At 54.8% G+C, this 70,734-nt stretch overlaps 1 protein-coding gene across 1 annotated transcript; it reads left to right on the forward strand.

Annotated features, from left to right (window-relative positions):
• Window positions 1-29,189: 29,189 nt before the first annotated feature.
• LOC144253760 (putative RNA-binding protein 19) lies at window positions 29,190-58,179 on the forward strand. The gene is given in 17 exon segments (XM_077796458.1): window positions 29,190-29,312; window positions 33,326-33,505; window positions 34,591-34,917; window positions 35,936-35,999; window positions 37,556-37,635; window positions 38,935-39,013; window positions 40,755-40,826; window positions 41,593-41,796; window positions 42,331-42,479; window positions 43,068-43,186; window positions 43,504-43,580; window positions 43,583-43,599; window positions 44,539-44,649; window positions 45,221-45,421; window positions 47,328-47,448; window positions 48,767-48,949; window positions 58,082-58,179. Coding segments are annotated over 17 exon segments (2,205 nt in total).
• Window positions 58,180-70,734: the final 12,555 nt, after the last annotated feature.

The raw sequence follows: 70,734 nt of genomic DNA on the forward strand, positions 1-70,734 counted from the left end.
CTCACCCCAAGTACCTCGGGATGTCTTTAAAGAGGGGTCATCAGGGTGGGCCCTGACCCAGTAGGACTGGCTTCCTTGGAAGAAGAGGAGATGAGGACCCTCAGAGAAGGAGGCCATATCAACTTGATGACGGCCGTCCTTCAGCCAAGGAGAGGCCCTGCAGGGGATCGCATGTTCACTGGGAGGACAACCATAAACTCCCATCCACGAAATGAGGGTTCGATTCAGGGAGGCCCCGGAGAAGCAGTGGCATTGAGAAGGCCACAGAATGTTGACGGGAGAGTTGGGCGAGAGCCAGGGCTGCTTCCTGACTCCCACCGGCTTCCCCCAACCCCTGTAGTTGTGGGAAATTTTTAGCATCAAACTGGATGTTCAATCTCTCAACGCAAAGGGACAAAATTTCACTTAGACAAAAAAGATCCTTCTTAGTCTATCAGCCACTAACCCTTTAGTGTGAATTTAGGGACTGCGTTTCCTTAGTGGGATCCGATCTAGAATGATATGAATGCACTGGGGAATTCAAGGCTGCAAAGATGGCTGCCTGGGAAGGGGGAGATCTCCCTGCCCTGGTTGAAACCCTGCCCCCAGTGATGGCGTGAGGAGGGGGCCTGTGGAAGGTGATTGGTGAGGAAGTCCCTCCAGAGACATCCCTCCCTCACTCCCCCACATGGGGACAGAGCCAGAAGACACCATCTGTGAACCAGGAAGCAGCCCTCACCTGGCCCAGATCGACTGGTACCTTGGTCTTGGACTTTCAGCTCCAGAACCGTGAGCATTACAGGGTGCTTCACAAGCCACCCAGCTTGTGGCTTTCTACGGGAGCCCAAATGGACCATTTCAGTCTGCTTTTTATGGCTGTGACCAAAAGACCTGACTAGAACGACTCGGAGAAGGTTGGCTCCTGGTTTCCGAGGTCCAGTCCATAGTTGGCCAGCTCCACCGCTCTGGGCCAAGGTGAGGCAGGTCCTCATGGCGGACGGGCATGGAGGAGGAAGAGGCTCAGGACCTGGCAAACAGGACGCACTCACCACGGACAAACTCAAACCCCAAAGGCACTCCTCCAGTGACCCTCCTCCTCCAGTGACCCACCTCCTCCAGCCACCACCCAGTTAATCCATATCAGAGGATTAATCCACTGGGTAGGCTTCAGCTCTTAAAGTCCAATCATTTCACCTCTGAATGTTCTAGCAGAGTCTCACACGTGAGACCTCGGGGACACCTCATATCCAAACCATGACACCTCTCTTTAAAAAAAAAATCCTCGGGGGGATCCAACATGGCGGCCGGCGAGGAAGCAGCGATTCCAACGTCTCCACTTTAACGGGATAAGAAAGACCCATCTGAACAGCTGCAGCCTACCTACGGAGGAACTTCTAGCATAATTCCCTTAAGAGGAGAGCAGCCGTGAACTGGTAGGTTTATTGGAAGTGACAGTTTGTCCCAGAGAAGTGGATCTTGGACGGCCACGCGGGCACAGAGGTCTAGTCCCACAGCCATCAGCCTCTCCGGCAAGTGGCTCCCCCGGGAGGCCTAGCTCTTGCTCTGCGAGCAGCCACCTCACCTGCCCGGTTCCTAACCACGTGGCCACAGCTACCCGGCTCCACAGGTGGCCCCGCGGCGGGTGCAGAAGTCAAGTCCTGAGGAGGGAAGATGGCGGCGAAGGGAGTGCATCACCCCAGTGCGCCGCGTCACTGAGCGGGAGAAAGACGATGTAAATAGCCTGAAGGCTATCTTGTTGGGAATTTCCAGTGAAATAGAGTTGCTCCAGAATCTAGTGGACAGATTTCCATCGTGCGAAGTTCAACTTCGGGAGCTCCATTTCTCCGCACGGAGGGTTGCATAGACTGATAGGCAATCGCCCCGCAGCTGGAGTCTGTGGCGCGCGCTGGGGAGCGGCAAGGTGCTGGAGCGGGGGAGCAGCGATACGGATTCGGGGGGCTCCCGCCAGTGGTACATTGGCAGCGCTGACTGCTGAGTTCCGGCTTTGAGACAGAGGAGAGAAGCGGGCCAGATTGGTTCCAGACACCGGTCGGACCACAGAGGAGGACAGCAGCCGCCATCTCGGAGAGATGATGTAATCATCCCCATGTTCTACTGATCTCAGCTCATTCAGCTACGGAACAGGTGATTTCAGGCTGGTATTTGCCTGCGTCTAGCAGACAGATTTCTTGCTTAGGCTCGGGACTGGGGATCTTGTGCAGAATACTCCTAGAGGCTGGTGCCTGGCAAGGCGTGCGCCGGGCACTGAGCAGCTGGATTCTGGTTCCCGGGGCTAACCTGGCCCAGGTCTGAGGAAACTGCGGAGACTGCCGGTGGAGGCCAGCTCCAAGTGGAGCGTGCGCTGAGCTTGGGGCGACTGGGTTCTGACTCCCGGAACAGTTTTGGCCTGGGGCTGGGGAACCCGTGGAGGTCGCTCGCTGGAGCCAGCTCCCAGCGGAGAGTGTATCGGGATCCGAGAGGCAGGGTTCTGGCCACCGAAGCTGCTTCGGCCCAAGGCTAGGGAACTAGCGGTGACTGCTTCTCAGTCAGGCTCCTGCTGGGTATTGTGGGGCAGAGTGGAGCTTCCACCTGCGCCCAGAGCAGGCCAAGTGACCCGCCGGCGTGGTATCATGACACACCAAACGCAGCTGGGGCTGAAGAGAGTAGCCGCCCATGCCTAGAATAGGACCAGTGACCCCGCGTCGCGGTAGCCAAGTAACCTCATTTGGAGTAGGGGCTGTGCAGAGCTGACATCTGAGCAAGCAGGGCAGGCAGACCTGCGGCCCACTGGAAAGACAGGCCAGGTAGCTTGCCAGCATGGTGGACACGTAACATCGAGGCAGTCGCGTCACACTGGTTGGAGTGGGGGTGGAGCAGGGTCGCCGCCCGGGTCCGGAGGGGGCTCAGCAACCCGTTGGAGAGGTAGTCAGGTACCCCAATTGGGAGTGGGGGCTGTGCAGAACTGCGACCCACCGGCCTAGAGGCCTGCCAGCGTGGTAGTGTGACACGTCACACCAATTGGAGTGGGGACCCAGCAGAGCCGCCACCCACATCCAGATCAGGACCAATGACCCCAGGGCGTGGTAGTTACGTTACCACAATTGGAGTGGGGGCAGACCAGAGCCGCCACCTGTGCCCGCAGGGGGGGCAGACCTGCGACCGATCAGCGTGGTAGACAGATCACCCTAATTAGAGGAGGAGCACAGCCACTACCCGCCCTGCAAGGGAGACTTCCCAACTATACAAGAGCAATATAAATAAATAGGGGGTAAATTTCAAAAACACAACAGTTGCACCAAGCAGAAAGAAACGCGAGCAGTATGAAAAGACAAGGAAAGAAAGGACCACAAGCAATGCAGGTCAACTCAACTTTAGAAGAGGTAATAGCTGCAACAGATGGAATGTCAGATAAAGAGTTCAGGATATATATGCTTCAGATGATCTGGAGTCTCAAGGAAGACATGAGACAGCAAAATCAGACAATGAAAGATCACATTGACAAACAAATCCAGGAAGTAAAAGATCAATTTCACAGGGAGATAGAGGTAATAAAAAACAAACAAACAGAAATCCTAGAAATGCAGGAAACAATAAACCAACTTAAAAACTCAATTGAGAATACTACCAGCAGAGTAGATCACTTAGAAGAGAGAACATCAGACAATGAAGACAAAGTATTTCAACTGGAAAAGAACATAGACAGCTCAGCAAGTCTGCTAAGAAACCATGAGCAGAACATCCAAGAATTATGGGACAATATCAAAAGACCAAATTTAAGAGTCATTGGGATACAGGAAGGCACAGAGCTCCATACCAAAGGAATAAACAGTCTATTCAGTGAAATAATACAAGAAAACTTCCCAGACTTGAAGAATGAGACAGAATCCCAAATCCTAGAAGCCTACAGGACGCCAAATGTGCAAAATCATAAGAGATCCACACCTAGACACATTATAATGAAGATGTCCAACATACAGAACAAGGAGAGAATTTTAAAAGCTGCAAGAGAAAGAAAGCAGATTACATTTAGGGGTAAACCAATCAGGATAACAGCTGATCTCTCAACACAGACTCTGAAAGCTAGAAGATCCTGGAATAACATATTTCAAACACTGAAAGAAAATGGGTTCCAACCAAGAATCGTGTATCCGGCGAAATTAAGCTTCAGGATAGAAGATGAAATTAAAACCTTCCACGATAAACAAAAGTTAAAAGAATTTGCAGCTAGAAAACCATCTATTCAAAAAATCCTTGGCAAAACATTACAGGAAGAGGAAATGGAAAATAACATTGAAAACCAACAATGGGATGTTGGACAGTAAAGGGGGGAAAGTAGTCAAAGAGGATAACAAATCAGGTTTAGTAACATCAATAAACAAATATGGCTAGAAGAACAAACCATATCTCAATAATAACCCTAAATGTTAATGGCTTAAACTCACCAATCAAGAGACACAGGCTAGTAGAATGGATCACAAAACAAAACCCAACAATATGCTGCCTACAGGAGACGCATCTGATAGGAAAAGATATTCATAGACTGAATGTGAAAGGTTGGGAAAAATCATACCACTCATATGGACTGCCGAAACAAACAGGAGTGGCCATACTCATATCTAATAAAATAGATTTCAAGCCAAAGTTAATCAAAAGGGATAAAGAAGGACACTTCATACTGCTCAAGGGAACCATACACCAACAAGACATAACAATCATAAATATATATGCCCCAAATAATGGTGCAGCTGTGTTCATCAAGCAAACTCTTCTCAAGTTCAAGAGTCTAATAGACCACCATACAATAATCATGGGAGACTTCAACACACCTCTCTCACCACTGGACAGATCTTCCAAACAAAAGTTAAATAAGGAAACTATAGAACTCAATAACACAATTAATGCTGAGGGCCATTACCAAGTAGGTATGACACATCAAAATCTCCTTGCCAGCGTACCCCATGCTGCTTAGGACATTCGATGGGACATTGCATGTATGCTTTAGTAAGATGACCCTGCTCAAGGTGATCGAGGGTGGGTCCAGGTTTGAGGAAGTATCCTGCAGGTTTGAGGAAGTATCCCGGTCCTTGGGTTTAGGGTGTTCCCGGTTTAAGGCGTTTCCCGGTTTAAGTATATGGGTTTTAGGGAAGTTGAGGTTGAAGATTATGGCTGCTGGGATTAGGGTGTTCCTGCTGCTTGTTGCCATTGAGTTCTTGTGAGATTAAAATGGGATTTGGAAAAAGCCTCGTGGAGTAGGATTTGGGATCGGATATATTGAGACTGCCCCTGAACATGTGTGGAGGCTGGTGTGAGATCGGGTATAAAGAATGGCTGTTTGAATCTACAAAGCTGTGTGGTGGCTCGTGATTCTGTGCCAAGCCGAGACATTGGCACTTGGCATTCGGCAAATTAACAACCTAGACTTAATTGACATATATAGACTATACCACCCAACATCAAGTAGTTACACTTTTTTTCTCAGCAGCACATGGAACCTTCTCAAAAATAGACCATATATTATGTCACAGGGCAACTCTTAGACAATATAAAGGGGTAGAGATAATACCATGCATCTTATCTGATCACAATGGAATGAAACTGAAAATCAATGATAAAAGAAGGAAGGAAAAATCAAGCATCACTTGGAGAATGAACAATAGGTTGCTGAATGATCAATGGGTTTTAGAAGACATCAAAGAGGAAATTAAAAACTTCCTAGAGTTAAATGAAAACACAGACACAACATATCGGAATCTATGGGACACATTGAAAGCAGTTCTAAGAGGAAAATTCATTGCTTGGAGTTCATTCCTCAAAAAAAGAAAAAACCAACAAATAAATGATCGCATACTTCATCTCAAAATCCTAGAAAAAGAAGAGCAAAACAACAGCAAAAGAAGTAGAAGGCAAGAAATAATTAAAATCAGAGCTGAAATTAATGAAATTGAAACAAAAGAAACAATTGAAAAAATTGACAAAACTAAGAGTTGGTTCTTTGAAAAAATAAATAAAATTGACAGACCCTTAGCCATGCTAACGAAGAGAAGAAGAGAGAGAACCCAAATTACTAGCATACGGGATGAAAAAGGCAATATCACAACAGACACTTCAGAAATACAGAAGATAATCAGAAATTATTTTGAATCCTTATACTCCAATAAAATAGAAGATAGTGAAGGCATAGATAAATTCCTTAAGTCTTATGATCTGCCCAGATTGAGTCAGGAGGATATAGACAACCTAAACAGACCAATAACAATAGAGGAAATGGAAGAAACCATCAAAAGATTACCAACTAAGAAAAGCCCAGGACCGGATGGGTATACAGCAGAGTTTTACAAAACCTTTAAAGAGGAACTAACACCAATACTTTTCAAGCTATTTCAGGAAATAGAAAAAGAGGGAGAACTTCCAAATTCATTCTACGAGGCCAACATCACCCTGATTCCGAAACCAGACAAAGACACTTCAAAGAAAGAAAACTACAGACCAATATCTCTAATGAACCTTGATACAAAAATCCTCAATAAAATTCTGGCGAATCGGATTCAAATACATATCAAAAAAATTATACACCATGATCAAGTAGGATTCATCCCTGGGATGCAAGGCTGGTTCAAAATACGGAAATCAATAAATGTTATTCACCACATTAATAGACTTAAAAATAAGAACCATATGATCATCTCGATAGATGCAGAAAAAGCATTCGACAAAGTACAGCATCCCTTTATGTTCAAAACTCTAGAAAAATTAGGGATAACTGGATCATACCTCAACATTGTAAAAGCAATCTATGATAAGCCACAGGCCAGCATCATTCTGAATGGAGAAAAATTGAAGGCATTCCCTCTAAGATCGGGTACAAGACAGGGATGCCCTCTCTCACCACTTCTGTTCAACATAGTCCTCGAAACACTGACCAGAGCAATTAGACAGACGAAAGAAATTAAAGGCATAAAAATAGGAAAAGAAGAACTTAAATTATCACTATTTGCAGATGACATGATTCTATACCTAGCAGACCCAAAAGGGTCTACAAAGAAGCTATTAGAGCTAATAAATGAATTCAGCAAAGTGGCAGGATATAAGATCAACACGCATAAATCAAAGGCATTCCTGTATATCAGCGACAAATCCTCTGAAACGGAAATGAGGACAACTACTCCATTCACAATATCCCCCCAAAAAATAAAATACTTGGGAATCAACCTAACAAAAGAGGTGAAAGATTTATACAATGAAAATTACAGAGCCCTAAAGAGAGATATAGAAGAAGACCTTAGAAGATGGAAAAATATACCCTGCTCATGGATAGGCAGAACTAACATCATCAAAATGGCGATATTACCAAAAGTTCTCTCTAAGTTCAATGCAATGCCAATCAAAATCCCAGCAGCATATCTTGTAGAAATAGATAAAAGAATCATGAAATTCATATGGAATAATAAAAGACCCAGAATAGCAAAAACAATGCTAAGCAGGAAGTGTGAATCAGGCGGTATAGCGATACCAGACTTCAAACTATACTACAGAGCAATAGTAACAAAAACATCATGGTACTGGTACCAAAACAGGCGGGTGGACCAATGGTACAGAATAGAGGACACAGTAACCAAACCACAAAACTACAACTATCTTATATTTGATAAAGGGGCTAAAAGCATGCAATGGAGGAAGGATAGCATCTTCAACAAATGGTGCTGGGAAAACTGGAAATCCATTTGCATCAAAATGAATCTGAATCCCTATCTCTCGCCATGCACAAAAGTTAACTCAAAATGGATCAAGGAGCTTGATATTAAATCAGAGACACGGCATCTGATAGAAGAAAAAGTTGGTTATGATCTACATGTGGTGGGATCGGGCTCCAAATTCCTCAATAGGACACCCATAGCGCAAGAGTTAACAACTAGAATCAACAAATGGGACTTACTCAAACTAAAAAGTTTTTTCTCAGCAAAAGAAACAATAAGAGAGAAACAGGGAGCCTACATCCTGGGAACAAATCTTTATTCCACACACTTCAGGTAGAGCCCTAATAACCAGAATATACAAAGAACTCAAAAAATTAGACAATAAGATAACAAATAACCCAATCAATAAATGGGCCAAGGACCTGAACAGACACTTCTAAGAGGAGGACATACAATCAATCAATAAGTACATGAAAAAATGCTCACCATCGCTAGCAGTCAGAGAAATGCAAATCAAAACTACCCTAAGATACCATCTCACTCCAGTAAGATTGGCAGCCATTAGGAAGTCAAACAACAATAAGTGCTGGAGAGGATGCGGGGAAAAGGGCACTCTTGTTCATTGCTGGTGGGACTGCAAATTGGTGCAGCCAATTTGGAAAGCAGTATGGAGATTTCTTGGAAATCTGGGAATGGAACCACCATTTGACCCAGCTATTCCTCTTCTTGGTCTATTCCCTAAAGACCTAATAAGAGCATGCTACAGGGACACTGCTACATCGATATTCATAGCAGCTCAATTCACGATAGCAAGACTGTGGAATCAGCCTAGATGCCCTTCAATAGATGAATGGATAAAAAAATGTGGCATTTATACACTATGGAGTATTACTCTGCATTAAAAAATGACAAAATCATAGAATTTGGAGGGAAATGGATGGCATTAGAGCAGATTATGCTAAGTGAAGCTAGTCAATCTTTAAAAAACAAATACCAAATGACTCCCTTGATATAAGGGGAGTAAACAAGGACAGGGTAGGGACGAAGAGATTGAGAAGAAGATTTACATTAAACAGGGATGAGAGGTGGGAGGGAAAGGGAGTGAGAAGGGAAATCACATGGAAATGGAAGGCGATCCTCAGGGTTATACAAAATGACATATAAGAGGAAAGGAGGGGTAAGACAAGATAATACAAATGGAAGAAATGATTTACAGTAGAAGGGGTAGAGAGAGAAAAGGGGAGGGGAGGGGAGGGGAGGGGGGATAGTAGAGAATAGGACAGACAGCAGAATACATCAGACACTAGAAAGGCAATATGTCAATCAATGGAAGGGTAACTGATGTGATACAGCAATCTGTATACGGGGTAAAAGTGGGAGTTCATAACCCACTTGAATCAAACCATGTAATATGATGTATTAAGAACTATGTAATGTTTTGAACGACCAACAATAAAAAAAAAATCCTCCACATCACATGTGCAATGTGGCCCTGGGTTCCCTGACCCGGGCGGTGGGTTCTGGGGTGCCAGGAGGGGTGTCTAGCCCGTGCGCTCATTCACTCAGCCTCTGTTCTGTCTAGAGTCGGATGGCGCCCTGTTTCCCTCGGGCCCCGGTGGGCGAGCCTTCCCTGACGCACGCCCCACTGGAGAGTAGCAGGGGAGACTCTCTCCTTTATTTCTTTTTAATTGATCAGCCTCAAAATTCGCTGCACTCGGCTGGCTGCACCTTGACCTGGGTGGTGCTAATGGGAGTCACTGGGGGGTGTGCCACTGGGAGCCTTCAGGATCACAGCCCACGGTGCCACGTCACCCATGCACCAGTCACACCTGAACCTAAGGAGACCTAAAACGACTTCCTGCAGAGGACTGGGCCTCAGGAACTCGCCTTGTCCCTCCCCAGAGCTCCCTGGGCTCACCTCCCAAGCAAACACTTCCCCTCCTCCATCGTCTCCAGACCTGGTTCTGAGGAGCCCAGTCCAAGGGGCCTGCCACCTCTGCAGAGAGGGCTGGGGCTTTTTCCTGGGTGATGCTTGGCTGGGTTTGTCCTGGTCACACTGCTGATGCCCGGAGAGGGCAGTCCCCGCTGCTTCCTGAGCTATCCTGCACTTTGCAGCCTTCCTGTGAAGCTGAAGAAGCCCCCCTGCTCCTGTCCCTTCTCAAATAAGCAAAGAAAGAGCCAGTGGTTCTGCACATCCCAGGGCCTGGCTCAGAGCTGCTTGGGTCCGAGCCCTGTGCCAGCCTGGGCATGAGAGAGTGGATATGGCCAACTCCTCCTCCCCACATCCCACTGGAAAGGGAGTGGCCTTTACAGAATCTTATGGGGACAAGAGGAGGGGGCTAAATGGATATTCCCAGGATCCAGAGGTCACTGAGTGACACAGTGAAAAAATAATAATAATCTTCCCTAGAAGTTGGGAACAGAAAATCAAGTTGCCACGAGTCTCTACAAGCATCAGGGAGAGAGAGAGAGAGAGAGAGAGAGAGAGAGAGAGAGAGATCACTCCGTGTCAGCTTGCCCATACCTGGGCAGTCCCCCACCAATATGCATTTCCTCTGGCTCTAAGATTTGTTTTATGGGCTGTTTTTTTTGGGAAAGAAGTAGAATAAGGTTTTTGAAATATCATCACTGAATGCTTCCAAGAAGACGCGGAACCCTGAGCAGAGAGGGAGGTGGGGTTGCTTCCCTGGGAAGGAGCCACAGGGAGTCCAGGACAGTCTGGCCAGCTCTGGATGGGGCTGGCCAAGCCCAGGGCAGAGGAGGTCATCTTGCAGAGATGCCAGTGGACCACCCTGGGCAGGGCTGCTCCGCAGGGCTCACAAGTGGCTTCTTGTCTCCCAGACAGCTGGGCACCGGGCTCGGAGGAAAGGTTGGAGACAGCGTGTGTCTTGACAGAGCCAGAGGGTCCTGGAGATAGTCCGTTTATAAGAAGGGTGTTTGCATCTCCTGTGCTTATGCAGAAGAAAGCCAGTGTGGACTCCGAGAGGGCTGGAGCCTGGGGGGATTGGAAATGTGGAGAGAGAGATTATGGGGTAGGGAGATGGGAAAGTGGGAGGGCTGGGGCCAGGTTTCTGCACCTCTTGAGCCGTCAGACAGCAGAGGGAGGAGGGCAGCAGCTTCCGTGCTTGCCCCATGTGACCGAGGCACAGAAAGCCACCCCAGGCCTCCCCTTCTTCCAGGCTGAGCCTTAGGTCAACTGCCACCTACCTACATTTTCCAATACCCTTAGGAGGAACCTAGGTGCATGCTCATTCAGCGGGCCCGATCACCACCACGGAAATACCAAGATGTGACCTGGCGAAGCATGCCACCCACCACCTGGAGGTGACGCTTGGCATCAGGATGCTTGCATATCAGCTGGTGTGAGCCGGATTCCTCTCAGAGGGGAACAACAACCCCAGCTTGCCTGGAACTCTGCTGGCTTTCAGCCTCTGATGTCCTGCATCCTGGGAAAAAATCTGTCGGTCCTTGGAAAAACATTTTGGTTGGTAAATCATGCTGACTACACACAGAGCTCGCCCTGGGTCTTTTCAAGCAATTGGTGATTCCGTGGCCAAAATAAGTCCCACTCCCACTGTGGCCTGCCTAGCACCATGCTGAGCCCATCAACGTGGTCCACTCCTGTCCGTCGATGCTGATGTCCTGCCCTGCCTCCACGGTGCACACACCCCTTAGCTGCTGCCCGGGCCTCATGCAGGAAACTGACATGGACCTTCCTGGAGAACTGACCCCGGCTGCATCAAGCTAACCAGCTGGAGACGGGGCCTGCAGGGTCCCAGGCCTCTGTTGAATGCAGTGGTTCTCAGCCAGGTGACACAGGGCACGTCTAGAGACGATTTCGGTGTCGTGACTGGGGGCATGCTACTGAACTCAGGTGGGCAGAGGTCAGGGATTCTGCTCAGTCTCCTTTGGTGCCCAGGTTATCCCCCAAGTGTCACTAGTTCCAAGGTGGAGAAACCTCGGTGCAATATGGCATCAACTTCTCTGTCACCTGATTGATTGACAGACGCCTTCCCTCTTGCTCCCCTCCCACAAATCTCGGTCCTCCCTCCTCAGACCACGCAAGTGCGGTTTGGACCCCAGAAGACAGCCCAGGATATTTAAGAAGAGACTTGGGCTGCTCCTGAGGGATTAAACCCCCTGCTTCCTGTCAGGTTCACAGGAACAGTGGCTGACAGGAGGAGTCGCCCAGAGTGATTGATTAAGGAAATGCACCAGGAGAAACCAACAGAGGATGAGGGAAGAAGACGCCCAGCCAGGGTGAGATCTCAGCAAAGCCTCGGCTTAGCCTGATCCTGCGGGGGAGCCTTGCTGTGTAAATTATAGCTCAGAGCGGGGCCCAACATTCAAGGCAAAGTAGCAGGGTCTCTGGCACTGACCCTCCATGGCTGAGCTTCCTACAAAAGCAGTGCTGGGCTCAGATGCTCAATGCTGTCCCCCATCGAGGGGCCATCAGCTCCTGGACTTGCAGGAAAAGCATCGTGTGTCCTCTGAGCAGACCTCCAAAGACAGTCACAGCTGCAGCCACAGGACACACGAGGTCATAGAGCTGAGGACGTTATCCCAGGAGGGCTAAGAGACAGGGACTCGGGGGGAGCTCCAACAGCGCAAATCTGCTGAAAACCCAGGTGACCCGGTTAAAACCAATCACCCACTTCTGATCTGCAAAGTGCCCGATTCTGCACATGTGTCCCTCCTCCCCAGGAGCCAGCAGACAGCCATAGTGGGTTGAGCACCCACGAGATGAGTGGGAAGCGTGGTGTGACGCCCTCGCCACCGGTGTCTGCCATGCCTTCCCCTCGCCTCCTAAGAGGCTGCAGACGTCTCTCCCTGCTCGTGATTTATTTGTCTCTAAGGTTGTTCATTAAAGGAAGCACATCTGCGCATCAAATCCACCCGGCTTCATCAGCTGAGCGCTCGCCACTCCCCGGCAGACAGCCCTGCCTCCAAAGAACCATCTTCAGAATGTTCTTGAAGCCACGCATGAGCTGGAGGGTACTTGAGAGCATCGGAATTTTCTTTCCAAAATTGGCTGCTGACCTTCGTTCTCGGCAGGGCGAATTTCCCGTTCCGTGGGATTACCCAGGAGGACCTGGGCCCCAGGCAAGTGCCAAGACCAAGTGCCTCTCCTTGGTGCCATGGAGTTGCCGTACCCTTAGGTCTCCTCCTTGGCAAGGGATGCTTCGATAGTGTGCCACAGTGGACGGTTCATGCCACTGGCAGTATTGCCTCGCCATTCTGGAAGATGGACGTGTGGGATCACAGCATGGGCAAGGCTGGTCCTCCTGAGAGCCACGAGGCACGTCTGTTCCATGCCTCGCCCCTGCCGTTGGTTGGCAGACTTGGGCTACAGACCATGTGCCCCACCTCTGCCTTCACCTTGACGTGGGGGTCTCCTTGTGTGCACGTGGCTGTGCCCAAATTTCTCCTTGTGATGAGACACCCGCCATATTGAATTCAGGACCCCTCCTCTAATGTGGTCCGACGCCTTCAAGGACCCTGTTGGGAGGCCCTGGAGTTTAGGGCTTCAACAGGTGAGGATTTGGGAAATGCAACTCCGTCTCCTACAGGTGTCTCACGGCAGGACGGGCTGCCATCCCGTGTTGTCGGGATGATGTTGGAGTGAAGGGTGGAGGGGAGTGTTCACAGGACAGAGGAAGGGAAGATGGCCGGGTGACAGACAGGTCAACTATGGTGAGAATGAGCCAGCCCTGGCCCACAGCCTCTGCCGAGCCTCCCGGTGGCACCAGTGTCTCCACACCCTCTGTGCACCTCTTCCTATCTGCCCACACCTGCCTTTCACCCCCACGTGTTCCCTCCCCCCACCTGGGACACACACACACACACACACACACACACAGATTGGCCCCAGTTCCAGGTCGGCTGCCCCCAGCTTGCTGCAGGTAACACCCTGACCGTGTCGTGGACATTCTCTGAAGACTCTGTCCCAAGGTTTGTGGATACCCTGGGCAAGGCGAGGCCCTTGACATCACTCCTCCTGGGCCACAGGCACCTTGACCAACAGAGGTGGGAGCCAACTGATAAGTGCTCCCGTCCTGGGGCCCTGGCAGACACTTCTGAGATGCGTTTCATAGGACTCCTTGGGTCCAGCAGAAGAGGCACCGGACGCCTATGGTGTGGCCAGGTCCTCCGGCTCCTGCCCTGATCCTTTTCCTTCTCCGTGGGGTCAGGTCCTACGTTGCTCTCTGTGCATGAATCTTGCCTCCGGCTCTGCTCTCAGACTCAGGCTAAGACCTTCTGGGCACTTCCACAAAAGGGAGTGGGCTTCTGCCTGGTGCCAATAGCACATCCCACCTCCTCCAACCCCCTCCCATGGGGACAAAGAAAGCTTTCAGGGGACAGCACTGGGAGGGTGAGGAGAGGGGGTGGGCAGGGGCTGGGACACCTTCTCCTTCCTGTGAGCTGAGATGGGCTAGGGGCTTGAGGGAATCCCCTGGGCCACTGAGTAGCTCTATTCCCAAGAGCCCTGAGGCTTTCTGCAGCTAGTATTTGGAAGTGGGCTGGTCCTCCAAAAAATAAATAAAGCCACCCTCCCAGGAGCCCCATCCCCCATCCCCATCCCCATCCCCCTCCCAGGAGCCCCACCCTGTAAGCAGGGCACCCCTGGGGCTGCGTAAACCCTGAGAACAGGTCTCAGCAGGCACTCTCGGCTATGGCCAGGGCTTGAAGCTTTGAAGCCTCACCTTCCCGTGAGGAGCCTTGGGCCAGTGGCTTCTGCTGTCCGCACCTTGGTATTCTGCTCTGTGCAATGGGCGTCCTAACAACATGGAGGGCAGTGACCTCAGGGGAGCCCCGGGGAGTGGCAGGGGGTGCAAGTGTTCTGCTTCTGCATCAAGGGTGCTGCTCTCTGGGTGTGTCTGGTGGGTGACCACTGAGGACATCTGTGGTTCATTAATAAGAACTTTTAAACGCAAAATAAAATATTACCTGCTGCTGCTGCTGCTGTTAGTGATGTCATTCATTCCAAGCTGTAGGAGAAGCTGGAGGCGCTCTTGGCTGATGCCAGGACCCCAGGGGCCTTGCCTGGGCCCTGGTCACTCAACACCCCTGAGCAAGAGCCCAGGTCACATGCTGGGGACCACTCCCAGTTATCCCCATTTTACAGAAAGGGACATCGAGGCCCATAGAGTCAAGGTCACCTAAACACAGCCCGTGCTCCTGACGGCTGCCCTTCCCAGCCGGCCCCAGCCCTCCATCCCTTTCCTCCCGCCCTCACCCCTGCCCTCTCTCCCCTCCCCCACAAGTGCTTTTAGCCAGACTGGGTCCTTGCCAAGTCTGGGCTGTCACAGTGTTCCCATCTTTGATCACCAGGCAGCCCAGATGTTGGGCTGATCAAAGGCAGCTGCTGCCTGGACCCTCCCCAGAGCGCACCATTATGGATGCTCTTGGAGAGGGCAGAGCCTGGTGGGACAGATGCAGGATGTGACAAGGAGCCTTGCTGGGCGGGGCTCCACTGGGTGGTGCCAGGGAGCTAGCTGGGCTCTGGGGCCTTCCCCAATGCTGCAGGTCTCAGAAGGACCGGGTCATGGCAGAGAAACGGGTGCTCAGCCCAGGACATGCTGCAGCTAGATCCAGGGGCCCTGGCCTCACGTCAGGTCACGCAGCACCATGTCAGAGGTGAAGGAGGAGGCGGGTGGCAGCCTGGCTCCTGGGGATGATTCCCACCGTTGACGTGACCCCAGCATCTCACAGGTGCTCCAGAGACAAATTTCCTACTACAAAAAAATTAAATTAAAAAAAATAGGCAGTGCATGCAACAACATACACAAGATAACCTAGTGAGTTTTATTTTTAAAATACAGAAGAACACAGGGCAGAGAAAAACAGATACAGTGGGGGTGAATACAGTGGTCGATCTGTCGTATGTTAACTTGACTCAATTTATAAGCAGACTCTCAAATCACAACACCTAAGATGTATTCAATGTTTCCTGGTTTCCAGACACAGGTTTACCTCAATTTTGGACAATTAAGGTATGTGATTTTTATTAATATATTTTTTTAATTTGATAAAAATGTAAACGCGTGCCTACTTGGATACCCACTTTCCAACAGATGTGATGTAACCAGGTAAACACTCCTGGAGGTGACGGATGGCCAGATACAAAGCTGGCATATGCCAGGAGCCCCACACCTGCAACCTGACTGGTGGGTGGAAACCCCACCTCGTCTCTCCTCCCCATGGGCAAAAGGGGTTTTATGGTGTGCGGAAGGGCTGGTCTTCCCCACCCCACCAGCCCTGGGATCATGCGGCCTCCTTGCTGGGGTGCGTGCTCTCTGCCCAGCTCTTTGCAGTGTTATTTGCCACAAGAGTTGTGGAAAGTGGGATTGTCCTGAGTTTGCCGAGTATAGAAATGGAGACAAGAAGAACCAGGAACTGTGGGTGCTGGAACCCGCACACACCAGCTTCTCCCTGCAGATCATTGCTCAGAAATTTCCAGAGTCAGTGGTTGAATGTGGCCACGATTATAAAAATTATCCATTAAGGCATAAGATTGCAGCTTCGTGGTTGGGCACCTGCCTCACACGTGCAGGAAACTGGCCCTAGCAGGAGCGTTGGTACCCTGGAAACTGGCGGTCACTATGCAGCAGGTGTCATGGTTCAGACGTGAGGTGTCCCCCCAGAAGCTCGTGTGTTTGACAAGGCAAGAAGGTTCAGAGGTGAAATGATGGGGTTCCAAGAGCCTTAACCTAGTCAGCCTGTGAATCCAGGGGCATGAATTAGCTGGGGTACCCTAGGCAGGGCGGGTGTGGCTGGAGGAGGCAGATCCCCCGGGGTTGTCTGTGGGGGGGATAGTGTCCTTGTTGAGCAGAGCTCTCTCTGACCCCCGACTGTCATGTCCTGAGCTGTTCTCCTCCACCAAACTCTTCCCTGGGCACAGAGCAATGGAGTCCACCGTCTATTGACTGAGACCTCTGAACACCATGAGTCCCAAATAAACTTTTCCTCCTCTAAGTTGTTCTTGTAGGCTCTTTTGGTCACAGAAGCAAAAAAAAAAAAAAAAAACACACAAACACACACACAAAAAACTAATACAGCAGGAATTCCCTCTCCCCACAACATAATCTGTCCCATGGAAAAGCATTGTTAAACATTTACCAGCTGAGACAGGAGGATCACAAGTTCAAAGCCAGCCTCAGCAAGGGCAAAGCCCTAAGCAACTCAGGGAGACCCTGTCTCTAAATAAAATACAAAATAGGGCTGGGGACGTGGCTCAGTGGTTGAGTGCCCCTTAGCTCAACCCCTGGTACCAAAAAAAAAAAAAAGGGGGGGGATAGAATGGTGAGGACAGAATTCAAAATACATTCACTCTCCTTCATGCTTAGCTTCCTTTAAAATTGTCAAATAAAAATTGAACGTCTTGAAGATGTGGGACATGAGTTGACATACTAGACAGCACAGAATGACAAGCACAATCTCATGGACACCTACAAGCTCCCCCTCCCCAGCAACGGGGTGTTGAACCCAGGGGTGCCCTACCGCGGAGCTGCACCCCCAGCCTTTTTTATATTTTATTTTGAGACAGGGTCTCACTAAGTTGCTGAGGCTGGCCTCAAACTTGCGATGCTCCTGCCTCAGCCTCCTGGGCCACTGGGATTACAGGAGTGCACCACTACATCCAGAAGTACAGACAAAGGTCGAACCCTGACTTTAGCCCTGAATGGGGCGTGCACACTGGCTTCCTGGGGCCCACAGCTGAGAGCTACACCTGGTGGCTGAGAATCGTGACAGTCCTTACTGAGCACTTGTGCATACCGGGGTGCATACTTGTGCATACTTGGGCAAGTGCTTCAAGGTAATTATCCCATCTCTTCCCACCATAGATGCTTGGACATTGAAATATGCTGAAGAAAACCCACTTTATGTTTCTATTTCCCCCAGTCAAACATTACACCAACCATTCCAAGCCTTTGGAATAGAAGAGCAAAGAAAAAAGAAAGCCCAATTCATAGATATCCTGGTTTCTCTTCTGTCACTGTCTGTCTTGAAACCCTCATGTAAACACCAATCCTGGCAGTCAGCAATCTGTCGGCCAGCAGGCCGGAGCAATCCCCCCCAAACCAACTTTAACACAATCAGAGGGACCCTCCCCATAAAGATCTGGTCTCTGTGCCGTGACAGCTGAGTCTCCCCTCTGCCTGCCCGTGCCTTCCTCACACAGTAACTGTCCACTGCCCTGATCTATCCGCATTTGCTGAGTGCTGAACAGACCCAGCTGCCCTGGTTGCCATCTCTGTGCCCTCAAACGGGTGGCTTGGCTTAAAGGGCAGTGCCGGTGAGCTCCCCGTGTGACCACTCCAGACAGCACTTGCTTGTCACTTGTGTGTGTGTTGGGGGTTATGGCTCCTGGTCAGCAGGGCTATTCTCTCAGCACAGACGGACGCGGAGAGGTGGCGGGGCGTCTGGAGGCGCCCCCTGAGTGGCCCAAGGCCCTGCCTCCACGCTCCCGAGCTTCGGCCTCCCTCCCTCCCTCCACCATGGCCCCTGAGAGCATGAGATCAGGGAGGGGCTGATCAATCACAGGACTTTAAAGGACTGCTGGCGTTTGGACACGGTGTCCTCCAGTGTTTCTCTTAGCTACATGGTAACACCCGTTTGTTTAGAACTCACAGCAAATACATCTTGGAGAGGACTTTGATCCCTGGCAGCTGTGTACGTGTGAGTGAGGCCCATTCCCAGGGCAGAGAGGACCTGGGAAGGAGGCGGGCTGGGCCGGTACTCTCATGCCCTCTGGGCTTGGCACCTCACCCCAGGCCCCACTCCAGCATGCCATGCTTGGAGACCAAAGTGAAAGCAATAGCCCAAGCTCCAATGTCAGAGGGTCCTGGTTCAAGTCCCGGCTCTGCCACTTTCCAGCTACATGACCTTGGGCAAGTCACTCAACCTCTCTGGGCATCACTTTCTTCATCTGTAAAATAGACATGATCATAGTTCTTGAAGTCAGTAGCTTGCACGGGAGTAAATGGGATCATGCACTTGAAGAGCCTGGGGTAAGGCAGGAACCTAACAAATCTTTGAATGACAAGACCTTTGGCTGTGCTTACTGGAAAGGCAGAGTAACCCTGTAACTGAAGTGTTACAGACGGCAGCCCTACGAGCTAGCCCCATGATCGCCTGTGAGTTACTCCCCTCTCTGAGTCTCGGTCTCCTCATCCATAAAATGGAAATGATAAATCTCTCCCTAAATGAGCTGAGGCAATACTTTAAAGTGCTTAGAACATACCTCAGTACATGGTGCCCTCTGTAGACATACCACCTCCCTTGTGAGTGTAATGAGCAGCAGCAGCAGCTGCTGTGTGACCACAGGTATTGCCCCTACCTCTCTGAACAGCTTCTTATCAGAAAAGGGTAGTCATAAAAATAACAAAGAAGAAAAAGGGTAAGCTTTCCTGCCCGGTAGAGTTGAGGAAGTCATGCAGTGAGATCACAGGGGGTGTGGGAGGGGGGGGACACGACAGCCCCACATTAGGGTCATCCAAGGACAGATGGTGCCACCTTTGCCTCAGTTTCCCACCTGGTACCGCAGATGCTTTCTCCCACCTAGTAATTCCAACACAGCATTGGGTATGGCCCCGAAGGCTGTGGGTGGGCAAAGTCCCCTTTTCCTCCTGACCTCCTCAACCGTGTCCCTGTTTCGTGGAGTAGCCTGCTGCAGCCTCCTCCATAACCAACGCCTCCTCCTTCAGGTCCTGGTGGGGGGGGGGAGCCTTCTCTATCTGCCTGGGGAACTGCATTTCCCAGCATGCCTTGCAGCTAGAGGGTCATGTGGCTGAGTCCTGGCCAATGGTAAGCAGGTATACCTTGCTGGGACCCTAAAGATGCCTCTGTTGGTGTCTGATGGGCAGCAAGGGCTCCTGCTCCTCCTCCTTGCCTCCTCCTTCCCATCTGCAATGCGGAGACATTGGCTGGAGCAGCACAGAGTATCCTCCATCCTGAACCACCCTGTGTCTCTCCCCCTCTTATGAGGACACCAGTCCTACTGGATCAGGACTTATGTCCTCATTTCACCTGAATTACCTCCATAAAGTCCCTAATACAGCCGCACTGGGGGCCACTAGGAATGCAGTGGGGACACAGTTCAGTCCCTGCTGTCCCCTCTCAGGCAGACAGTTGGACGCGTACCTCCACAGCATGGCTGGCATGTTGGTGGCACGCTCCTGTGGCCAGAGAGAAGCCAGGGAGGCTGTGGACAGAGGCTGGCCTCCCTCCCCCACAAGCAGGGCCTGGATGGAGGGGGAGGGAGAGGGGGTGTCTGCGTCCCCTCCCCTCTGAACGTGCCTCAAGTTCCCAGAAACTCAAATCCGAATCTTAACCAAGAAAAAAAAAATGGTGCTTATGAATGCCCCCCACCCCCAAGAACAGCACATAGGAACATTGAGCCGGAAGGGAATCTGCTGAACCCCGAGGGGGCGGGACGCTGGCGCTCCTGGGGCCAGGCCGCCCACCCCCCCTCACTGCGCTCCTGGCACCTGCTCCCCAGAGGCCAGCTCCTGCCCGGGGAGCCCCAAGAAACCACGTGGAGAAGTCATCAGGACATCAGGACACCTGACCAAGGGCGTCTGCTCTTGAGACCCCGGGACCACCTCTGCCCAAGTGCGTCCCTGAGCATACAAATGGATGCTTGAGGCAGGGTCACCATCGGGATCCAGACTGTCCCCTGAGGCTCCTGTGGTTACCAATGCCACAGTGTTCAGAGGTGGGGCTGTGGGTGTGACTGGATCACCAGGGCTAGGAGTGGGTGGGTCCCTGGGGACATGGCCTTGGGGCTATATCTTGTTCATAGCCCCTTTCTTTCACTCTCTGCTCTGGGCTGCCTAGGGGTAAGCAGCCTTCCTCCCCCTCGCCCTTCCTCCATGATGCTCTGCTTCTCTGCAGTCGGGAAGCAATGGAGCCAGGGCCGAATGTGGAACTGAAACCTTTGAACCCATGAGACTAAATCCACCTTTCCTCCTCTAAGTGGCTTTCCTCAGGTATCTTGTCACAGCATCAGAAAGCTGACTGATGCCATGGCTTTGGGGATAATTCCTCACACAGCCTTTGTAACTAGAACCCCGGGTGTTCTCTCTTTAGGGCTGCTAAAAAGAAAGTACCACAATCTAGGGGACTTAACAATGGAAATGTATTCTCCCACGGTTCTGGGGGCCTGAAGTCCAAAACCAAGGAGTCAGCAGAGCTGTACTCCCTCTGAAGGCTCTGGGGAGGATCTGTTCTGTGTCTTTCTCCATTTCCTAGGTTGCTGGTGGTCCTTGACCCTCCTCACCAAGGGCATGAATGCATGGCTCCACTCCATGCCTCTGCTGCCACAAGGTGTCCCCCTGAGCGTCTCTTATCAGAACAGCAGCCATATTGGACTAGAACCTCCTTCATCCAATATCAACCTATCTGAATTTGACTACATCTGCAAAGACCCTATTTCTCAATCAGGACAAATCCACAGACACTGTGAGTCAGGACTGCCAGGTCTCTTTGGGGAGAACCCAGTTCAACCCCCTTACACAAATAGTCAAGGTAGGTAGGACATTTTGTGGGTGAGCAAACCAAGGCTCAGAGAGGTGGAGTGACACCAGAGAGAGTTGCGGAGGGGGAGAGCAGCACCCCTTCCCTTTCTGTGCCCCTCCCTCCCTCCTGACATCTTCTCCATCCAGCATGGCACCCAGTAGATGCAAGGGTAGCTCCGTCCTCTGGCGTCCAGGTGGGCACAACCAAAAGGAGACCCCCACATGGGGTCACAGGACGGGAAGCCCCTTGGGTTGGGATGTTTGTTGCATATCTCCCCTGCAGGCCCACCTCAGGCTGGTGGCATCCCTGAGGTCCCAGCTGCGCCAGATAATGCCCTGTACATGCCCCCTCTGTGCTCGGGAGCCAGGCCCTCCCCTCCCCACCTCAGCACTAGAGATGGCCACTGCACTTCCCTGGGACCGTCCCTGGGCCCTGGGCGCTCTCAGTTTTACAGGTCACAGGGCTACACTTCCTCGGAAGGCCTCAGGAGGGACCATCCTTTGCGTCTTCCCATTTCGGGGGGCTCCCGCCATCCCTGGGGCTGTGGCCCCACCACCCCATCCCCCACTCCTCTGTGTGGGCCAATCCCAGGGCCCACCTGGGAGATCCAGGACGATCCCAACTCAGGACCCTTGGCTTCTTGACACCACAATTTTTAGGGTGTGGACAGCCTATGGGGGCCACTTCTGGGCTCCCCTGTTGCAGGGCCTTGGCTTTCCCTTAGGCTGCCTGCACCTCTGGGGGCCATCTCTCCAGCCAAGTCCCTGAAGAGCCCCAGGGGCTGCTTCCCTGCCTGGGACCCTGCCCAGCACCTCCCCTGTCCCCCTCCCCACCTGACCTGCCTCTGGAGCCCCCTGCACTTAGCCGCCTTTGGCTCCTCCAACTTACAGGTTCAAATCTATGTGTGGATGCAGAAATGTTGACCAACTCTATAGCCTGGCGCTGCGTTGAGCTGGGTCCTTCTGTAGAGAAAGCAGGGTTCTGTCTCCCTGCAGCGGCAAAATCCAGAATAAACCTCACCACTGTGCACCTGGCCAGGTTGGGAAGGAGGCTCAGCCTCAGGGAGCCTCCCTGTTCTGTGCCCTGGCTTATCCGTGGTCCTCTCTCGCCACCTGCTGGCCAATTTCTAAAACTGCGGGCAATTTTCTAGCACGCGCAAAGGTGGTCTGAGCCCAGATGCCTCCTGGTCACTAAGCAACAGGGAACATGAATTGGGACAGTGGAAAACAAAACCTAAAGCAAGCAAAGAGGCATCGAGCTGGCCCGGTCCATGGTAGCTAGGATGCAGGCTCCAAACCCTCGCCTCCTACTCCCAGCTCCATGAGCTCAGGGAAGTCATTTCATCTCTCTGCTGAGTGTCTTCATCTGTAATAATTGTCCCTATATCACTGGGTTGTTTTGAGAGTTTTTTGTGACCCAACAAAATATGATTTTGTGGTTGCTGTTATGGGTATTACACTGTACAGTACGAATATATCATCTCTAATCCTCGCCACCACCCCGAAAGTGGGTGTCAGTGGTCCTGCTTTATAAGTGAGGCAAGAGGTTCAGAGAAGGTGACTGACTTACCCAAGGTCCCACAGCACGAAATGTCAGCATTGGAATTTGAACCCAGATCTCCCCACTTCCTGTGTCTTCCCACATCCTTTCCAGGGCTCTGTATCTCTGAGGATCTCAGGATTAGCTAATTCACGTCACCACGGTGTTCCAGGGTTCACCTCGGCCAGCACAAGGGGAGAGGACAGGAGGGTAGATGGTGGCACTATTTATTCTTAAAGAAAAGCCAGGGGGCAGGAGGGCACATCTAGGAACAGACCTTAGATGTGACCTTGACGTCACAGCCGCCTTCTCTCCTAACATGGTGCCCACGATGGCAAAGCGCTTGCCCCACAGGGAATGTGTTCAGTGACAACCTTAAGGGTGTGTCTTAACTTCAGTCTCATCCACTAGATAGGACCCCACGGAGGCAGGGCCTTGTCTGTCCGATCGCCACCTCGTGCTCAGTGGCTGGCCGTGGCTGCACAGGACAGGTTCTCCACAGTCACCCGAATGAATGAGCAGATTCGCTCACATGTGAAGGTGGTGATGGTCTTAGGGGACGTGTTCCACCAACGGCCACTCTGTGGTCTGAGGACCTGGGGCTCAAATAACTTGAGAGGAAGCTGCTGCCCGTGGGCAGGATCTGTGGAGTAGGTGGAGGGCAGCGGTCAGTGGCTGCACCTCGAGGCTACAGTCAAGAAACGGACTCACCACAGGCAGCCAGGGTCACAGACGCACGGGGATTTGCAGCCTCCAGAGCCCAGGACAAGACACAACCAGCTTATCTTCTTGGAATGAGTTTGGCTTAGCTGGACGCCGCGGTGCACACCCGCAATCCCTGCAGCTCGGGAGGCTGAGGCAGGAGGATTGCAGGTTCAAAGCCAGCCTCAGCAATTTAGCAAGGCTTTAAGCATCCTGATAAGACCCTGTTTCTCAAAATTAAAAAAAAAATAAATGAAAAGGGCCAGGGATGTGGTTCAGTGGTGGAGCACCCCTGGGTTCAGTCCCTGGTACCACAAAGTGAGAGACAGAGAATGAGTTGGGCCTTTCTCCAGCCCCATCCCGTGTGATGGACGGTCTGTGGTTTCTGCAGTTCCTGGTGGACATTCATGGTTTCCTGCCATGATCAGGAGGGGCCCCCCATCTCCACGGTTCAGCCCCGGCTGCGCCTATGGGGAGGTCAAGGCTCAGCTGCCTCCTGATCACACGAGTGTGGCCAAGACGGGTCACACCTGGTCTCCTGTGTGAGTTCCCTGGCCACCTGGGAAGTTGTTCACCTAAGAGAGCCCCGGCCCACACCCCTTAAAGTCATGCAGTTTGTCCTTGGGGACAAGATGACATCACAGCCAAAGACTCATCAGCCAACCAGTCAGTAAACAAGCTAAGGCGAGGTGCAGAGCCCGCCCCCAGGGCCACGCAGAGCGCTCCTGGGGTCCGTCCTCGTCTAGGCCCACAGACCGCCTGTGCCCCTCCTTTTCTGCTTTTAAAATATCTTCTAAAAACGTCGCCAAACTCTGCTTTTGAGTAGGTTTTAGATTGACAAGGAAAGTCGTGGGAACGGTGTGGACAGTTCCGGCACGCCACCCCCATGCAGTGTCCTTAGCTCTGCTCTGGTTCTTAGTCTCAGTCAACCAGCGTGGACGCATCGTTGGTCACTAAGGTCTGGCGTCATTCAGATTTCCTTGGCTTTTACCCGGCGTCCTTTCTCTGTCCCAGGATCCAACATTACAAGTCCCCGGGTCTCCGTGGGCTCCTCCTGGCTGGGATGGGTTCGCAGTTGTCCCTCGTTGTTCGTGACCCTGACAGCTCTGGGGAGTGCTGGTAGGTTTTATGGAGTGTCCCTCACGGTGCCCTTGGTGTTCTCATGGGTGGACCTGATGATGATCTTGGGCAAGACATCACAGAGGCTCAGATGCCATTGATGTGATGTCAAACCAGGGCCACGTGCGGTCACTGTGCCTGGTCACGGTTGACATTGACCTTGACCACTTGGTCTGAAAGGTGGTAGCATACCCGTCCTGGGGCCCCCAGAGGGAGGCAGCCTGCCCAGCCCCTGACTCGGACCCCCTTCCTAGGAGAACTGAAGACTGTGACGAGTGCAGTTCTCAGCCACTAAACCTGCAGCACCCCAGGGTCACCCACAGGGTGCCAGGACCAGGTTAGGACAGTGGGGACAGGGGGAGAAGGGGTGGGTGACCGAACTGGCCAGTGGAGTAGACAGGCTGAGGACGAGGGAGGGGTCTCGGGACAGTCCCAGGTTCCTGGGGAATGTTGATCCCGTTCATTTGGCCTGAGACCCACCAACCTGTGCAGGACGCCAAGAGTCCAGGCCCGGGAGCATCTCTCCCCCATGGGCCTTTCCCTGGGTGGGACGTAGTTCCCTTGGGGACCAGCCCTGACTTCTCACATCCGTGGCAGGAGCTGGCCAGACCTTCCTGGTTGATGCAGTCCCCAGGCACAGTCCCTGGTGGGGTCCAGGGACCCCCGGATTGTACTTGCAGGGATGGAACAAGAGTCAGGAGACCAAGAGGGCTAATAATAATGTCCAATAACGCGCGCGCTTATGAAGGGCCAGGAACACGGAGCCTCTGAATGGCCCTCTCCTCCCCACATGTGGTGGCCACATTTTCCGGGCAGGCCTGGGGACCTGGAGATCCGTAAAGAGCATTCCATTTTCTTTTAATACCTTTCAAACACCTTCTGATTTGCGAATGTCTTTGGGGAAGGCTATATTTAGTCATAGGTTTTAATAAAGGCCATTCATGAGGATATAAAAAAACTTATGAAGCCAGCCAGGGCCGGTGGGCAGCCCCCATCTGACCTCTCATCCAAGGCTCATGCCTCGGAGCCACCCCCAAAAGGCATCCTGACAGGGCCACTGGCACAGAACCCCCCACCCCCCACCATGGTCATTTAATTAAAGACATCAATAAATAGAAATAGCTGTTGAGTAAATGAACGACCTCGAAACAAGGACCCCCAAGTCATTTCCAGGGTGGAGGGTATGTTTTTAAATTTAAACAAAAATTTAATTGACTCATGATAATTGTGCTTTTTGAGGAGGTCACCATCAGATAACTGGCTTAGGTACTACCTCAGACATTTATCATTTCTTGGTGTTGGGAACATGTAAAATCCTCTCTCTCTCTGGCTGTTTTGTTGTCTAGCATGGGTTGTGGAGGGTGCGTTGTTATGCGTGTGAGTTTTAACTGAACAGACATCCACGGAGGTCAGAGGCTGGGTGAGGTCTGGCCTTCCCCAACCCTAATCCCCACACTGATGATGTCACCTTATTTGGAAAAACGGCTTTACAGATGTAATTGAGGGTTTATTTTATTTTATTTTTTTTGATACCAGGGATTGAACTCAGGGGCACTTGACCACTGAGCCCCATCCCCAGCCCTATTCTATATTTTATTTAGAGACAGGGTCTCACTGAGTTGCTCAGGGCCTCGCTTTGGTTGAGGCTGACTTTGATCTCACAAATCCTCCTGCCTCAGCCTCCCAAGCCACTGGGATGACAGGCATGAGACACTGAATCCAGACTAACTGAGGGTCTTGAGATGAGATCGTCCTGGATTTAAAGCATCCTCTGCCCAGTGGCATGTGTGTCATCAGAGGTGAGGAGGGACACAGGGTGGACTCAGACATCAGAGAGGAGAGGCCATAAGAAGACAGACACGGGGCCTGGAGCCATGCAGTCACAAGCCAAGGAGCCCTGGGGTCCCAGAGGCTGGAAGAGGTGAGGAAGGGCCCTCCCCCAGAGCCTTCAGACAGCATGGGTGTGCCAACAGCTTCATTTTGGGATTCCTGGCCTCCAGAACTGCCAGAGAACAATTTCTGTTACTTTAAGCTGCCCGGTTATAGGTAATTTGTTACAGTAGCTCCAGGGAACCAGTGGGCCCCATAGTCCTTTCACTTAAAGACACAGAGACGGTGTGGCTGCCACATGGCTGTGCGTGCTGTCTTTGGGGGCTTGGAGTGAAAAAAAATTAAAATAACAAAAGGTTTCTTAGTATGAAGGGTGTGTCCCTCCAGCCACACACCTGCTTCCTGGTCCCCTCCCAAATTCACAGGGCAGAGTCCCACCTCTAGAACACCTGGTGGTGAGTCCATTTGGAGACTGGATGGTCAGTTAAAATGTGCTCATTAGGACTGCGCTAGCCACCATGGTGACGTGGCCACCATCCTGATGGGGCTTCTGAGAACACAAGACGAGGCTGAGATGGGGTGATGCACCCTCCACCCAGGCCACACCAAAGGTCACCCAGAGAGGAGGGGAGGGGAGGGGCAGATGTGTCCTCTTCGGACGCAGGAGGATCTGACCTCGCAACCTCGACCCACAGAGGACTGTTCCTAAGTGCACGGGGGCCCTAGCTCACAGGAACAGGGGGAACAGGAGGGACTGCACCCCGTGCTCCTCTGTCCACCTGAGTGACAGCACTTGTCACACACTAGTTAGCTCTTGGCTTCAAGGCCATCCTGGGTGCTGCTCTCTAGTGGTCAGTCTCCCGAGCACTGACCTGCTCCTCCACCCTGCTCTGCACCCATGAGCTACCTGTGTGTGCCTGGTGCTCCTACCATGTCTCTGGCTCAGCCTATGGGAGGCCGCAACAGGAAACAGGAAGTAGGAGGAAAACAGGACGGGGCAGGGGACTCCCATATCCTTCTGGGACTCCCATACCTCTGCTTCTGTCTTTGCACGACTGACTTCTTGTGTCTCTCATAGGGACACTTGTCACTAGATCAACGTCCATTCCGATGACACAGGACCCTCTCATTTTGAGATCCTTCATCACATGGGCAAAGACTCTTCTTCCAAACAAGGTGACAGTCACAGGTGCCAGGGACCAGGATGAGGAGGTATCTTTGGAAGGGACACCTTCTCCTGGTGCCTGCTGCAGCATTTTGCAAAGACAGATCTGCTTGGGCCCCTTGGCACCTTGAGGTGGGAAGACCACATGGTCCCATCTGTATCCTGGAATCAGCTAATATGTTCCTGGTATCGATATCTGTGTGCTTATGCTACAGCAGATGCATCAGCTCTGTGCATCTGGGACTCAGGGAGGAAGAGATGGGTTCAAGGACACTGCGAATGAGATGGTCTTGGAGAATGGGGACAGGGGTTGCTTTAGAAAGATACACAAATGGCCCAAAGTTCACAAATAGATGCTCAAGAACAGGAGTCAACAGAGACCTGCAAACCCAAACTACAGGGAGACGTGGCTTTACCCCCACTATGGTGTCCAGAATGGGTGGAGACCTAGTAAGAAGCGTGAAAAGAGATGGGGAAACGGGAACCTTCAAATGCCACTGATAGGGAGGTCACATGGTGCAGCTGCTGTGTGGCTCGGCGATGCCACTCCCAGGAATACATCCCTGAGAAACGAAGACACACTTGCACACAAACACTTGAAAGCTCATGGCAGCGTTATCCACAAGAGCCACAGGTGGAAACAGCCCAGATGTCCATCAGCTGAGGACTGGGTGATGAAATGCTCTTTATCCGCCCATGAGATATTACCCAGCAGGCATGAGAGGGAAGCACCAACTCACCTTGCTCAGGATGAACCTCGAAAGCATGATGCTAAATGAAGGAAGCCTGTCACAAACCTCTGCGGGGGTTGCACAGGATCTGCTCTACTTGGAGCACTAAGCAGGGGATGTGGTTTTGTGTCCAGTGTTGCCTGATTCCATTTGCATGGAATGTCCAGAGGGGGCAACTCCGGGGAGACAGAAAGTGGATCCGTGGTTGCCAGGGCCTGGAGGGAGGAGGAATTGGCCAGTGACAACTAAGGGTGCAGGTTTCCTCTGGGGAGAGGGGATACAGACATTTTAATATTGACAGTGATGGTGGTGGCTGCAAAACTTGGCAAATATACTAAAGACCATTGAGTTGTACATGTTAAGTGCGTGAATTGTAGGAAGTGGATTGTACCTCGATAAAGCTGTCAACGACAATCACAACCAAATCTCCGATTTTCTGTGAGGTAGCTTCACTCCTCAGGTCCCCCGTGTCCTGCCTGCAAAATGGGACTGTTCCCCAAATGCACATTCTACCATTTTCCCTGCAGTGATTAGTGAGGCTTTTTCTCCACCTCCCAAAGGGAGGCAGGGATCCCTAGTCTAGCCCTCATTCTCAGGGCTGTCTTAGAAATCCATGGTAAAGTACAATAAGAAAGGGACACAAAACCACATCCCCTGCTTAGCGCTCCAAGTAGAGCAGATCCCCTGCAACCCCTAGCAGAGGTTGGAATCCAGTGCCCCCTGCCGACAGGATCATGGCATTGCGCTCTCCCGGAACTGCTTCAGAACCTGCACCTGGGCAGAATGCAAGCACTCAGGCCTGCCTCTTAGGGGTGTGACCTCCTCAGGCAGGTCAGGCTTTGGCCACGCCCGCTTCCAAGTGGGCGGGCCGAGAGCAGGGCCACGTGACTTTGTTCTGATTTGTTGAAGATGGCGGTGCCTGAGGGGCAGCTTGAAAGTTGTCATGGGCAGTCGCTGTCCAGAGGTGCTGGAATCAGAACAGAGGGACCTGGTGCCTTGTCGCGACTGATCATGAAGAACCTCCTGAATGGGGTGAGGAGAGAGCCTGGTGTTGGGAATCTGAAAATGGGACCCTTTAAGCCCTTTATCCCCGCCTAGCACAGAACCCAGCTGATGGTAGGCTCCTAGCGAAATCGTGCCTGATTAGTGAGTGAAGAAGCTGGTGGATGGTTGTGGTGATGTTTCTGGCTGCCGTGTACCCAAGTGGGTCGTCATTCCTGTTTCCTTGTCGTTTTTCTTGGATAGAGAGCACCCACACCACTGGTGTGGCCAGGAAAGCATGCCCCAAATACCAAGCCAGCCTTTTGGACGGTGTGAGAGTGTCTTCTGAACTCCTGTCTCCATCCTCCGGTGTCTCTTTCCCTAGACACTTAGGAGCCTTTTCGTTTTTATTGTTTTTTTTTTTTTTTTTTTTTTTTTTTTTTTTTTAGTTTTGTTTTTTTTCTGTTTGTCATGTGGGAGGCATTTGTGCCACACAATTTAAAAAAATCAAAGCTGGACCGTGGTATGTAAAATGAGAAGCAAAGTCTTTCTGAGAATATCCATCTTCAAGTGGTTTGTTTTTAGAAGGACTCCCCAGAGGCTTCTCTACATACCCAGGTACTTTGCTCACCCCTATAGTTGATCCCAGGGACCATCTGCTGATTCCCTCTACTATGAAAGATGAGGACTTTACATAATCGATTCTTCTACATATTCTTGTTTTTAACTATCCTGCTCTTTACCTGAAGTGGTATACTTTTAAGATATGTATTACTGATCCATCTATCAGCTTTTTGTTGGTATCAGGGATTGAACTCATGGGCACTCGACCACTGAACCCATCCCCAGCCCTATTTTGTATTTCATTTAGAGACAGGGTCCCACTGAGTTGCTTAGCGTCTCACTGAATTGCTGAGGCTAGCTTTGAACTCTGGATCCTCCTGCCTCAGCCTTCCATGCCGCTGGGATTACAGGTGTGTGCCGGCTCCCAGCCATCCATCAGCTCTAAACAGTGTCTCCTGATGCTTCACTTAGTTGGATGAGAGTTTCAGCATGGCCACCCTTCTTTTCCCTCCTAGTTTCATTTTGCACCTCAGTGTGGCTTCCTCTCCCATTGTTCATCTTTTTATTCTAATTTGTTACATGTGACAGCAGAATGCATTACAATTCATATTACACCTATAGAGCACAACTTTTTACATCTCTGGTTGTATACAAAGTCTATTCACACCATTGGTGTCTTCGTACCTGTATTTTATAAAATGATGTCCATCACATTCCACCATCATTTCTAACCCCATACCCCCTCTCTCCCCCCCACCCCTTTGCCCTATCTAGAGTTCATCTAATCCTCCCATGATCCTACTCCACTATGAATCAGCCGCCAAATATCAGAGAAAACATTCAGCCTTTTTTTTTTTTTTGGTATTGGCTAACTTCACTTAGCATGATATTCTCCAACTCCATCCATATTCGTGTAAATGCCACGATTTTATTCTCTTTTATTGCTGGGTAATATTGCATTGTGTATACGTAACACATTTTCTTTATCAGTTCATCTATTGAAAGGCATCTAGGTTGGGTCCACAGTTTAGCTATTGTGAATTGTGCTGCTCTAAACATTGATGTGGCTGTGTCCCTGTAGTATGCTGTTTTTAAGTCCTTTGGGTACAGACCAAGGAGTGGGATAGCTGGGTCAAATAGTGGTTCCATTCCAAGTTTTCCAAGGAATATCCACACTGCTTTCCATATTGGCTGCACCAATTTGCAGTTCCACCAGCAATGTATGAGTGTGCCTTTCCCCCCACATCCTCACCAACACTCATTGTTGTTTTTATTCTTAATAGCAGCCATTCTGACTGGAGCGAATGAAGTCTTAGAGTAGTTTTGATTTGCCTTTCTCTAATTGCTAGAGATGTTTTCATCGTTCATCTTGCCTGATGGATGAAAGAATTAACAACAAGCATTAACAATAGTAGTGAGCCCTCGGAGAGTTTACTGTGTGCTAGGTGCTGTTCAGATGTGTTAGGTGAAGTAATTCATTTACTCCTCACACAACCCTGCAAGTCGGCTTCTATACCCATTTTAAAAGTGAAGAAACCAGGGCACATCAAGGTAAAGTTATTGGCCTGAAGTCACTCATGTGTGATAACTTATACAATAGTGACAGAATTGAGGCGTCTGTCTGGAATGAGCCGTTCTGACCACTGCACCTCCTGTCTCCCTTAGCATGATTGCATGCCCTTGTCTTAATTATCTTCCAACAGATAAACATTGGGTCCTGAGTACTTCTGGGGTTGCTGACAGTGGACAAGACTTGGTCCCTGCTTTCATGGAGTTTGCAGGGGAAACAGATCAAGATGCAGGGATTGAAGTGTGAGCTGGTGCTGTGGCAGCACAGGGGTCTTTGGTTACTGACCCACAGGGTCAGTGGGGCTGCCATCCTTCCGGAGGCTGTAGGGTCTCAGAGAGGCTTCCTGTGGGAGGTGGCAGAGGAGCTCCCTGAGAGTGAAGGGGCGCTCCGCGGTCGCTGTAGCAGCTTAGCAGCAGAATGATGGGTCAGACTTCAGCGAGGTGTCCCCGTACAGTGGGGGCGTGAGTTCACTTTTGTAATCTGAGCTGACAGAGCCTTCAATTCTGTAGACCTTGGGCAGGTCATTTATTCTCTGAGGATCCCATTTTCTCCTCTCTAAAATGTGCCTAAAAGTCCCTAACTTGGTGATTGTGAGATTTGGATGAGCTCGGAGTTATTATCCAGCTCCTCTGGAGATTTCTTCCTGCTAGGCAGCCAACGCCTATGGGCTCCTCTTATTTCAAGCTTGTTTGGTTGTTTGTGACTGCCCTGGTGCCCCTTGGACCCCCTACCAGCTACAGGAATCTCTTCTGTGCTGGGAAAAGTCCCTGAGCTGTGAGGGTGGTCCTAGGGCCATGGGGATTGTGGGACCAAGTTCTGTCAAGTTTCCATGGCTGCCATAACAGGTGGCCACACTTCCTGAGGTGAGACAGTGTGTATTGATTCCCACAGTTTTGGAGGTCAGAGATCTTAAGGTGTCAGCAGGGCTGTCATCCTTCTGGAGGCTGCAGGGGAGAATCTGTTCCTTCACTTTTTCAGCTTCTGGAGGCTGCCTGCCCTGAGTGGCTCCAGGCCACACCCTTCAACTTCAGTCTGCAGAGTGCTGCGGAGCATCTTCCGGTTTCTCTCCCTCTGTTTTTCATTACATCCCCTTCTCTGACTCTGATCTTCCTGATTACTTTGGACCTGGGTAATGCAGGGTCCTCTCCCCATCTCAGAGTTCCTAATCGAATCACATGGAAAATCCCAAGTGCCATGTCTCATGTGTAACCAGCGTCTAGGGGGCTAGGGTGCGGGCATCCTTGGGGAGGCTATAAACAACAGAGCGTGCGTACTCCATCTGGTGCTCCTTCTGCCCAGCCTTTTGAAATGGCTACTGGGCAGCGGCATGATGATGATTCTGTCCTTGGTCCTCACCTTGTAGCAGCCACACAGAGCACCAAGACATCCTGTGGCCCTCGTGAGTCTCATTTCTTCACCAGTGAAGTGAGGAGGGCTTGCCTGAGGGCATGGCTCCAGTGTAAGAGCCTGGACTGTTGGGAGTCATCAGGGCTCAAAAAAAATTTCCCCATCCCCCAGAAGAGCCGTCCAGTGGTGAGCCCTGCTGGCTCACATGATCCTTACCACCAATCAGACTAGCCCTGCTGGCTCACATGATCCTTTCCCACCAATCAGACTAGCCCTGCTGGCTCACATGATCCTTACCCTCCAATCAGAAAGCACCCCATGCCAACTGTCAAACCCTTCAACCGTTAAACTGTCATAACTGTCAAACCACCCCCGGCTCTATAAATATGCAGAGCTGTTCCTCAATAAACGGGCATTTTCTTTGACAACGAGCCTTGTTCATTTTTCAGGGACCTGGCCTGACTGGCACAGCACACTGCCACCTCCTCCTCTCTGGTCGCCCCTAGAGTCGTGGAGCCCTGGGTTTCTAGTCATTTGTCCCTTTGCTGAAGGACTCGCCAGCTCCTCCCACCTTCTGTTCCAGATGAAGGAGGAGGGGTTCAGGCAGCTCTTCGCCTTCGTTGTGCTGACCCACTGCAGCCTCAAGTTCACCAAAGACGGCAAGTTCCGCAAGTTTGGCTTCATTGGCTTCAAGTCCGAGGAGGAGGCCCAGGCTGCGCTGAACCACTTCAACAAGAGCTTTATCGACACGTCCCGGATCACAGTGAGTGGGCCCCTGCCTGCCTGTCCAGAGTGTCACCCGCCGCTCCACCTGTCAGGGACACTTGGGTCCCAAGGCTGTCCTTTTTAGGCCCTGAGGCCTTTGGCCTTCCTCAGCGGTTCCCGCTCTTCTGTGTGTAAGACTCTCCCGGAGCCAGTCAGACTGCTGGGGGCCCGCCCTGGGATCTGGCTCAGTGCGGGAGTCACACGGAAGAACAGGCCTTCTGGAGCCTCGGTGGCACCTGTGCTGCCAGCCAGGAGGGCACTTGAGCCACAGGTGTGCGTCCTCCACTGCCTGACAGCAGGTGCTCAGGAGCCACCGGTCCCTGTCCTCAGGAGCGCTGGCAGACGCAGGTGCTGAGTTCAGGCTGTCAGTGGGTCAGGAATCCTGGGACAACTGAGCAGGACGGGGGAGCACACAGCTGCAGGGCAGAGTGGCTCTGGGCACTGGGGCAGGGAGGGTAGGGCCCAAGGAGTTCACACAGGCCTGGAGTGGAGGGGCTGGGGCTCCATCCTCAGCGTCCAGAACTCATGGGTGGGGATGTGAGGCTAGAAGAACAGTCGTGACAGCCGTGCAGGCACACTCCTCCCTCCCGGCTGTCTCTGTAGCACCCCTCAACAGGTAGCGCATCACCAGGTGTCCCCTGTAAGCCGTTCACACCTGTGTGCTTCCCGCAGGGTAGCAGATAGCAGGTGAGTTAGCCAGGGGCCCAGCACTGGATCTGGGCTGGGGTGCGGTCCTAATGTTTGGGGTGTTTGCTGCCTAAGTAGATGATCGAGCGTGGCTGCCACCAGGGTTATGTGGGTGGCCCTGTGAGATGATGGGTGGGTACCCTAAAGGGTTCACTGTAGAAATGGTTCTGCTGTGTAAGTGCTTTCTGTGGCACGTGAAGCCCCTTAGTGTACATGACACAATTGGGAAGGTAACTGATGACTGGGAGGGGCCATCCAGAGGAGAGCCTGGCAGGCGGCAGGGAGCCATGGAGCTGTGTGTGTGGCACGGGAGCTTCGTCTTCTCGCTGTGTCCATCAGAGGGTTTATTGGGCTGCTGGGCACCAGGGCCCTGATTGTGGTGAGTGTGATCCACAGGCTACCCCCAAGTTTCCAGCCCTGTGCTGCCCGAGTCTCTGGCTGCTCAGGAACATGACCTCCTCCCTGCCCCCTGCCCTCTCAGCAGAGCAAGGCCTGGAAGCTAAGGCGGCTGCCCAGCGGGGGCTGTCGGACATGGAGTACCTGAAGTCCAAGGTGGTGGCAGCCGAGTCCTCTTCCTCAAAGGAGGAGGAAGGTGAGGACGAAGCTGTAAACTGTGACAGAGGCAGCAAGGAAGAGGAGTCCCCTGCCACCCCTGACCAGCCAGAGCAAGGGAGCCCAGGGACCTTGCCTGGGAGGGGGAGGCCGAAGGAGCCCGGAGCCCAGGTATGTGCCTGCAGGAGGGACAGCAGGGGTTGTGTGCCTGTCTGGGGTTGTGGCCCCACGGCTGGGGGTGTGACGTGGAGGAGAGCCCAGCAACCTGTCACGTACTCCCTGATCCTCTGGGCTCATTGCCTGCTACACGGGAGGGGTGGCCTGCCGGGGCTCTGGGCACGAGTGAGGTGGTGACGGCTGGGTTACTTGGTGTTCAGTCACAAGGTGGGCAGGTGTGGGTGGGCTCCTCATTGATGGACATGCCTGCTGTCACTGGATGCCATCACAGTCACTCAGCAGGCATTCTCCTGCCTTCATTTTATAGGTAAGAAAACTGAGGCCCAGAGAAGGGAAGTGACAGGTCAGGCCCCAGGCGCAGGTCTGCCAGGCTTGAAGTTGAGATTGTAAAGGTGGACGCGACTCCCACCTGGAGTCCTGTCCTCCAGACACAGGGCATTGGACGTGCGTGCCTCCCAGTCCCTTCAGTGGAAGCTCCAACAAGAGGAAGGGGCTCCGTCTGCCTCCTCCTCTTGCCCTTGCTCTTCTCCGCCCTCCTTTCTAATGCCCACCCTGTCCCTGTCCAGGGAGGTCAGAGGGCGAGGGGTTCAGTCTCAGCTCTGACCCTGTGTGACTGCTGGGTCCCGAGGGTGCTGCAGCCCCACACGCCTCTCTGATCCTCATCTGGAAGGCACCTCCTCGCAGCACCTGTGTGTCACCAGGCAAGCAGACATCTGTGGTAGCAAGGTCTCTGCCCCGGGGCTCCTCCCATCTCCCCTGGCCTTTGATGGCCTGGGGCACTGCTCTGCTCGCCCGGTCACGGTGCCCTGAGCCCTGGCTGCAGCCCTCAGAGGCAAATGGAGACCCCGCAGCCGCCACCTCCACCTGTGCCTGGACCCTGAGCCTGTGGCGGGCATAGATGCGGCACTCTCGTGCTACCCTGTAGCCTCCTCTCCTAGAGCTGCCATGTCCCAGTCTGTCCTCTGCCACCACTGCCCCAGGGAATCCACTGTGGTCGTTTCTCTTTGTTCAGACAGAGAAACCAGCAAACCAGAAGGAACCCACCACGGCCCACACCGTGAACCAGTGTCACAGAGGTAGGTGCTCTGAGGACAGGAAGATCACCTATGGGAACAGACAGGGGTGGGAGGGGAGCTTCTGTTGCCTGAGGCCATTAGTATCTTAGTGTCCAGAGTAAGAAGGAATATGAGGCCCAGAGGCTGACAGATGACTTCAGGGAAGGAAAGGAGCTGGCTGCCTACAACTAAAAAAAACGCTTGGGGCCAGGGGAAGGCCAAGTGGTCAGTGTGGTCTCTATTGGGAGCCCTCACCCTGCTGCTGTAGGGGCAGCCATCTCGGACACAGGTGAGGGCGTAGGTATTGCTGCAGCCCGGCTCAACACTATTTCCAGAAACAGGCTGCAGGCCACTCAGAGCACGCGCTGCAGCTAGATGGCTCTCGGTCTGCGCCAACAGAGGACCCTGTCTTCATTTCCCTCCTGTGACGGTCAGAGAAGCTCACTACAGGAAATTCTAAAGGACACAGCTAGGTGACTAGAATGTGAAAGTCACCTACAACTGGGATGACCACGTGGGTTACCGTCCACACTGAGCTGCGAGCTGGGGTGTAGCCAGGTGGGGTGCCAGGGTGCAGGTAAGATTACTGCAGGTCTAAGGACTAGAGCTGGAGGTGCCAACTGTCCTTGGCACAGTGGGCAACCCTGCTCAGCATTCCTGTGTCCCACCCAGTGGCAACCACTGGTACTTTGGGGACATGCCTTCTTAGATGTTTTTTCCTGTGCACTGACACTGGTCTGGTTTCTCATTCCCATTTTGGTTTGCAGCGTCCCTGCAGCAGGACCGCGCTTGCTGCCCACCACTGCCTTGTTGTGTAGTCTTCCTTCCTCAGGAGACGCCTTGATACACTTTCCTGATCTCCTAAAGTGGACGTGGGAGCTACTTACAATTTATGCTGTTAGAAATACTGAAGCAATTCCTTGTGAGTAGGGGTCAATTTTTTTTTAGGGGGGGCTACCAGTATTGAACCTCAAGGCCTGTAACTACTGATCCATATCCTCATCCCTTTTTATGTTTTGAGACAGGGTCTCACTAAGTCTCTGAGGCTGGCTTTGAACTTGTGATCCTCCTACCTCATCCTCCAGAGCCACTGGGATTACTGGCCTGCCCACTGTGTCCGGCTAGTTAACTGTTTTTGAAGAAAAGATGAACCCCTGCCCTACTCCTCCTGATAAAATCAGGTTCAGATACATCAAGGATTTGAGCTGAAAAAGTTTCTTTCTAAGCAATTTGTAAAGGTTTGTGGGAAAAAAAAAATGGGTTGATTACCTACCTACCAGCCCAGAGCTCTGGAAGCCAGCAGCTGTCGTGAAGTCACCAGTGGTTCATGCCTAACAGAGGCAGGAGTCTAGTGTCTCTAATTTACAGAGATTTTTATGAAGGATTTATGACCCAACAGAACAATAACACAAAGAACAGAAGGTTTTCAAAGAACAAGAACTCGGGTGGCCAGTGCACATGTTTGGATTCTGTCATGATTATCAAAAAACAAAATCAAAACTGGAGGTCACATTTTTCACTTGCCAAAATGGTACGCATTGTTCATGTTTGGCAATAACCATTTTCTTGCCTTTTAGAGGGCCTCGTGGAGCTGCCCGGCAACATTAGGGACATCCAGGCCTTTGCGGAGTTGGTGCCTGGCCAGGCTTTGCCCCAGGTGAATCCCGGCACACCAGAGCCTAGATGCGGGAACGTTCTTGCAGCCTTCCTGTTATTGTTTATAACTCAACGTGTTGATTTGCAGTCATTGATAAGAACAAAACGCCACATCAACCCTGAAGCTCCATTTCTGGGCAAGTGGTGTGTCCGTGGTTCTCGGAGGGGAGTGGTCTACCCCTGCTCAACATCTGGCCGTGGTCAGAGGTGCTCTTGATGGTGACATCTGTGAAGGGCTGCTGGCCTCTAGTGAACAGAGACCAGGTGTGCCGTGTAAGCCCTGCCAGACACAGGACAGCCCCCACAACAAAGAGTCACTAGCCCAAAATGTCACCAGTGCCAGGTTAAACCTGGGTTAATTCACAGGGACAAGTGAAAGTGGTGTAAGATGACGTATCACAGCAAAGAACATGATGACAGGGAAGACCCCTAAGATGCCACGGCCAGTAGAAAAGGCCAGGTGTGGAGCAGGACATGGCTTCATCCCCAGAGGAACCTAGCTGTGTGTGACCCACCATGCTGGCTTTCCTCTGGGCAGGGGAAGGTTTGGAAAGAATCTGGTAATTGCAAACTTGGATGCAGTAATGTGAAAGCTCAGAACTTGGCTGGGCTTCTTCCACTGACCTGGAGCGCTCAGATGTGTCCTTCTGTCTTTCTGTCACCTTGTAGGACAAGCTACGTATGGGTGGGGCCTCAAGGGCTTCCCCCAGTGCCCAGATGGGAAATGGATCTGCGGCTTTTGATTTGCAGAAGGAGCCAGGAAGAGTGAGCTGGCCTTGGAATTAGGAACCAGTTTGGTTTCCTGATTTGTACTTTTTAGTATTTGTTAGAATTTCACACCCTGAATGTTGACATATTTTTAAAAATGTGTTTAAATCTCACAATGTCCAGAGAAGGGAGTAGTTAAGAAGGTCGGGGGCCTCCCTACAGTTTTAGGTTTGTCACTGTGATTAACGTAGACAAATATCCGTGCTTTAAAGAGAAGTAAGAAAAGCCAGCTTTAACCCCAAGTATTTAAAAAAACAAAAAACAAAAAAACAACTCCTTAGGAACAAAAGACCAGATGTAATGCCTTAAAACGCTGCTGCTGATGTTACTATTTTTTATTACATTATTCGTTTCTTCAGTTTTTATTTCCCAGTTTTTCTTTATGGTGGAGGAGAGATGAGTGTGACTTAATGAAGTGATCACAGTTTTTCTCCTTCCTTTGTCTTTTCTGATCCAACACTTTGCTCCTTATCTCTTGCATGGTTGCATGGTTTCTTGGGGGACTGATAAGGGGCAAAACTTGTCCTTGCAGAAAAATGTCCTGGAATTCCTGATGCCCCTGAAACCAGTGGCCATTGGAATAGTGAGAAATGAGCTCGGGAACAAGACAGGTAAGGCCTGGGAGCTGGGCGGATGTGCGGGGGAGGGCTGGTCACATGGTTGGGGAGGTCCCAAGGTAGCCTTGTTCCTTCTCCTCCTGGGGTCCTTAGTTCTGTGGATGTGGCTAACTGGTCAAGATGCAGATCTCTCTCATACCTGCCTCTGGCAGCCTGGCGTATAGTGTCAGAATTTTCTCCTCCACTGTTCTAGTAGGTTCCCCTGTTCTGTTCAGGTAGATGCCCGCAGGTCTGGGTTTGCTGGGCTAAGTCCATGGGCGGCTCTGCCAGCGGGCAGTCCCCTACCTCTCTGCACACGCGTGGTGTTGTCCCAGACCATCTCCCCAGATGTCTGCTCCGGGCTGTGAGCCTCCTCCCCTGGCCTTGGAGCCCTGGGTCTGGCTGTCTTGAGGCAGTGAGCATGGCTGGAAGGAAGGTGGATCTGGGAGAGGTGGGCACCTGCCCATCCTAGTGGCCAGCTAGGCCAGAAAGCCATAGGAGACCAGTGGCAGAATAGCTACATCTCAGAGAACCATACTAAGGCTCTGTGGCCACTGGGTGTCTGGACCCTGGGGTTGGGAGTGCCTTGGCAGGAAGAGGCCACCTGGGCAGAGTGGTCAGGTCTGGCCGAGCTGGCACCCAAGGAGAAAGGTGCTCCTGAGTCGGGGTATTCCAGTGCCCTTGCTGTGTCGGGTCTCGTCCCTCCCCAGCTCTCCTGCCCAGCTCACCAGGATGATCGTTCAGGCAGCCTTTACTCCTGGAGCTCAGCAGAGGGCAGTGTGAGGGGCGGGGGACAGAGCCCCTGCCCAGGTTCACAGCGCAGCCAGCCACTTAGGAGCCCTGTGACCTGGGACAGGAACTCAGCCTCCTTTCCTTGTCTGCATAAGGAGTCAGACCTGTCTTGCAGTTGGGAGGGGTCAGGGTCAGCCCCGGACGGTGTGAGCACTGGGCACGCTCGGAGTGCAGCTGTTGGTGTTGGTGCTGGTGGTGGGGCCACCGGTTCATGGTGCCTCAGAGACCAGGCAGGGAGCCAGGAGGAAGGTACCTGCCTTGTTGGGCTCAGGGACAGCATCTTGGAGGCCCTGGAGATGGAGAGAGCCAGCACCTGAGCATGACGCTGTTGAAGGCAACAAACGACCCAGGTGGAAGTGTGGGGGCGGAAGCTGGGCTGGGCCCTGGGGCTGCAGTAAGAGGGGGAGCCTGGGCCCAGTGGAGGCTTGGGGCTTAGGACAGCCTCGGGTTTAGAAAGGCCCGCTGGCCAGTGCAGGGAGGGCCGCTGGCAGCCGGAGGCAATGGAGGCTTTTGCTTGTGTGGGCTGGGAGGGAGGCTGGGGGAGACTGTGGTGGTGTAGACGGGGTGCTGCTCGGCGGCTTCATGGGTCAAAGCCCAGTGAGGTTGAGGCTGTGGAGGCCTCTGCACCTGCTTGTTGCTGTGTAGTCACCCACAGCTACCTGCAGGGTGATGTGGAGATGACCCTCCAGTGCTGGGCTGGGTCACAGCGGCCATCGTGAGCATTTCTTCTCTGCAGAACATGGTCAGGGAAGGGGTGAGGCTGGGAGGGAGGCAGAAGGGGCCTGGTTTTTGCGCCTTCACCAGCAATGCCAGTCGGGTGCTGAGTGCTCCTCCAAAGGGTGGCCAGGTGGGGGGTCACCCTGTGCCATGGCGGCTCCCGCTTTCTGCACCTAGCCAGGTGCCACGTCCTCTGACTCCGAGCGTTGTCAGGGCTGGCAGTTACCTTGTCGTGGTCCCCTCTCAGGGTACGTCTTTGTGGATTTCAGCAGCGAAGAGGAGGTGAAGAGAGCCCTGAAGTGCAACCGGGAGTACATGGGTAAGTAGGCGCGGCGCTGCATCCCAGGCACCCTGGCTCCCGCGGGCCCTGGCTTAGGTGCATGTGCTGAGTGTCCCCTCCTGCTACACGCTCTGAGCACTGAGGGTCCAGCAGCAAACAGGCTGCAGAAAGGCAGGCGGTGCTGGAGCAGGTGATGGGCACATGGCCCTGGGACAGCGTCGGGCAGGCAGGGTATGAGGCAAGGGCCGGGGAGGAGAAGGCAGGTTTTTCCCAGGATGGCCGCCAGGCCTCATGGGCACGTGCAGCAGGCCTGCCTAGGGCGCAGGGTTGGTAGAGGTGCAGCAGGTGCGCCGTTCCTGAGCTGGGACGTGGTCCTCAACCCATCTGTGGCATGGACGCCTCCCGGGGCAAGTGTGTGGGGAAGGCAGGGGTCCCCAGGAGTCCTGCCAGTGAGTCAGGCGGAAGGTATTGACTGAGTGCTGTGGTGCAGGCGGAGGCAGGCGATCCCTGAGCCCTTGGGAGGCGCGTGAGCAGGTGATTGTCCAGGGTGGCTGTCACAGGAGCCTTTCCCAAGACAGAGCAGCCAGCAGTGCCTGAGAGAGGGCCAGAGCCCAGAGGATATGTCCCTGTGGCTCCCGAGGGCTGAGGCCACATGGCAGGCCACATAGGGCCCAGGAGCATGGTGCTGGCCGTGGCCCTCCTCGGCCGGAGCATCTGGCGGGCAGCAGTGAGAGGCCTGGGTCACCAGCCAGGCCTCTGGCAAGGTCTGGGCCTCCCCGGAGCCCTGACCCCTCTGCTCGTGCAGGTGGACGCTACATCAAGGTGTTCAGGGAGAAGCAAGTCCCTATGGCCAAGGGGCCCCTGCAGAAGAGCGCACAGCCCTGGCAAGGCCGGACACTCGGGGAGAATGAGGAGGAGGAGAACCTGGCCGGCTCTGGGAGACTCTTTGTGCGTAACCTGCCCTACACGAGCACCGAGGAGGACCTGGAGAAGCTCTTCTCCACCTACGGTAGGACCTGCTCCTGGGTAGCCCCCGGCCCTGGGCAGCCCCCTCCACCTCCCTCTAGCTCTTGGCCTTGGACAGTGGCCCCAGTTGGGGTCTCCTCATCTTAGAACAGGGCTTGCTGTCCCTCCCTGCTGCAGATGTAGGACATCTTTTGCTCTCTGAACTTGAACTTGGATTTTCTCTTTTTTCTTTTTTTCTTAATGGTTCTGGGGATTGGACCAAGGGGCGTTGTACCACTGAGCTGCATCCCAGTCCTTTTCATTTTTTGAGTCGGGGTCTTGGTAGGTCAACGAGGCTGGCCTTGATCCTCCTGCCTCAGCCTCCCAAGCCGCTGGGATTACAGGCACAGCCCCAGCCACGACGCCCGCAGAGCTGGGATTCTCACTCTCTCTCCAAGCACCGAGCTGGAGAGGTGGAGGCGTTTTCCTGGGCTTCCTTGGCTGCTCGGTGTTGGGATCCAGCCCCTCTTGCCCACAGTGCTCCTCTGCCTGGGAAGGCTGTCCTTCCTCGTCTTCCATCCAAACGAGCTTCAGAGAGGAGGCCACAGCCAGGGCCCTTTGTTCTTGCCTTGGTCATTACTTATTGGACTGGGAACTTGCAGGCCTGTGGTCTTTGCCTTTGTCACCTTCATGTTCCCTGAGCACTCGGTGAAGGCCTACGTGGCCATGGATGGACAGGTGTTCCAGGTGAGGTGGCCTGTGGGCACCAGGTCACTGATCCTGGCGATGGAGAAGGCCATGCCAGGCAGCTGTATGAGCAGGCGCGTGTCCACGTTCTGGGTCCCAGGACCCACGGTGGCCTGCTACGTTGTCGCCTCCAGTGAATTACTTGAAGGGATGATGCTGCGAGAGGGGAGCTTGCTGGGGTGTGTGGGTGGCCCTGAGGAACCAGGGAGCTGCTGCTCTCCCAGTGTCCCCGTGTGGTGTGCCCAGGCCCATGCCAGGCCACCTCCAGTGCTCCTCCATCCATCTGCTCATGGCATATTGGTCTCGCGGGCACTGGGCAGACTGGCCCCCGCCGTGTGCAGCTCCCAGTGTCCTTTTGCAGGGTACACTGGGGGAGTTGGGGGCCGTGGGATGCTCACAGAGGGGTACAGTCCCTTTGGAGTTGCTGTGTCTGGTGCCCCCAGCCTCAGCTGGACGGAGAGTGACAACATGGCTTTCTTTCTGCCGTCCCCATCTCCCATCAGGGCTCAGTGCTGAGTCCAGCTGGCTTATGACAAGGAGACAAGATGGAGGGTGGGGCTCCGCTCACCTCCTGCTCTGTCCCCTCAGGGCAGGATGCTGCACGTGCTGCCGTCCACCATCAGGAAGGAAGCCAGTGAGGACGCAGACGTCCCCAGCTCGTCCTACAGGAAGAAGAAGGCATCTGAGGACAAAGCCCGCAGCTCCAGGTCCTCGTCCGCCCTGCGTGGCCTCTGCACCCGTCCAGGCTCTGCCGCCCAGGCCCTTTCCCTCTGTAGGGTGGGGCCTTCAGGGCCTCAGTGTCCCCACTGCACATCGGGAGAGCGGGACTGGGTCCCTGGCACAGGGCAGATGCCGACACTTGTCAGGGCTTGGGTTTGCGGCCTCACTGCAGGCCGGGTGCTCGCCCAGGACAGGAGAGCTGGCGGGGGACGGGGAAGGCTGGCGAGGCTCATGGCAGTTTTGGTGTCTGTGAGAGGCCTCTGTTGGTCCCAGCCTGACCCGTTCTGCCTGCCCCTGCCCTCAGCTCCCACAACTGGAACACGCTGTTCATGGGGCCCAATGCCGTGGCCGATGCCATCGCGCAGAAGTACAGTGCCACCAAGAGCAAGTGTTCGACCACGTGAGTGAGCCCGAGTGTCTTGCGTGCATTGAGTCCACAGGCTTCCTTCCAAATGCTGTCCACGGTCGCCCTCTGCTGGGGTCGATTCAAGCAAACCCCGGAGTGTTTTTCAGCCACTTGGCAAAGGACGTCCCTTGGTTCTGCCCATTAGCTGCTTTCTCCATTGTCCTTTACCCTCCTCACGGCACTCGGGTCGGCGCTGACCGTTGGAGGTAGAAGGCCAGCCCCGCGTGTAATTGTGAGCGTCCCAGTGGCCACGTGTGTACAAAGAAACAGGCAAAACTAGTCTTAACGAGACACCGTCTTCAACTTGACGTCTAGAGCCTCGTCACTTTGACGTGAGCAACGTAAAAAGCCACACTGTGTTTCCTCCCTTCTTTCCACCAATCCACTGTATTTTGTGGGTAGCACGACCTGGATCCGAACATGCCACACTTCAGGTGCCTATGGTGGCTTGTGGCTGCTGGGCTGGGGAGGGCATCCTGACCTGAGTTGGAGGGACAGCCACAGCCTCTCAGGCCCTGCCCGTGCCCTGTGAGCACTGGGGCTCAGCAGCACCTGGACAGAGGTCCCACCTTGCAGTGCCACCTAGAGGAGGCAGGGGAAGAGAGGAGGGCTTGGGGGAGCTGTGGCAGGAAAGTGGGCGGGTGGGGAGGTGACAGAAGCAAGGACTGCCTGTAATGGGGTCAAGGTCAGCACATGCAGAAGCCCCAGGGCTGCAAGAGGAGCCTCACAGAGACCTGCCCACTGCAGGAAGGGAAGAGCCCCAGGGTGGGCAGGGATGTGTGGCTGTGGAGGGCAGAGAGCTGGTGTAGCACCAGAGCGTGGTCCCCACCTCAGTGCAGGTGGGCGGCAGCACCCTGAATCCCCTCCCCGCTGGGCCTGCCCAACTGGCTAGGCCCTGCCTGAGGGGCCCGGCCTCCTCTCCTCTCCCCACAGGAGACCAAGGGCAGGGTGGCCGTGCTTGTGGCCCTCTGGGAGACTCAGCTGGTCCAAGAAGTGTGGCGCTTCCTCATCGACAACGGTGTCATCCTTGGCTCTTTCAGCCAGGTGGGTGCCCTCTGCCCCACTGTCCCCACCTCTAGGGAGTCGACTGCTGCTGCTCCAGAGCTGGGGATGGCCCAGGGGAGGCTGGGTGTGTGTGTGTGGGGGTCCTGTGGTGACTGAAACCAAACCAAGAGCTCAACCTCAGAGTCGCCCCTCCTAAGGACAGGGACAGCCAGCTCCTGGGGGCGGTGGGCTGCTCCTGGGGGCATGGGCTCCTTGATGCTTCTGCTTCCCACGCCTGTGGCCGCAGGTGGTCCCCAGTGCCAGGAAGAGCCCTCTGCGCTGAGGTGCCGATCTAGATTACTGCCCAGCGCAGGGTGCCTGGGAGGTCCAGTGGGGCTGTGGTCAGTCACTGTCAGGATCTGCATGACTCAGCTGGGGCTGGGATTCGATCCCGGGAGTCTCACAGGGCACCCTGGGCCTTCGCCCTCAGTGGGTGGCGCCTCCTGGGTCCTCCAGATGCCTGGCTACTGAGTCCCCAGGTGCGCACCTTGACTAGAGGCCGCCAGGTCAGTGCCAGTGTCCGGCTGAAGAGCCCTGCTGCCTTCCCTCACGTGGCCTCTCCTCCCTGCAGGCGGCAGCAGAACGAAGCAAGACTGTGATTCTGGCCAAGAACCTCCTGGCAGGCACCCTGGCGGCCGAGCTGCGGGAGACCTTCAGCTGTTTTGGGCGCCTGGGCCGCGTGCTGCTGCCCGAGGGTGGCGTCACTGTGATCGTGGAGTTCCTGGAGCCCCTGGAGGCCCGCAAGGCCTTCCGACACCTGGCCTATTCCAAGGTAGGCCGCAGGGAGCTGCTGCGGGGAGAGGGCCCGGGAGCTGGTGTGCCCACTGCCCAGTACGGGCTCGGCCTGGCTCCACCTTGGTGCTGGTCCCGCTGCCCTCCCTGAGGGCGATGCAGGAAGGTCCCTGGGCCCCTGCCCAGCTCCGGCTGTCCTCGGCCTTCCTTTCCTGCCTTGACTTGGGTCTCTCTAGTTAGCTGTGGCGCTGTCCATGCCTTTGGTGAGCTGCGGCCGGACCTGTGTGCAGAGCCATCTGTGTGTGCACAGGTGTGTATCTGCAGCACAGGGGCCTGTGGGGCTCCATGATAGTTGGTCATGAGCCAGGTGGCCTAAGACCACACAGTGCACCTGTCGCAGAGCTGGCAGGCAGGCAGGCGTCCAAGAGCAAGGTGTGGCCAGGGCTTCCAGGGGCTCTGGGGAGGACCTGTCCTGCCTTTGTCCACTGCTGGGCTCCCGGCATCTGTCAGCTCCCTGCGCCACTCCCGTCCCTGCCCCGTCTTTACGTGGCCTTCTTCTTGGCCCCAGATCCCTCTCCTGGGCTTACAGCCCACCCAGATAACCCCGGACCATCTCGGGGTCTTGATGGTACTTGCAGGGGATGCACTGATAGGTCTTGGGGGTCTAGATGGCCATCTCTTGGGGAGCCACCGTTCACCCACCACAGGTCATTTGTCTGCCAGGCCCCTTGGTGCTTTGCAGGCCGTGGTCCCCAGTCACCCGCAGGCAGGCCTTCCTGGACCCTCCAGCCCTGGGGGGTTCCCAGCTGGGGCCCTGCCCACTGCACCATCAGGGCTTGGTGAGAACCTGGCCTGTGAGACCGCGGTGTCTCTGGTGGCCCGGCCAGGAGCCGTGTCTGGACTGCAGCTGCCCCTTCCTTCCCCGCTGCTTCAGGAAGGAGTCCCCACCACCAGAGTGGACGATGGCGAAGGCACGTCTGGACGCAGCCTCCCCTTTGACTCTGACAAGTGTTTTCTTCACTGACCGCTCCTGTCACAAGCCTCGACTGAGGCCCAGTGACCGGAAGCCACACAGCTCCTAAGTGGCACCGCCAACTGTCCGACCCCCAGGCTGCTCCCTCTCCCTCCCGAGCACATTTTTTTCTTTTTCTTTTTTCTTTTTGTACCAGGGATTGAACCATGGATGTTTGTTTGTCCACTGAGCTATGTCCTTTTTTATATTTTATTTTGAGACAGGGTCTCACTAAGTTGCTTAAAGCTTTGCCAAGTTGCAGAGGCTGGCCTCAAACTTTCTAACCTCAAACTTCCTATCCTCCTGCCTCAGCCTCCCAAGCCACTGGGATTACAGGTGTGCACCACTGTGCCTGGCTGCTTGTTTTTTTGTTTTTTTTTCCTGGGCATAATTAATCTTTGAGGCTTGAATGCAGTATGAAATTTGAAGAGTCCCAAAGGCTGTAAGTTGACAAGTCTCCCTCCCACCCTGCCCTGTAGCTACCCAGGGGTCTTCTACTGAGGTGGCTATTAGCAGTGGCTGTCTCAACCTTTTTTAAGAAACCCCTGGCACACAGGTCGCCTCTGAACTGCAACACGAACGCTCTTGGCTTTGTGACCCGCTGACTTCCCCTGGAGCTGCCCTGTGCCAGCAGTTCCTCCCCTTGTCACAGTCCCCATTTCATCCTCTGACTAGAGAAAGCGCACAGAGCACCTGGAACCCACTGCAGGTCAAGGCGACAGAGACGGGGCTTTTGCCTCCCAGCCTGGGCCCGAGTGTTTTCCTCAGGCACCCAGAGCACTTGGGGTTCTGGGCTGTGCTTCTCCTGGCTCCTCTGCCCTGTCGAGCACCCGTCTTCTCCACCCTGGAGCGCGTCATCTGCACATGGAACTGAGTCCCTCTCAGCTGTGTCCCGTGACAGGGACCCACAGTATTGGCACCTTTGCCTCTGCAGTTCCACCACGTCCCCCTGTATCTCGAGTGGGCTCCAGTTGGCGTCTTCTCCAGCACAGCCCCACAGGGGAAAGAGCCCCAAGAAGCATCTGCGGAAAAGAACATGGTGGAGCCGGAAACCGGTAAGAACAGGTTAATGTCATGGGAGGGCAGGCGAGGGGTGGGCGGAGAGCCAGGAGCTGTTCAGCAGACCACTGCTTTAGGGCTTTGTTCATCCACAGACCAGCGGGTCTCGGTCTCTGATTATGCAGGTGTTAAAACATCCCTGAAAAACAGCATCAGAGCCGGGTGATGAGGCCCACGCCTGTCACCCCAGCAGCTCAGGAGGCTGAGGCAGGAGGATCCTGAGTTCAAAGGCAGCCTCAGTGAGACCTGTCTCTAAATACAGTACAAAATAGGGCTGGGCTGGGGCTCAGTGGTGAAGCACCCCTGAATGCAGTTCCTGGTACCAAAAAAAAAGAGATCAGAATTACGAGTGCAACGTAATGTAGCAGATTTTTAGTTTGTCAGCTAACGGTTAAGGAAGAAAACCTAGATCTCTTCATACCCAGAAGAGCCCATGAAAGCCCAGAGCTCCATAGGGGCTGAGGGGCTGGGGGCCATGTTCTTGGAGTGGCTCAGCGCCCTCTGGTGTCCAGCGACTGCACAGGCAGGAAAGGAAAGACCAATGTGTGTCCCCAGCCACAGGCTTGCCAGCCCCCTGGGTACCCCCTCACAGTGGGGCATTGGAGGCAGGATGAGGTTTTCCTTCAGGACTGTGGTGCACACTGCAGGTCATGGCTTGGCCTGGCCCTCGCCCCGTCAGGATGCCAAAACCTGAGACCCTCCCCGTCCCCCAGCTGCCCCTAGGAGACAGGCAGCTTCCCATGGAACCACGTAGTCTGGAGACCACAACCAAGTCTTAGAATAGACACCTGGAGGGAGGTTCTGAGGACTGGGTTGTTTGACCCAGATGTTAAGATTTGACCTTTGGCCCTCCCCCCCCCACACACAGGGCTTCCAGTTGCTTAGTTTACTAAGATAAGGATTTTCCTCTTAAAGATAGACCGTCTCTTGTTTACCACCCTCGTTGTTCTCATATATTTTCAAAAAATTAAAGTGTTTTATGGTTTAAAAAAAAAAAGTAGAGGAGGAGTCGACTCTGGTCAGCCAGTGTCAGTTGGATTCCGTGGCCTTCTCTGAGCACAGGCCTTCCGCCATGCCCGCGGCTCATGTCCGCTCCCCGTGGGTCTTCAGGACTGGCCTTCTGTGCCGCGTGAGGTGACCGCCCCTCGCAGCTGGCTGCTGCCTGAGTTCCTTCCCACCAGAGGGTCCACTCCACAGCAGCATCTTCCTTGCTGACCACAGCACCCTGTGGAGTGCCAGGCCCCAGGAGTGACAGAGGGCAGAGTGGCACCTGCTCCCTGCCTGCTGGCCTGCCCTCCATGTCCTTCCACTCAGGAGCCACTGCTGGGGAACTGGCCACCATGCTGGTGACGTGGGCAGTGCCGTCCTTGGCCCCCGCTCTGGGACTGGGCCGGCTGCATCCTCTCAGGCTGTTTCTGACCCTGACAGAGAGTGGTGCCCATGCACCTCCGCAGAACATGGGAGATGCAGCCTGCTGGCCACTGACACCCCCACATGGTGGGAACACCTGTCTGTAACCGGTGGCTGTTGCCCAGGGTGACCAAGACCGATGTGGCACTACTGTCCCCAGCATCTCTCCACTGGTCACAGGTGGTGTCAGATGGGCCCTGGGGGCATACGGGCTCTAGAGCATGCACAATGGCTTCTTGGCACCCGTGTCCAGACCCTGTCAGAATGCTCCTCTGTCCCCGGTCCCCCGGTTGGTTTTGAGGTCCTGTCCCCTGTTCTCAGGTCGGTGTTGAGTGTCCTGACAGTGTCCAGCCATTGGAGGGGCTGGCTTCTGCTCACTGGCTGACAGAGGAGGCCTCAGCCTGGATCTGCTCCAGGACGTGGTGCGACGTCCCCCCGCTGGGCTCATGTCACCTCCTGGGTCAGCGCCCTGAGCCCGTCTTTCTCTTCTGACCATGTTGCCTACACAACCCCCTGTCCTGGTCCCCTGAGCTGTGCCTTCTCCCCTGCAGCTCCCCACCCCGCTCTCTGCCGGTTGTTCCAGATGTCATCTTCCCCAGGGTGACAGGAGGGGGACCCGCCATGGCCATGTCTTGGGCTGGGCTGGGCAGGAGGACAGCTCTGGCAGCTCCACTCTCTGTTCTGGTCTCCAGGGGGGCGGCCATGTTATCTCCCCACCACCAAGACCAGCACCTCCAGATAAAGGGCTCTGGGTGTGGGGTCCTGGAAAGCTGTTTGGGACTGATAACAGCCCTGCCAGTGGCCAGGAGAGCCAGGAAGGGGCAGCGCACACATTCCCCACCTGATTGTCATGAAGCCTGAGCCCTGGATCTGTCTGTGTGCTGCAGTCCGCCCCTCAGCCACCGACATCCATGCCTGGCTTGGCCTCTAGAGGTGCAGCTACCAGTGTCTCAGGCAGGTGGCCTTGAGTCTCTGGGGCCAGCTGTGGTCCTTGTGGTGTCACGGTCATTCCTGGCATGGTGTGGGACATCAGGGATCAGCGTTACTCAGTGATGCGCAAACAGCAGCTCAAGAGCATCCTCAGGAGTAAAGGCCCTGGAGCTGAAGGCCCAGCCAGGACCATCTAGTTCAGATTGGAGACCGAGCTTCAGAGAGGCTGCTTCACTGTCCTGAGGTCACACAGCTCATTAGAAGCACACCCAGCTCACAGGACTCCTGTCCTAGCACTTGAGTGTAGAGCCGTGATTGGGGTCAGTCCTCTTGGGTCTGGATCCTGGCCTCACTCCTGCCAGTGGGCGACTCCTGCAGTCTGTGCTTAGGTCATGAGACATGAGTAGAAGCTTCCCATTGGGTGGTTTGAAGGTCTGACTGGGACAGTGAGACCCTGCAGTACAGGGCCCCATGCTTGACTCACCTGCCTGCTGCGAGTGTGTGCGTTGGGGTCCCCACTCCTCCTGCTCCCTGTCGCTCGCCTGGTGGACGGTACTGAGCGCCTGCCTGTCTTTGGTCCTCAAGATGCAGGCAGAGCCATGTGGAGCTGGCCCCAGGGAGACAGAAGGGAAAGGGAACTACAGGGTGGCATGTGACTTAGAGGGTTTTTGTTGTTTTTTGTTGTTGTTTTTTAATTATTTTGGCTTTAAGCACTGAGGGCAGTGAGGTCAGGCCTGGGGTCAGTAGGCTCCATGTGTCCAGACTGACACCCGGCTTCTGCAGTGAACCCCTCAACGGCTCCGTGCCCCAGTTCTTCATTCTATAAGTTGAGCAAGAACCAGCCTAGCTGCCGCCTCGGGAGGCCTGGGGGACTGGCCATCACTCACCCCCTCAGAGCGACCCAGGTTTCCACAAGGCAAACTTGGGAGGACAGTGTTTGGCAGGGCTGCGTGGTGGCTCAGAGCCTGCCTCGCAGCCGAGGTCCCCAGGCCCTCAGCCACCCATCTGAATGTGCCTTTGGGGTCACTGGATGGGTGGGTGGTGTGAGGGCCTGGCACAGGCCACCTTACCTGGAGCAGCACCTGGTGGCAGTCTGCATGCACCCTGCTCCCTGTTCCCATAAGGAGCCACGCCTGCTCGGGTGGCGGGAGGGCCTGGGAGTTCAGGGGCTGCGTGTTCCTCTTTCCAGGTGTTCTCCAAAGTGGGGGCCCTGAGGAGCTGCTCCATCTCCAGGAAGAAGAACACAGCAGGTACCCTGTTCTCGTGGAAGGACGCGGTTCTGGGAGACCATACCTGGCGGGGGGCAGGCTTGTGCAGAACAGCCCCTCCTCTCCTGGAGACCCCTGCCGTGCTGTTGGAGAGGTCCCTGGCCCGGGCTCTGAGTCAGAGCCTTCGCAGGCCCTCAGGTGGTCCTGAGCTGTGTGCGTGGTGGGCAGCAGCAGCACCTATCAGCACCCAAGGCCTCCCTTGTTCCCACACCTTGGCACCCAGGAAATCCTCAGGCATAGCAAAAAGGATGGATTGTGGGCTTTCCCCTCAGTTCCAAGGGAAAAGACCCCGATGTGGAACTTCTAGAACATTCCACCACGTCGGTAATCCTGCACCTCCCTGGCCAGTAGGTAATGGGCAGGCACAGGCCTCCTGGCCCCTCTGTCAGCCCTGGACCTTGTCCTGATGCAGTTGTCCTCTGCCCATATGTTGTCCAGCCCTGAGTCTTCAGAGCATGAGCAGGGACGGTCCTTTGTCCTTTTCATAGCCATGTAGTCCCGTCCAGCAGCCTTGGCCTTGCAGAATTGGTGGGTGCAGAATTGGTGGGGTGCAGTGTGAGTTAGCCCGATACCGTCCTAGGTGCCTGTGCGTGTGGCCACAGTGTCTGCTGCTCCTTCATTCCCAATAGGCCCTGGGCCACCAGGCAGTTGGCACCCAGGACAGTAGAGCAGAGGAATGCAGTCCCTGTCCCCAGGCACCCGCAGTAGCTGGGGGACATATGAGCTGGTGGCTTCAGCGCAGGAGGCTGTACCAGGAGGGCCATGGCAGGACTGTGGTCTCCAAGTCAGACTGGGGCCTGGAGGCAGGGAGGCCAAGCAGCCTGGTGGCAGAGGCTGAGGCGGGAGGTGCCCTGGAAAAGGAGGCAGACTCCCCTTGAGAAGTGGCTTCTGTGCCCGGCAGAGGTTTGGACTGTGGCCTGGTGGGCAGCCACCGAGAGTTTTAGCAGACACTTCTGTGGCATAGAAATTAGAGTCCCTTGCCTCCGTCTGCTCAGGCTGCTGGAGCAGAGGGCCATGCCTGGGGCCTTCATCGGCAAAGATGGCCTGCCTTAGGGCTCTGGAGGCCAGAAGCCCAAGGCCAGGCGTTGGCAGCAGTGGCTCCTTCCGAGGGCTGGGCGGGGAGGGGCGGCCTGTCCAGCCCTCCCTCCCTGGCTGTGATGGCCTCCCTGTGCCCACAGGGGGTTTCCTGCGTAGGACTGTCCTGGGTTCGACCCCCACACACCTTTTGAAGGGCACCGGTCCCTGTGGCTTAGGGCCCACCCCAATGACCTCGATTGACTTGATTATTGATGCAAAGAGCTGGTCTCAAGTGAGATTCTGACACCTGGGGTCAGGCCTCCAGTGCAAGACCCAGGGGCCCACGGCTCCGCCCCTGTCGTCCCTGTTCTTGAGCACTTCAGACCAGTTTGGGACATGAGGAAGGGCAGCTAAGTGCCACATTAGTGGTAGGAGGGTCGAGGCCTGGGGATTCCAGGAGGGGAGTCGTCCCTGAAGTGCAGCAGGTAGATTAGGCTGGACGCACTATCCGCTCTGTGCATGCCACAGGGACACTGCCTGTCCCCGCGGTTCTGAGCCATGTTGGGGCAGTTCTTGGTATCTACTCCTTAAAGAGCCCAATTTAAGACCCACCAGATCAGCACAGGCTGCTAACAGCATGTGTGGATCAGGAAATAATGTCCCTGGGAAACACAGTTCCTCTTGGCTCCCTGGTGAGTCTAGGTGACCCTTATCCAGAGGAACAAAGGCAGACAGTGAGGGAGGAAGGACTTCCTTTTATCTCAAGCTCCCTGCCTATTTCAGGACTTAGTGTCCCTGAACTTAATTATAGGAGCATCCCCTCCCTGCATTGTCCTGGTGGAGTTTCCCAGACCTGGGAACCAGGCCCTTCCCTTTCTATCCCTGTTCCCACTCCTGGCCTCCTGGGTGGCACTGGCTGATGGTTTGAGACAGTTCTGAGTGTCGGACAGCAGGGGTCGCTGTGAGCCTGCTCAAGGACTGAGGCTCCTCCAGGGAAGCCCCAGATCTCAGACAAAGCCACTGGCCAGCAAAGGTCCCCTGCCAGGGGAGGACCTCAGGGCTGGGGGACAGTCTGGTGCTCTGCGTCAGGCTGGTTCTGCAGGCTGCCCTCTCAGGTGTAGGAAGAACCACCAGCCCCCGTGTGGCACGCTCTCAGTATTGTGTCTGTGCCCAGCGCCTTCTGTGCACCTGTCCCCAGCGCCTTCTGTGCACCTGTCCCCCTGTGCCACACACAGCCCTGTGAGGGAGGAGCGGCCACCGTCCCCTACACCCGCAGGGAGACTAGAGACGAGGAGGGCAGTCCTGCCTGGGACCCCACCACCAGGACGGCTGAGGGTTTCAGCTGGTCTGACCCAGAGCGGGGCTGGGAAGGCTCCTCTCTGCCACCCTTTGTCTTCCTCCCGGGTCTGGAAGGGCCTGTCGTCCCCTGGTTGGTCTGAGTGGGGACGCTGTGCCTCCGCCAGCGTGTCGTTTTTAACAGGTGTCATGTGGGGCACCACGTGCCACTGTTTCAGGCAGCCCCAGGCCCTCCACAGCCCAGAGCCTGTGGAGACTCTGGGGGAGCCCACGCAGCAGGCTCCCCGGCCCCAAACGCCTCGGCTGGGCCCCCCAGGGCTCTGCCCTCTGCACTTGACCACGCTGTGCTCCCACCCATGAGTAGTCCAGCCTTGGTGATGCCCAGACGGGCGCCAGAGGCCCTGCGGACCCTCCCTTCCTTGGGGTCATTGTGGGCGGCTCAGGGACTGCTGTGGGAAGCTCAGAGTCCACACAGAGTCCGTGGAGCAGGCTGGGCAGAGCGGCCCCACCCCCTGCCCGGCCACTGGCTTCCTGGGCCTCGGTTTCTCCTGGCTTCAGACCGTGCAGAGCTCATGACGCAGGCGCCGTGGTTCCCGATGGTGCAGGGGTGACCTAGTGGTCCTGCGTGCTAGGCCAGGCTAGGGGACTGGGCTGTTTCCGTCCTTGGGTCCTGGGGTCATCAGAGCCTGCGGGTTGTCCTCAGCCCCATTTCCCAGTAGGGAAACCAGCTCCTGAGCCCGAGCCCTGTCCCCTCAGGCCTCAGGCACCTCAGACTGTCACCCTGCTCCTCCCTCACTGCATGGCCGCCCTCCTGGGAGCTGTTCAGAGTTTGAGATGAGATCAGGCACCTGGCAGGAGCAGCAGGCGGGAGGACCTGCCAACAGTGTCACCCAGGGCAGAGCCGTCGGTGGCAGGACTGAGTCCTTCCCACTTGCCTCTCCCCCTAGTCACATCCCACCCTCATAGCCTCCCAAGCTGCCTTGGGCCAGGTTCTAGGGAGTTCTGCTGACCCTGCCACCCGCCTAAAGGCACTGTGGTCACAGCTGGGGGCCCCAGACTCTGCAGGGCCCCAGTGCACAGTGGCTGGAGCAGACTCCACTCCACAGCCAGAGCAGGGAAGAAGGGGCTTAGGCCCCGCAGCAGGTGCCTGCCGCAGGCCGGCTGCAGCAAAATAACTGGGGGGGGGGGGTGTAAGGAGCAACTTGTGTAGGTTGATACAGCAGGAGTGGGAGCCGTTTATTGTAGGACAGGAGGGGTATGTATACATTTCACACAGCTTATCTTAATTAACATAAACTAGATACAGCAGTCAACCAAAAAGGAATCTCCACACTTAATGGCTCGCTGGCGCCACCTCACAAACCACTCCCCCTGACAAAATGCCAGGGCCCCATCCTGACTTGTTTACAGACTCTAACAGGTGCCCAGAGACCTCCATTGCTTCAGATTCCTAAATAAGAAAGTAGGTTTGGTCCAGATGTCCCTGTCTGGTCCACCATGTGCCCTTATTCTCCACCTGAAAGTCCCCAGGGCAAAGAGGCTGTGGGCTGGGGGCGTGCTGGGCAGGCTCAGGGGCCTCTGCCCTTGGGCACCAGCCCCTGTGCACAGAGCTGAAGGACTCACTGGACAGGTCTCACTTCTGCCCATGTTTCACATGATGGCCTTCCATACCAGGGCACTTGTAGGGACGGTGCTGGGACAGAGGTGGCCAGGACTGAGAGCACTTGGGAGGGCTCGGGGCTGGGCTGGGCATGTCCCCATGCTCTCATTCATTGTCCCTGCAGCCCAGTGTGCTAGGAGTGCTGTTGGATACGGTTCTGGCCGAGGCCCTGGCGCCGGCAAAGGTCCGTAGAGGCCTCATCCCCCTGTGTCAGTGGCCTTTCTTAGGGTGGCCTTGCTTTCAGTCCTGGTTTCTGGAAGGCAGTTGTCTCCCTCTTCTAGGAAGGAGGTTCTGGGACACAGCTGGTCCCTGGGCAAGTGACCGCACGGTCACACATGCTGTGGTTAGGGTTCTGCTCCGGCCATCGTGGAATCCTCCGTTTTTGAACCAGGGCCTGGCCTTGCACCAGGCTCCATAGGTCCCTTGGTCACCTCTGCCTGTGGCCCTGGAAGGATCGCCAATCCCAGCCTCGGCCGCTCCCTCTGCCCTGGGCAGTGTTTCCAGCTCTCAGGGCCTTGGTCTCCTGTCTGAAGAGGGAGGGGGAGCGTTCCTAGAGCAGGAGGCAGAGGCCCGGCTGTAACCAGCCCCAGAGCCCCTCATGTGGCTTCCCGCTGGCCATAGGTGGCCGCCCCCCAAGGAGCAGCTTGCTGTGGGCATCTGCCAGGGGGCAGCGTTCTGAGTGGGGTCGTGGGTGCTAGAGTGTTCCCCACTGGAAGGGCCAGGTGACAGCTGCTGTCCTCCCGTGTTCAGAGGGGCTGCGCTGCTGGGCTGAACCCACCCAGGATCCCCATGTTCTTCCCCGTCATTTTACAGATGTGGAGGCTGAGGCCTGGGGACTGGGCTCCCCGGTCCCCAGCTGGTCACTGTAGGACCACAGCAAGAGCCCAGGTACCTGGGCTTTTCTGGACCCCTGTAGGCCCAGAACGAGTCCCTTAGTCTCCATTTCTCCTGAACGGGCCCCTCTCGCTGCCCATCCTCCTGGGAGGAGCCACAGAACACAGGGCTCTTGGGTCATGCAGCGCCCCACAGAGGCCGGGCATTGGATCCCCAAGACCTGTGGTCCCTCTTGGGAAGCACTGTCCTGAGGCGGGCATGGCTGGGCCCTCTGTGTTGATGCCTGACGCAGCTGCAGGGGGCGTAGGTGCAGGTGGGGGTGCCAGTCAGTGTGAGTTGTGCACAGGTGTAGCCAGCATCTGCCCTGACACTTGGGTGTCTCACGCGAGTGTGGGCGGCAGCCACATCCTGTGTCGTCACTTTCCATTTCCTGGTGCCCGTAACCTGCCCGCAGATCCAATCTCAGAGGCCATTGTGCACCTTGGAGGCTGGCGATCAGCGCGGCCCTGGCCTTGAGCAGCAGCAGGGAGGGGGAGGAGGCTGCCAGCCCCACATCCTGTCCCCTGTCCCCCTCTATGGCCAACAATGAGGGTGCAGTCGCTGGGCCCTCCTCCACCTCCCCGTGGGCAGCTCAGCGTGTCCTCACCTGAGCCCACTCGCTCACCCCAGGGAATTCGGGAGCCCACCCAGTGCCAGGTGCAAATTGGGGATGCAGAGGTGCACAGAACAAAGGAGGCTGTCGAGTTGGTGGGTGGGGTGGGGTGGGGTGGGGTGGGGTGGGGCAGGGTGGGCAGGGAGCTGGGCGAGGGCTCCAGGTGGGCACCTTTTGCAGCCTGGGTCAGCTCAGGTGATGCCCATAGGACGTCGGGTCTCTTAGGTCACATGTTCAGAGGGGTCCCAAGAGGTTGGTGTTCCCAGAGAGAAGGTGACAGGGGCTTAAGGAGACCACAGCATGGAGAGGACAGGAAGGGTCACGTCCCCTTTAGTGATGGACAGTAAGACAGGGGAGGTGGCTCAGTCAGTCCCCCTGGGCTCCTGGAAGGGCACCGAGATGTTCCACCCTGGGCCAAGCACTGTGACACCCCCCTTGGGGAGTCCTCAGGCAGGTGTGGAAGGAGGCCAGGGCTCTGGGGGGTCGAGGCACCTGCAGACTCAAGAGGAGGAGGAGGAGTGGGAGCACATGAGGTTCTTCAGGCTGCCTCTGTACAAAGAAAGCCTTAAATTGAGTGAGGCTGCCCACCAATGAGTGGTTAGACTAGCAGAAAGACTAACAGAGCAGGCAGCCCAGAGTCCAGCTTCCTGCCGCAGTCTGGTTGGGCACAAATCAGGAGCCACTGAAGCAGGAACAAACTTTATTTCTGAACTCCACCAGCACACTCCATACATGCTCCCTGGGAACTCTTCTGGGAATCCCCGTGAGAACTCCAAACTAGCTAGAACTCCAAAGTAGCAGGCCTAGGCGACAGCAGGGGTCTAATATATACAGCTTAAAATAACCATTATCATCTCAATGGCTTGCTGGAGTCACCTCTCAACCACTCCATTCTGGCAAAAATGCCATGCATCATTTGGACTCCGCTGTGGCTCTCAGCATCTTCCCTGCCCCGTTTCCTAAGTGGAGGGCCAGGGAACCAGCACCCCTGCTCCGACTGCTGTGGTCTCCTGGCTCTTCTCTGGCCAACACCAGAGTCTGAGAAGCAGAGAGGACGTGACTTACGTGTGACTGGAGGTCAGGTCCATGCTTTGCCGCTTCCTAGCTGGACAGCCTTTGACCTCCCGTCTGGTTCATTCCCCCCCTGCACACCTACTGTGGGCCATTGAGAGGAGCAGGGCCGTGGCACACAGTAGGTACTATGTCAGGGGGAGCCTGCATCAAAGCCCAAGCCAGATGTCCCCGCTTCTCCAAAGCTGCTCCTCATCGTCACTTTGCACCGTCCCTGGGGTCCCTGGGTTCTACAGCAGTGCACCCAGCTTTATTGAGCTCCTACTATGTGCCAGCCACTTCCTATGCCATTGGCGTCTGGCCTCCAGGCAGAGGAGTGGGGGACAGAGAAGGCTCGTGGGGGTTGGGGGGGGGAGATAGAGGAGGCCGGGGAAGCTGGGGCCAGAGGTCGCCTGCCTTCCCTCTCCTGCTCCTTCCTGCGCATGTCCCCTCTGTCTCTGTCCTCCTGGACCTGCATCTCCCCGCCTCTCCTGCCATCTGGGCTCCCACAGAGCCCTCAAAGAAGAAGCGGTCTGTGGTGTTGGACGGGATCCTGGAGCAGCTGGAGGACAGTGACCGTGACGACAAGGAGCAGACACTTCAGCTGTGAGCTGGCACAGAGGTAGGTGGTCAGGGGCCAGGCTGGGACACCGCCCCCACCTCTGTGCGCACGACCTCACAGGTCCAGGGTGGAGGGGGATGAAGCCTCGGCCCAGGGCCTGATGCCCACACCTGGGCATCCTGGTGGCAGGTGCCTCGCGGGTGACACTGAGCCCACACCTGCACACCGGGAGCAGGGGCGGGAGCAGCCATGCAGGGGTCACAGCCACACGAAGCCAGGACCCTGTACCCACAGCTCAGTTGGGAGGTCCCCATCTGACCCCAATGCCACCTCGTTCCCTGGTGGCGGCCCATGAAAGGGTCACCCATGGGCTGAATAGGTAGGAGCCTCTGTCCTTCCTCCCACCAGGGCTGCCGTACTAGAATTCCCACCTATGTCTGTCCAGTGAGCGGTTAGACTAGCAGAAGGACTAACAGAGCAGGCAGCCCAGAGGTGTCCGCATCAGTGGGATCAGGAATGCTGGATTCCTCCAGGGACACCTCCGAGCAGCTACTGAGGCCTCGGGCTCCAAGGTGAACCTGTCACCAACGCCAGCAGCATCCACTCCCAAGCAGGGCTGCGGACACATCACAAACCTCACTCCTGGCCAGGAGCGACCCCAGGCTTTGCCCAGAGCTGGGCACCTGCGTGTAGCGTGTCCGCTCCCGCTGCAGCCTGCGGGGGCAGCTCCCGTGGCAGGGCCACGCCAGTGCCGGCCAGCGGGCGAGTCACTGCCCAGCAGAGACGGCCAGGCCGCAGCCTGCACCTGAGTCCCAGCAGCCACCCTGGCCCATCGACCACAGGCCCGGGCACCCTGGAGCCGCGGTCCTTGCTCTGTCATTGGGGTGACCATGGTCAGCGAGCCGAGGAGTAAAGCTCAGGATGTTCCCGCGCTTCCCACTGCTTCCTAATCAGGACCGCTGGGCGGGGACCCGGGTGAGCCCAGGGCCCCTCAGGCTCTTGCCTGCTCGCTCTGTATGTTTGTGGGGACGAGGTTCCAGTCCTTGTCCAGTGTCCAAGGGCGCTCAGTCGCTTCCCCAGCGTGGGCTCCGCTCAGCGGCTTGGCTTGGCCCTGGGCACAGCGGGGACACTGAACCCAGGGCGGCTCCCGCCCAGCGCCACCACCCCCTCGTCCCCTCCTTGCTGCTGAAGCAGGACGATAGGGACCACAGCCCCATCCTGGAGGTCAGAGAGTGCCGGGCGCCTGTCCGGGGTCCCAGTGCGAGTGAGGGCTGCTGGCAGGACGCAGGCCAGGCCTGAGTGACCCCGAGACAGGAGCAGAGCAAGGAGAGTGCGGCCCCAACCAGGCCTGCTCAGAGCCGCAGGGGCAGTGGGCATGCTGGACACTGTCCTCGGCCTGGCCCAGGCCCTGCCTCCTGGCCTCACTTTGCCAGTGGGGACAGACCCCTAGATAAACAGGAAGTCACTCCCCATGGAGGCCCCAGGCTGCCCGGCCCCCGGCCTTCCGTCACCCACGTAGACCCCTCTCTGCAGGCGGCCAGTGTGACCTGCTGGCATCACGCTCTGGACCAGGCCAACCCAGTCTGACTCCCCTGGCATCCCCCCACGAGTGAGGTCACCTCCTGCCCAGGCCCAGGCCCTGCCTGGAGTCCACATCCACCCTCTTTGTTCCTGTTCCCCCTGAGCCCATCTAGATGCCACCAGCACGGATAGCCCCTCCCGCCCAGCCTCAGCCCCGCCTCTGTCCCTGGGCCCTGAAACACATGCTCTGGCAGTTAGGAAGCCCAGGACAGTTGTGACTGTTGTCACCATTGCCGGGGTCACTGGAATGGAGTCACGGAGCCAGTGTGAGGGGGAGCCGGGCCGGGGTCCCCCTGCCCAGAGGAGCGGATTCCTCACCCTGGATGGGGCCTGCAGTTTGGTGGGGAGGCTCAGCAGTGTGGCAGGAGGGGTCAGTACTCCTGTCCTTGGGAGCAGGTTGGGGGAGTCTCCGCTGGGCCTATGCGCCCCAGCCCTGGGCTTCCACCAGCAGCAGATCTTCCTCCTCCTGCGCAGATTTTCAGGCAGCAGCTGCTCCTGCATCCTGGGAACTGTGGGGCCTCAGGGTCCCACATGGCGCCCCACCCCTGCTACACCAAGCAGCCTCATGGCAGTTTCTCCCTCCCTCAGTCCCTCCCCTCCCTCCCTTAGTCCCTCCCCTCCCTCCCTTAGTCCTTCCCTGGGTTAAGTCTTGGCAAGGTTGTGAGAAGGGGCTGACTCTCCCTTTGCACAGGTGAGGAAACTGAGGCTCCAAGAAATGAGTGGCCTCCGAGGACAAGGTCATTTCTGGGAAGTGGAGGCAGAAGGCGGGTCTCTGAGAACAGCGGCTTCTTTGGAGCCAGGGACCCTGGGTGGTGGCCCCCAGGGAGACAGCACATAGGTCAGGGTGCGCTCAGCTGCTGTGCAGACCCAGGGGGTGTGCACAGGGTAGGGGGTTCTCCCCCAGGGGACACTCGGGAGGGGAGCGTGTCTGGTCTGAGGGGCTGTGTCACGGGACACAAAAGTTGATCTCCCTACAGGACCCAGAGGCTGCTCGCCAGACAGCACCAGGGGGAGGCACATGAGCTGTACCTTTCAGAACATGGTCCCTACCTTTCCGAACATGGTCCTGAGTGCTAGAGGGAACTTCCAGTGTGACCCAGGTGGCACCTACTGCAGCCTCAGCGGAGACCTGAGCCAGAACCCAGCAGGGCTGCTGAGCTCCAACCACAGAGTCTGCTACTGCAGAAGCTGCGGGTCCCAGGGTGTCCGTCATGCAGCAAGGGATGACCAGTGCACCCCAGTGGCAGAGGCCAACAGCCACTGCCACCTGCTGAGGCTCCCCGCAGACCTCAGCTCTGAGCCCCACTTACCTGCAGCTGTTTGAGGGCTCTCTGGGCTTGCTCCGGCTTCTGGTTCTCCACAGATCCAAATCCCATGGAAAGCAGCGCCCCTGAAAGAGGGGGAGTCCCCAGCCAGTGGGACACAGAGTGAGCCCAGGACCTCTGCTCCCCCCCGCCATGGCTCCTCTCCAGGCCCACCTTCTGACTAGCCTTCCCCTGAGCCCACCACCTGAGGCTCAGAACTGTTAATTAACCAATGATTGACGTGAGGATTAACTTCATCATAGAGTCCCGCCTTCGGGTGGGAGCAGGACTGACAGGGATGACCACTGCGGTGACCAGGGGGCCCTCCACCAGGACAGCCCCGCCATACCTAGTGCACAGGATGAGCCCACACGCTGTCGGGCACCCAGGGCTGCCTCCTGGCGGGGATTCTGGACCCTCCCATCTGGCTCCGGGTCTCAGAAAGTCCCCCTGGGGAGGACCAAGAGCCATGGCTCCACCTGGCTCCCCACTCCGAGGTGGGAGGGCAGGAGCGCCAGCAGCCCATCCCAGGGGCGTCTGCTCTAACTGTGTGTGTGTGTGTGTGTCACCATGTGAGGGCGGGGGTCCCACGGGCACTGAAGTACAAGGTGTCCCACTGCCCCTTGACCTTCTGACACACTCCCTGCGTCTTTGCCCCCCCTCCTCCCCGCACTTCACAGGGTGCTTTGTTCTTTGCACACTGCACTCTGAGGGCTGGGGCACTCTGGTGGGTCCCAAAAGGCTGGGACTCCCTGAGCCTGGCTGGCTAGCTCCCACCTGGACCTCTGCTGCACTGAGACCCATGCCTGTGCTGGCATCAAGAGGGACAGGAACCGAGGGCAGGGCACACTAGGGGACGCCAAGAACTGCCCCAACGTGGCTCAGAACTGCGGGGACAGGCAGTGTCCCTGCAGCCTGCACAGAGACAACAGCGCATCCAGCCTGATCTACCTGCTGCACTTCAGGGAGGACTCCTCTCCTGGAATCCCCAGGCCTCGACCCTCCTACCACTAATGTGGCACTTAGCTGCCCTTCCTCCTGTCCCAAACTGGTCTGAAGTGCTCAAGAACAGGGACGACAGGGGCGGAGCCATGGGCCCCTGGGTCTTGCACTGGAGGCCTGACCCCAGGTGTCAGAATCTCACTTGAGACCAGCTCTCTGCATCAATAATCAAGTCAATTGAGGTCATTGGGGTGGGCCCTATGCCAGAGTGACCGGTGCCCTTCAAAAGGTATGTGGGGATCGAACCCAGGACAGTCCTACGCAGGAAACCCCCTGTGGGCACAAGGACGCCATCATAGCCAGGGAGGGAGGGCTGCACAGGCCGCCCCTCCCCGCCCAGCCCTCGGAAGGAGCCACTGCTGCCAACGCCTGGCCTTGGGCTTCTGGCCTCCAGAGCCCTAAGGCAGGCCGTCTTTGCCGATGAAGGCCCCAGGCGTGGGCCTCTGCTCCAGCACCTGAGCAGACGGAGGCAAGGGACTCTAACTTCTATGCCACAGAAGTGTCTGCTAAAACTCTCGGTGGCTGCCCACCAGGCCACAGTCCAAACCTCTGCCGGGCACAGAAGCCACTTCTCAAGGGGAGTCTGCCTCCCTTTCCAGGGCACCTCCCGCCTCAGCCTCTGCCACCAGGCTGCTTGGCCTCCCTGCCTCCAGGCCCCAGTCTGACTTGGAGACCACAGTCCTACCATGGCCCTCTGGTACAGCCTCCTGTGCTGAAGCCACCAGCTCATATGTCCCCCAGCTACTGCGGGTGCCTGGGGACAGGGACTGCATTCCTCTGCTCTACTGTCCTGGGTGCCAACTGCCTGGTGGCCCAGGGCCTATTGGGAATGAAGGAGCAGCAGACACTGTGGCCACACGCACAGGCACCTAGGACGGTATCGGGCTGACTCACACTGCACCCCACCAATTCTGCACCCACCAATTCTGTAAGGCCAAGGCTGCTGGACGGGACTACATGGCTATGAAAAGGACAAAGGACCGTCCCTGCTCATACTCTGAAGACTCAGGGCTGGACAACATATGGGCAGAGGACAACTGCATCAGGACAAGGTCCAGGGCTGACAGAGGGGCCAGGCAGCCTGTGCCTGCCCACTACCTACTGGCCAGGGAGGTGCAGGATTACCAACATGGTGGAATGTTCTAGTAGTTCCATATAAGGGTCATTTCCCTTGGAACTGAGGGGAAAGCCCACAATCCATCCTTTTTGTTATTCCTGAAGATTTCCTGGGTGCCAGGTCATGGTAACAAGGGAGGCCTTGGGTGCTGATGAGTGCTGATGGGTGCTGCTGCTGCCCACCATGCACACAGCTCAGGACCACCTGAAGGCCTGCAAAGTCTCTGACTCAGAGCCTGGGCCAGGGACCTCTCCAACAGCATAGCAGGGGTCTCCAGGAGAGGAGGGGCTGTTCTGTACAAGCCTGCACCCCGCCAGGTGTGGTCTCCCAGAACCGCATCCTTCCACGAGAACAGGGTACCTGCTGTGTTCTTCTTCCTGGAGATGGAACAGCTCCTCATGGATCCCACTTTGGAGAACACCTGGAAAGAGGAACACGCAGCCCCTGCATTCCCAGGCCCTCCCACCACCCGCACAGGCATGGCTCCTTATGGGCTGCGCAACCACCACAGGAACAGGGAGCAGGGGGCATGCAGACTGCCACCAGGTGCTGCTCCTGGTGCTCTGGCCTGTGCCAGGCCCCCAGCCCACCCACCCATCCAGTGACCCCAAAGGCACATTCAGATGGGTGGCTGAGGGCCTGGGGACCTCGGCTGCCAGCCAGGCTCTGAGCCACCACGTAGTCCTGCCCAACACTGTTCACCCAAGTTTGCCTTGTGGAGACCTGGGTCGCTCTGAGGGGGTGAGTGATGGCCAGTCCCCCAGGCCTCCTGAGGCAGCAGCTAGGCTGGTTCTTGCTCCACTTATAGAAGGAAGAACTGGGGCACGGAGCAGTTGAGGGGTTCACTGCAGAAGCCGGGTGTCAGTCTGGACACATGGAGCCTACTGACCCCAGGCCTGACCTCACTGCCCTCAGTGCTTAAAGCCAAAATAATTAAAAAACAACAACAAAAAACAACAAAAACCCTCTAAGTCACATGCCACCCTGTAGTTCCCTTTCTCTTCTGTCTCCCTGGGGCCTGGCTGGGGCCTGCTCCACAACACCCCCGCCTGACCCTGGGAAGAGCAGCTGGTGGGAGATGAAGGCCGGACTCCACATGCCCGGCCTTTCCCAACACACAGGCCCAGTCAGTTCCAGGGACGTCCACTCCCTCCCTGAACCTTCATGCCCACGACCATGACATCCCTCCCTCTGGAATTGCCCCAGAGCCTGGAAGAGCTACAAGAGCGCCTCACAGTCACACCCTATTGATTCAAGCAAGGCCCAGGATCAGCCCCAACTCCAGAGGGGAGCATATCTCCTCCCCTTGCTCTGAGAGAGAGCAGGTGCACACAGGAGGCTATTGTGGACAGCAATATGCTCAGCAGTGGACACTAGACTCGGTAGATAGATGATCGTTCAGAAGGTGAGCAATGCAGTTTTGCAGTTGTGACTTGGGTGGGTTTCCCCGTTTGGATAGAAGTTGGTATTTTGAAATGACACTTATAGGATTATTTCATCCTCATGGATTGAGGACCATCTGCAAACTTGTTGTACAAAAAGATTTTTTTTTTTAAACTAAGAAAACATAAGACTTGTGAAACCTGTGTCTGGTCTAGGAAATGGAACAGAGAAACTTGTTATGTGAATGTCCCTCCTCCCTGCCTCAAGGGATAAAGGTCAGAAAATTTCCAGAATCTCTGTCCAGAGAATGTTTCAGGCATGAGCCACACTCTGGACTGGTGGGCTGCAGCCAATAAACCTGCTTCCAGAAAGTTCCTCAGGTGTTCAGCCTCTTGTGACATTTCCTTTCCACAGTGGAAAAGGACCTTCTCATCTGGTTTGGGATGTGGTGTCCAATTGAGAGAGTTTGCAAGGAAAAAAAAATATGAAGGTAAGGGATGGACAGTAACAAGGGTAGGACACTCCTGAAGGAAACCTTCCAACCCCCAGTGGCCTCTTCACTTTATCCTCTTGCTTTCTGGAATCCCATCAGGTAAACCACTTGCACCCATGATTTTGGGTCTTCATCCAATGCAGACGCCTGGAGACATGAAGACTGGAGGGAATGCACAGGTTCCATCCCTTCTGCTGATGTCTACAGGGGGATGGGCCCATGAATTGAATAGGCCATTCAAGTCCCCTCGTGCTCCGACTGCCCTGAGGATTGCAGAAAAAGCTCTGCCGCCAAGTCCAACGAACGGGAAGATTCCCAAGAGTGACATGCAGGTTAAGTGGACATATCTGGATGCATCAGACTCTCCAGTGAGCCTGGATTCTGGAGCAGGGAGGAAGATATCCATGTGGCAGTCCCACAGGTCCCGGCTTTTATTCAAAGAGAAAGTCACTATTCAACGCTTGGACTTCACCTGTCTACAGCACCTTTGGGATCTATCATAGCATTGGCAGTGTCACCATGAGCTTCCCAGATCACCTCAGCCCAGGGTTGAGCACAGAAGGGACATGGGGCCTGGCTCATTTGTGCCTAGTGTGGCATTGCTCAAATGAGCCTTGCTCTGGAGCATCCCCCTGGGGTTTGCACAGATATCCTCAGACTTATATTATAATCTGAGTCTCCCCTGTCCACATCCAGTTCACCCCTTTACCTCTGCAGAGTACCTCAGCTCGTGCACAGGGCACATGAGGGGGCAGGGCTCCGCACTGGCAGGTACCTTATGTAATCCACAGTTGGCCCTCTCCTGCTTTCAAATCTCATCCACCTCTCAGGCATTGCAGGGCAACTCAAGTGGCCACAGCTTCCCAGGGAGGTTCTACCTCGGCCCCTCCAAGGGATCTTTAAAACATAATTGCTGACCCAGGATGTGTTGGTTCTGAGGTTATCAAGAAGTTAAGTGCCAGCCTTCCTCCTTCAGCTCCAGAGCCAAGACTAATCTAAACACCCCACTCCCCATTTGTTACTCTAATTCCATCAGCAAGCTGACCAGGCCTGACCCCACCTCTGATTTATGGCCTCACCAACAGATGCAGCAGTTGAGGACCCTGCTGGGCATCTGGGTAGCCAGGAGGCGGGTGGGTCAGAAGAGAGGGCAGCCCCCACAGCCCTTCTGGAGGGGAAAGAGACATAGGAATTTTTAGGTTTTGCTGAATGAATGCAGAGGGCAAGTTATCTATGCAGGGCAGAAATATTCCTTTCTGCATCTTCAAGTGAGCCAACTTGGGAAGAGGGAAAAAGTAATCCAAAAACATGCGTCAGTGGCATGAAGTGGCATGTGTGGTCTGATCCCCTCTCCCACTCCTGTGGCTCTGTGATTACCATGAGCCCTGGGTCATTTTAATTTTAGCAAATATATTTTAATAGGATCATCGGAAGGACCTTCAGGTCAGTATTTACACTTTAGTGGTTTTACAATGTTTTTATTACATTTAGGAAGGTGCGAAGATCCCAAGTACGGTGCTTAGGGAGTGTTCACAGAGTGAATGTGTCTCTGCAGTTGTAATTAAGCAGAGCATCTTTATGTTGGTGTGTTCTTTTGAGAGATCTGCTTTTTGGAAGAAGGTACCCTAGGCCTCCTTCCTACACACAGGCAATCTCACTTGGTGCATCTATTTGCACAGGTTCTTGCTCCACATGGGGAATGACCCTGTTCTGAGCTGGATATAGTCTGGGGCCATTTGGAATCAGCAGATGGTTGGGCTTCTAGCTGGAGTGGAAGGTTCTTTATTCCCTCTTCACTTCCATGTTTCATCCCACAGGAGCCAACTCTGCTCTCAAACAGCACTGAACTATGGATCTAGACCCATCTGGGCTCTAATCCCATCAATGCCTGCTTTATCCCAAGGGCTGGCTTCCTGTAGGAAGCTGAACTTCAGTTTAATCTACTCCATTTCTACAAAGCTATGAGGTTTATTTGTTGCCAAGAAATAAGTGAGGGGAGGCTACCTCAGCAGATCCCCTGGCATCGACTCTGGGATCCAGTGGTTACTACAAAGCGCCCTTGAGATTTACCAGTAGGGATCATTCCACTCAAGGAAGCGGGAGGCCAGAGGGTGGACAGATGCATACCATCAAGCAAAGTCCAGAGGGAACTGCATCACTCCACCGCTGAGCTCTGGGGATGGAACAGTTGGTCTCTCCAGTGGGCTTCAGGGGCACGAGGGAGCTGGGGTGTGTGGATCAATGCCTGGAGGGGCAGAGGTATAGTCACCTCTGGTTCACACATACAGCCCAAGTGGCCCAAGGTTCATCATTTGACATTAGAGATTTGACTTAGGATTACAAGAGCCTCAGGAACAAGTGCACATAGAGATGTACAGGAGGGCCCAGCAAGGACACGCTCCAGACGCTGAACACGTCAAGATGCCAGGTAATTCCATACTGTTAGTGAAGAGGTGCTTCTGAGCACAGTCCAGGTCCCTAACCCTCCACTAGCCTTTTCAGCCACGGGTTACGTGGGAGTCACTTTGCCAATTCCACTGGAAAGACAACCAGGGTCGGAAGAATCTCAGTCCGGTGAACACTAAGGACCAGGAATAATTCCACTGTAAAGACAACCATGCACGGGACTTCATTTCTACTGCTGCCAAGGGGCCTCCACAAGGCAGGGACAGGGGGTGGGGAACCAGTGGTGGTAGAAGAGGTGGCATATTCATGACAACCCGAGAAGCAGGAAGAGCCAACAGGGATGACAAATATGGCAAGATCTGAAAAGACAGCTGTAGTGGGTACAGCATGAAAACTCCTTTATAACTAGGTTAGGCAGGAGAACCTCACTAAAAATGGCAGAGATGCCATCCTAGTGTGGGGGACACCAGTGGAAGAACAGACCATATACCATGTCAGCCACCATAAGTGGTCATTCCTCATACTCGAGGAGAAGCACCAAGTAGGCTGACAGGACATCTCCACGTGGGTGTGATTGTTTGGTTTGACTCCAAAGATCATACTATACCCTGTCCTGTGCTCCATAGGAGTCACCTATTTGTTTTCACGCGAAAGACTCTGGCCCCTGTCCTCAATGAACCGTGAGTGCCAACAAAGTTCCTCGCTGGCCATTTCTTGGATTTTGCTAACAAGATTGGGTTTTGGTGGCTACGAAAATAATGGTACCTCTGGAATCCTATAGTATGAGAGATCCTATCCCCAGGGACCAGAGGATGCCGTCAAGAAAAATCCTCAGCAGAGCAAAAGGCAGTCTGGGGTATCTCATTCTTTTCTTCCCAACCAGTGACTACAATCCCTTACCATTTTGGGCTTCCATGGCTACAAGCTCAGCTGGGCCCATGAGCACTGGTTACTTCTCTGCTCTTTCAGTTCTAGGAGAAGTGGCAGGGGACACAGTCCCAAGACTATAGAGAGACTGTGATGAATGGGTCATGTTTTAGGCCGTGGACTTCATGCAGTGGTTTCCTGTCTGCCATCAGGGATTAACTGGGAATCAAAGTTCCTTCTCTCCACTTGCCCAGGGTATAAAAGCTTTGGATCACAGAAACATGAGAGTCAGAGCCAGGGGAGGAGAGATTCTGTGTGTTAAATAAGCAGCATCTGAAGGAGGACTTCTCTTCCTTAGGAGTTGGTTCAGGAAGAGCTTATCCTCCCCAGGTGAGGTCTTCACATTCACTTCCATTTGCAAAGGCACATTGACTCTATCGGGGTCAATGATTGCAGTGGAATCATTCCTGGTCGTTAGTGTTCACCAGACCTAGATTCCTGTAATCCCTTCTGGGAAGGCGGAGCCAAGGAACAGCAGAACCCACTTTGATTCACTGATTGGATTCCTCAGCCCCACAGGTTAAGGGATGATTTCTCAGGTTCAGCAGAGGTGGGCAACCTCACCTCTGAGTCAAGACCATCCCCTGCAAGGCCACAGTATTGGGGCATTTGGTTCCATGTCCCAGGAGAGCTTGTATCATGGCAAGCATGCAGGATGACCACAAAACTCAGGTCTTTCTATCTAACGTCCTTATTTCTCTTGTCCTTCTGTCTCTTCCCACTAGACTCCAGGAGCCCACAGTTTTCCTGCAAGGGAAGTCTGGATAGCCCTAGACTTCTGGAAAGTCCCACCCCCCCCACAAACCTCTCATGCCATAGGATTCCAGAGACTACCATTAGTTTCCTAGCCACCAAAACCCAACCTCATTAGCAAAAGCCAAGAATGGGCCAGTGAGGAATTAGAGTTGGCACTCCTGGTTCATTGAGGACAGAGGCCACAGAGTCAGTGCCGAGTCCCTCACCTGTGGACCCCATGACGGCAGGCTTATCGTTATCATCCTGCATAAGAGAAAAATTCTCTAAGCCGCATGACTGCCAACCAAGGCAGGTCAAACATCAGAGTTTCCCATTCCATTTCTCTCCAGGTCTTTGGGTGGAGAGTCCTATTCTCGGGTCCCAAGACTGCCTTCCGTTCTTTGATTTCAAACACAACTGACCTTTGGTCACTGATTGTGCCATGTATTTTGCCACGTGAACCCTATTTCCCTTTATACAGACAGCAATGGACGGCTGAGGGTCTGATGCTCCATGAGCACCACTTTTTAATCCAAAGTCTCCTCAGCACAACCTTCAGGGAATGGCTTCTGAGGGGTGTTTCAGAGGCACACCATAGCATTCCTCCTCTGGCCCACGAAGGCCCATGTGCATCTTATAATGAGGACTGCATTTAGTGATCTTCAGGAGTCTCCCAGAACCTTGGCAGACCCAGCATTGCTTAGGAGTCCAAGTCCAAACTCATCTGGGCTCCTCACGATGAACTTTAGCTGCAAGTCCTCAGTTAAAAGCCAAGAAACAAGATTCGATGGCTCAGGATACACACTAATTCTGGAAGGCAGTAGGATGATAGGAAGGATCAGACCCAAGGAGACCAAAACCCAGCAGAGCAGACGTTAAATCCTATGGCTTCCTCCTGGGATCAGGGACACCTGGGGGTGGATGTGAGCATCAGAGTGTGCAGACGGGCTGGCTCTTCCTGAAGCTTCCTTCAGCAAATGCCCCCCGTTCTAGGTATCCCCAACTTTGAGGTCTGCATTCTAGCTTCAACTTCACCCAGCGTCACAGCCCACCCTCTGGTGATGCTTGGAGGGTTTCTGATGGCAACCCGTTTCTGGCCTCCCAGGTTTGCCTTGATGCCAGCCCCACAGTTCTGACATCCAACAGAGCTTTCAAAGGATCATCATGTGAGCAAGGCCAAGGTCTGCCCCTGGAGCAAGCCACACACAGGGACCCGCGCAGACCTTGGCTATGGCAGCCTGAGTGCCTGAACCCCACAGCACAGGGAAACACACCCTGGGGTCATAGGACTCCTAGGTGGTCTTGAGCAAGTAGTGCATCCTGGGTCTCTTGGAAGTCTGAGGCTGGGAGGCTTTGAGTTTTGCTGGTTGCCAAGAATGCCCTTAGTGGCCTTTTTCTACTTTCCTGGTCAAAGCAGGAAACCCAGGGCCTTGTGTGACCAGGGAAGTGCTCACCCACTTTTGGCTTATTAATGGCAATCACCTCATTAGCAGCAAAACCATCATTGGCTGAGGTTTTAAGTACCCCCATTTTCTGAAGAATGGAAAGTTCAAGTCTTTCCACTGGGTTCTGCTCCAGACTCACTGGAATCTAGATAAATGCAGACAGCAACTCCAGTGCTACCTAAATGCTATTTTGACTTGAAGTTCTCACCA

Source organism: Urocitellus parryii, chromosome 3 (genome assembly GCF_045843805.1).
Source record: "Urocitellus parryii isolate mUroPar1 chromosome 3, mUroPar1.hap1, whole genome shotgun sequence".
Classification (NCBI taxonomy): Eukaryota; Metazoa; Chordata; class Mammalia; order Rodentia; family Sciuridae; genus Urocitellus; species Urocitellus parryii.